Source organism: Embiotoca jacksoni, unplaced genomic scaffold (assembly GCF_022577435.1).
Source record: "Embiotoca jacksoni isolate LCO1_2020_lvr unplaced genomic scaffold, fEmbJac1.0.p SCAF_29, whole genome shotgun sequence".
Lineage (NCBI taxonomy): Eukaryota > Metazoa > Chordata > Actinopteri > Embiotocidae > Embiotoca > Embiotoca jacksoni.
This window is the reverse complement of record NW_027185380.1, coordinates 3,655,106-3,727,194: the sequence shown is the minus strand read 5'-3', so window position 1 is coordinate 3,727,194 and position 72,089 is coordinate 3,655,106. Positions and strand designations below refer to the sequence as shown.

Below are 72,089 nucleotides of genomic sequence, written 5' to 3'. Positions count from 1 at the left end.
TTCCGTTGCTCCTGTCAGCAGTGTTGAGCACGGTGTTTACACAGACGCATGCACCTTCCTGCACGTCCTCAGACCTCAGTCAACATGGTGACATTGGCAGACTGGTCTGGGATTTCTGCGGCTTTGCCGACCCTACAAACTGAATTCTTACCTCCTTCACCTGCTGGTGTGCATCCGGTTAGCACCACCTCACCCTCTGGATGCGGGTCCCCGCGGTGCGAAACATTGGTGGCCGCCACCGTACCATCAAAACAGAGTCAGCCAGCCCTTTCTGTCTCTTCCCCCCTGAGGGAGGTAGATGTTGGGCGAGCAGGTATCTCTGCCATCCCAGAAAAGAGATCTTTCTTCCTTTATTTTCTGGTTCACAAAAGATCAAAAGGCATTTGAGCAATTTTGGATCAGCAGTTATAATACGCAGCATCCCTTCCGCATGTTGACAGTCCAAGAGCTGTAGGAATGCATCCAGCCAGCCGATTGGATGGCTTCCTTGGATTTGACAGAGGCATATTTCGACATTCCAGTTCTGCCACAACACAGGAAATATGTCTTTTTGCAGTGAGAGACAAATGGTATCAGTACACTTGTCTGTTGTTCAGATATTCACTATTGATTCTTGCTTTGTCTCAGGCTGAATGCAGGGCCCACACAGGGCTGGTGATTCAGCAAATCACACAGCTGGGCTTCATGATCAATTTGAAAAAGAGTGCCCTGCAGTTGAGTCAGCAGATGCAGTATTTGGAGATGCCTCTGGACTGTCAGACGAACGCATGGCCAAGCTGCGCCTCAGCGTGTGCAGGCAGCTGTCGCCATGACAGCTGGAAGAATGATGTCGCTGCTGTGGAGGATGTCAGCAGCGGTGATGCACTTGCGGCCGCTTGCACATGCGAAAACTGCAGCGCTGTTTCACGAGGCTTAGCTGGTTCCATGTTGAGACAAATCCCACAGGCTCCGCTTTTTGGCACCCAGTCTTCTCCGTGATGGGGTAAGGCTCGGCTGCATCCCAAATTACGCACAGGAGGTCACGGAGGCGTCCCTGACAGGCTCGGCTGTCACATCAACTTCCTGCAACTGTTTCAATAATTTTGCACTGCAGCTGCACCACAATCACGTTATGGTGAGATCAGACAACACCACGGCTGTTGCTTATCTCAACAAAGGGAGGTGTGAGGTCCCTGTAACAAAGTGAACTGAGGACAGGGCTTAATCCGGATGTGGGTGGGAAGTAACCGGACATTGTTCATTGAAGTCTGAGATTGATAAGGGTTGATCACAAATGTATTATCTATTAGAAAATTATTGACAGAAAAGCCCCAGAACTGAGCTTCAGAGCAATGTTTATGATCACAAGAGTAAGGGTTTTATTTACAGATTTGAATTTACTATTTGCAGAAGGGTTTTTTTCCTTTATAAAAGTTGCTATATTTATTGTTGAGCTTTAGTGAGAAAAATGCCAAGTTTATCATACGGAAAATAAAATATAAATAATAATATAGTTGGTATTTTGTTCAGTTCAGCAAATAATCTGTGTGTGTGTGTGAGGGGGGGGGGTACATCGTTAGCCTGGCTTTAACATGTTATTAATGGATTTTGGGAAGCTGGGTGATTTATGCAGATTTATGGTCTTCAACCATTTATCCACATCGAAATATGCATTCAGCCTGACACTATATTCTCGGCTGAAGATCATCTGTCATCGAGAATCTCATGGGAAAAGACTCAATGTGTAAACTGGCAATAAACTAAATTTCAACAGTCTAATGAAATGATCAAGTCTGCTTCACAGTGTGGGAAATATGAATCTGGCATTCCTTTACATGTGTATGAGTGGACACTGCTTGAACCAATGATGATGTCAGTCATTGTGTTCAGGGTCTCACAACGAGATATGGGTCAAAGCATTTGTGTCGGTAAGATTGTCAGTGTAGCATTAAATGACTCAGCTAACATCCCCTTGCCAGAGTGTGTGTATTCAGTGTGTGGGAATGCAGCTTACAGATGCGTAACCCCCCCCCCCCCCCTCCTCCGATGGTATGTTCACAGTGTTGTGAATATACCATCACAGTCTCAGTAGAAATGGAGACTTATGGGACCTGGTTGCATGTATTTCGTCTTCAACTGTCAGGTTCTGTGAGCCGATGCCCACTGCAGCCACAGATTTCTGTTTTTGGCTGACAGGAATGGAACCTGACGTGGTCTTCTGCTTGAAGCCTTTCTGTCATCTTCAACCAGTCTGGCCAATTAACGTTGACCTATCCCGTCAACAATTCGCTTCTATCCGCAGAACAGCTGGCCACTGTTTGATGTTTTTCGCTATTCAGTTTAAACTCGAGAGACTGTTGTGGAGAAAATCCCAGGATACCAGCAGTTCCAGACATACTCAAACCAGCCTGTCTGCTTCCAACAATGATGCCACAGTCAAGTCACCATTATCAGTTCATGGATTGCATTTATGCCAAGAAGGAAAAGCACTTTTTAAAGCAAATGTGTTATGATGTCATCAGAAAACTGACCCAAAAACACAACACAGAATGGAGTTTAACCAGATGTATTGTAGATGGAGGAGATGTACTGCTGAGGTGATTGGTGGGATGAGGATCGGCTGTGTCGGGAGCCAGAGTTGATTGACAGCAGGTGGAGCCTAACGAGCTGCAGACAAACACCAGACACGCCCACCAACACAGAAAACACGAGGAAGGACGGGGATCCTGACAGAATGAGTAGCATCCCGGATGGCTCTTTTGCAGAGACCTTATGTGGGGATGACGGATGACCACATTCTCCAACTGCAAAAATCCATGCAGCCTTGTGCCTCTACACAGAAAAAATAGAAGCTTCCTGAAATTTGACAGTTAATAATGCTGTAATTGATAAAATAAGTATTTGTTTGTTTTTACAATTCTTCAGATAAAAGAGAGAATCAGAAACATCTGTGACTGTTCCTGTTGCACATTAATGAAGCGCAGCACGGTTATTCACAAGGAGGAGGGGGAAGCAGTGACCAAAAATGTGTGCAACACAGATGCGACTATCCAAACACCTGCAGGCAATAATGGATATCTTCTGGGTCCAGGCTTAAAGGCTAATGACACCAATGATTCTCTCCAGGAAAAGCCAGGTCCCCGTATGCAGCTAGCCTTCTCAATTATAGCTTATAGCTTCAATTCTAAAGTAAAACATGTTATTGATGCTATTGCACCCACTAAAGTGAAGGTTGTCTCTGGTAAGCAAAGATCTCGTTGGAGAAATGCCACGCTGGTCAGAATAGAGAAAAGAGAGTTGAAAAGCTGAACGCAGGCGAAAAACAAATCTCCAGGTTCACTGTGACATCTATAAAGAAAGACTTCGCAATTATAATTTGGAACTGAGAAATGCAAGGCAGTCCTTCTTCTCTGACATCATAACCAAAAACAATAACAATACATGCACCTTATTTGCTCCCGTCGACCGGCTAACAAACCTCCAGTCAGCAGCTGCTGAGCTCCAATCCACCTGGGCATGCAATCAATTTGCCACCTTTTTTACTGACAAAATACAGAAAATTAGACAAGCAGGAAGTGCCTCCACACCAACCACAGGATATGTGTTGTTCTCATCTCTAAATATTATCCATTCAAATATCATGACACAATTTCATTCAATCAACCATGGAAGTCTGGAAGACATTATACAACATCTGAAGTCCTCCTCCTGCAGTTTGGATATTATACCAACACCCTTTTTCAAAAATATTTCAAACTGCATGACCACTGATCTTTTACGAATTGTAAACTCATCCCTTCTCTCAGGTGTCTTTCCTCAGGCCCTAAAAACTGCAGTAATCAAACCATTCCTAAAAAAGGCTAATTTAGACTCCGCAACAATGAAAAATTATGGGTCAATATCAAACCTCCCATTTTTAAGTAAAATAATTGAAAAGGCGGTTTTTCAACAGCTGAACAACTTCTTGGTCATAAATAAGTGTTTTGATGTCTTCCAGTCAGGCTTTCGACAGCACCACAGTTCTGAAACTGCTCTTGTTAAGGTTTTCAACGACATCCACTTAAACACAGACAGTGGCAGAATTTCAGTCTTACTATTACTGGATCACAGTGCTGCATTCGACACGGTCGACCACGACATACTACCAGACAGACTAAAAATCTGGGTGGGACTCTCTGGCACTAAACTGGTTTGAATCCTACTTGAAGGACCGAGAATACTTTGTGTCTGTAGCTAATTACACATCAGAGCGGACTAAAATGACATGTGGTGTTCCCCAAGGTTCAATTCTGGGGTCTCTTCTGTTCAACATCTACATGCTTCCACTGGCTCAGATTATGGAAAGAAACAAAGTGTGTTATCATAATGATGCAGATGACACACAAATCTACATAACTATATCGCCAGGGGACTATAATCCCATACAAGGGTTGTAAATGCATTGAGCAAATCAACAACTGGATGTGCCAAAATGTTCTTCAATTAAACAAAGATAAAACAGAAGTAATTGTTTTTGGGGCCAAGGAAGAACGATTGAAAGTCAGCGCTCAGCTTCAATCACTGATGTTAAAAACCACAATCCAAGCCAGAAATCTAGGTGTAGTTATGGATTCAGACCTCAATCTGAACAGCCATATCAAGACAATTACTAAATCAGTCTACTATCACCTGAAGACTATATCAAGGATTAGAGAACTTATTTCTCAACAGGATTTGGAAAAACATGTCCATGCATTCATCTTCAGTAAACTACTATTGTAACGGTGTGTTTAAGGGTCTCTGTAAAAAGTCAATCAGACAGCTGCAGCTGATTCAGAACGCTGCAGCTCGAGTCCTCACTAAGACCAGGAAAGTGGATCACATCACTCCAGTTCTGAGGTCTTTACACCGGCTTCCTGTCCAACAAAGAATTGACTTTAAAATCCTGCTGTTTGTTTACAAAGCACTGAATGGTTTAGGGCCAAAATACATTTGTGATCTGCTGCAACCTTATGAACCATCCCGACCCCTCAGGTCGTCTGCTGGTCTCCTTTCTGCCCCCAGAGTCAGAACTAAACATGGAGAAGCAGCGTTCAGTTTCTATGGTCCACATATCTGGAACAAACTCCCAGAAAGCTGCAGGTCTGCTGAGACTCTCAGCTGCTTCAAATCAAGATTGAAGACTTTTCTGTTCAAGAATGTTGATCAATTTCCTGCATTTCTGCATTTTATGACTGTATTTTATTTATTAAACTGCACTGCAACTTTTATTCTATTTTTAGCTTGTTTAATGTTTTAATGATTGTTTTTAATGTTTCAATCAATGTTCTTAATTGTTTTTTAAATTTGCTTTTCCTTTGCCTGATGTTTTGATGCTTTTAATGGTTTTATGTGAAGCACTTTGAATTGCCTTGTTGAAATGTGCTATGCAAATAAACTTGCCTTGCCTTGTCTTGCCTTGCAGGGTGGATTCACTAGAAAACTGTCTGTAGGTGTGAATGTGAACATGAAGGGTTGTATGTCTCCACCTGTCTCTATGGTTACCACAATGTAAACACATTGTAATCAACAGTGAAGTCACACAATCAGTTGTTATTGAAGTATTGAAGAAACTCTGAAACTCTAAAAAGCATCTGAAGCATTCTGTAGTAGAATGTTGATTGAGATTAAAGGAATATAATCTGATGATGTCATAAAAGAGAATCTGATAATGTCATAGAAGAGAATCTGATGATGTCACAGAAGAGAATCTGATGATGTCACAGAAAATAATCTGATGATGTCACAACAGAATCTGATGATGTCACAGGAGAGAATCTGATGATGTCACAGCAGAACAGTAGAAGTTGGGCTTCAGAAGCGTCAGGAAACATTTCCAACTGGTCTGAACAACATCTCCCAACAGCAGGTTCATGGTGAAGACAGCATGAAGAGCAACGCAACCAAACACGCAGCAGAAAGCTGCATCTAAGAAAAGAGAGCTGCAGTTTGTGGACACTGAACAAACTGCAGGTACGACATGCTGCCTTCTACCGCAGGATCTCCAGTTCAATGCTGCTGAAGATGATGGAGCCACAGCACAAGACAACAGTGGGACGTCTCAACATACTGGAGCAGCTGGAATAAATGCAACGGGTCCAGGTGAAACAAAATGTCCTCTGATTAACAGTAACAGTGATGACTCAGCAGATGGACACCTTCTAGGTCTGTTATTAGTGATCCAGATGCAGTCCGGTGTTTTTTATCCATCAGTTCTTTGTGACTTTCAGATCTTTTTACAAGTGAGTCTTACAATGAATATGAGGCTGAACAAGAGATTGTACCAAATTGCACATTGAAAGATGAGGGAACAGTAGTTGAAATAACTCCTGCTGACCTCACTGTGCAGCATCCCAACCATACAGGTCAGCAGACTGTGGTGGTGAGCTGCAGCACAGAAAACCGTTTACTGTCAAACTTCAGCTTCCTTTTATTCTCACTGGATTTACTTCACGTGGGAGTTTGGAAAGTTGCATTCAAATGAAATCCATTTGTTTCGTCCTTCACGTGCCAACATTCTGACATAGAACCATCAAAGTCTATTGTTTTATTTTTAAGTTAGATAGACATAAAAACTTCTCAGCATTGGTAAAATGTCCCACTTTGTCCCACACAAACATACTCTGCCCCACATTTGGTTTGCTGAGATCATGGATGGCTACTGGAAAAGCTAATGTTAACCATTTTTATAGTGCTGAATAGGTTATTCTACCATATAACCAATGCATCATACTTTATAAGCCTATATTTTGTCTTTAAAGTCATAATCTGAGAAGAAAACTCATGCTGTCCAAAAATGTAATACCATTACATTCCTTCTGTAGGTAAGTATGAATTGTTTCGGTGGTAAAGAAGGTTTCTGTGATGCCAGGTAAAACAGGCCATGAACTGAACTTTTAATAGTTAAGTGGTGAAGAAATCAATTTTACTATTACTAATAAGCAGTAGTTTTGTATGACTAAAGATATCAATTGCATTACATTGGCTTTGATGTCAGAGGTAAGCTTTTCATGTATATGTTATTTTGATCAGCTTGCATTGTTTTGTCTCTTTTTTTATTCTTCTAAATTAGGTTTGACCTTCTTCTGGGGGTCTAATCAGATATTACAGGATATACGTGATAAAAGGATTGATGTTGCAGCTTTCTTGGCATCAACACAGATATTGACAGACGTCCATATAGTGTGAATATGTATGCATAGTGATTCACAGTTTCCTGTTTTCAATTTGCATTTACAATGCAGCTGTCACATAGATGGTCACCGAGGAAAGTGAAATATCTGTGCCTCATTCACACATTTGACATTGCAAGCACTGAGCCAAGGCAAGTGGAAACAAACACTGCAAATGAGTCTGTCACATAGTAAGAATGACCTTGCTTTATGACTTAAGTGCTTCCTGCCTTCGCCTGTCTGATTTGCCACTTCCATCTGTCAATCTAATGATGTGGCTAAGGGCCAGGTTGATCAAGCTCAATTACTTTTGCTCTCATTTAAGAATGACTGATAAATCACTGTCCCAGCTGAAGCAGGTTTAACAGCAGACAGGCTTTAGTTTCAGGATGTTGGTAAATCATAAATAATGTATACTTCTATAACCACAGACAACTTTTGTTCTGCCCAAAAAAACAAAACAAATGGGAGAGGATTAGAATTCGGGAAAGATCATAGTTTGTGTTAAATTAGAGGACCTTCATCGTCCTGGTCACAATAACTGGCACACAGTATGGAACGATTATGGTTGAAAGAAACACAGAATTTTGTTTGGGAACTAGAATTGAACCGCGGCTCTCCTCTTAAAAGTCCAATGTTTTGTGAATCCACTCATTCACCTTGACCTCATATATACATGGACTGTATCTATGAAATTAATAGCTCACTTGGTCTGGCTACAATGTTCCATTAAGAAACGTGATAACTCCAGTAAATATTAAGCACCTTTTCTAAATTTTGTTTCTTTTTATATTTTACAGTGCGTCCCAACTCTTTTGGACATGGGGTTGTATAACATGGTAATTTATTGAGCTTTAGCACCAGTTAGTTTAGTCGGACTTTGGACAGACCAAGGCTAGTTTCCTTGTGTCCAGTGTCTCTAACAGATCAACTGGTTACATATTTTCCACAAAGACATGTAAGTCGCATTCACCGTCTTACTGAACCCTCAAACACGAAAGCGTAGCCAAAAAAGGTTAGACAACTGTTGTTTCCAAAGAAGCCATTATAGTCATCAGATGGCATTCAAAAGACTAAAGTGTGGCTACAGAGACACACACACACACACACACACACACACACACACACACACACACACACACACACACACACACACACACACACACACCTGTTCTCTACCCAGCATACAGCTGGATAATGTCTTCATTACCGTGTTGTTTCCCCTCTATGCCTCATTTCTGGATGGGGTCAGACATGTTTTCAGTCTTCCTCTGGGTAAGCCTCTATTCCATCAATTATTTGAAATACATCAAGTTAAGCCTCTTTCAATAGAAAACAAAAAAGGCCCTATTGAAAGGCTTAAATGGTTGTAACAAAAATAAATGAAGTTCATTAAAAATGGAAATCTCTCAGCTTAGTGAGGGTGAGCTGCTTGGCGCTGCTGTGACTTCTCTCTGAAAACCCTGCTGCTCAGGATCAACACACAAAATGGTGTCTATCCTGTTAATTGCTCCTAAGTCCCCGTCCCACAGTTTGGCTCTCAGCTGCCTCTCAACTCTGTCGGACTAATCTGCACATAATGTTAATCAATGCTGCTGCCATTTTCATAACAAGGCAAACTACTCTGGAACTATCTTTACAAAGAGGATTTCACATTCCCTCCATTCCTTCATTCACTGTGCTGTTTTGGGAGAACAGTTTTTTTTTTAAATTTAAATGAGAAACCAGCCTGTAATCTACATGCTGATTAATCTGGTTTAAAAAAGCAACTCCATATTTTGTACATTGCATTGAACACAGGGATCGATTTGGCATGTTTAGCTTTGTTTGACACAGAAACTGCTTTGTGAAGTGAAAAATTAGTCTTACAGCAACTCTAAAACTAAATATTGTTGCCAATCCTGTTAAGCACATTTCCAAATTAATGTAAAGCTCAACATTGTCCAATTTATTATTAACTATAAGCCAGCCTTAGCCAATGTATGGACTGTTCAGTTGTTAGCTGTAGCTATCTAGCTATGTATGCAGTTTAAAATAACATTAAAGTTTATTGAGCTATCAAATTATTCAATGGATACTATTTAAATTCTACTTATCTCTGCACTGGACACAAAGGGATGAAATGAATATTCATCTTAGTGGGTGACAAAATTCCCCCAAAATTCTGCAAATAAACAATTCATGTTGTTTTTTTCATGGAACCAGGAAACATCCAAAGAGCTCACTGTAGTACTATTCCAGGTCATTATGTCGGTCGGTTTGCTCATCATTTGTTCCAAATACATTCTCTGGGCCAAAGGAGACCAGATGTTTTTTCAAGCATTAGAAAAGACATGGCGAGGTCACTTGTGTGAAAAGAAGCCACTGAAATATTCCGAAAGTCAAATGATTCATCTGGCCGGAGACATTTGTCTGGGTCAGAGTTTATGCGATGCTCCTAACCACTTCCCCGAGACCCCAACTTCCCTGTCTCCCATCCTTTCAAAGTATATCAATCAAGCTTCCCCATGCAAGAATGTGCCAAAATAAAGAGATCAGGAAATGGAGTGAGCAAAAGCAGGATTGATAGCATTAAGAGGATTTGGGGAAGTTTGTAGGAGTAGTTGCATTCAGAGAAGCACACTCCAGTCCACACTGCTGAATAGGAAGTATGTAGATAAATGGAGTCAAAGCAATTTACAGTCAAGACCTGGAAACAGTCCCTGGCGTAGGTAGAGCGACCGCAAGGGCCGAGGTTGTGGCCCCATCGGGGGCCCCTGTGGAGCTATCCAAAGTTTAGGCAGAACCAAAACAGTTTTTGACTGACACTGTTTGAGGTATTTTCATTATTTCAAAACTAATTTGATGTCCATTGCTGCATGCACAATGTTAATCTCATGGATGCTGCTTGTTCTTTGTGTAGCACTAATATTGTTTTGGTACAATTGAAAGCTTGTACTGTTTTTTTTTATTTTGAGTCTTTCAAAATACTAGAGGAACAGCTTAACGTGCAACTTGAGCGACCCGTTCTAACGCTGAAGAGGCTGTCAGACACAAGGTGGCCATCCAGAAAACAGGTGATATTGCCTGCAATAATCAAAGCCCTGCAGCATATCAAGCATAACAACAGCACACCCAAGGCGGCCTCTCGAGCAGATGGCCTGCTGTTAAAACTCAACACCTTTGAGTTTATTTTCATTTTGGAACGATTTCCTCAAGAGAACATACATTCTGTCTGATTATCTGCAAAAAGAATCACTAGGTGTCAACACTGCTGTGGATCGTATTGACAACACTATAACTTGCATCGAAGAATTATGCGCAGATGCAGCCTTTGACACAATGGCCAGAAAAATCAACGCAATCACAGAGTATGCAAAAAGGGAGGCCGCAAGAGGAAGAGGGAGTTTGATGAGGACGACCAGCAGGATTGGCTTTAAAAGTGACGTCTATTTTTACATCCTTCGATATTCGGGAAATTTGAGAATCGATTTTCCACAAATCCACAAAGAAATGGCCAAATTGTTCACAGTACTGAACCCAAAGCACTTTGAGTGCCCTGATGCTGAGGAGAAAAAGCTGGAACTTGCACGTTTTTACTCAGAAGACATCTCCAAGCCAGAAGAAGCTGTGGGTGAGTTTCCACATCTGACTGTTCTAATATAATTGTACAGAATTTGGCACGCCTCTCTCTGGCAGTACAGCTGGGCGGCATTCCAGTGATCACCTCCGGCTGCTACTAATACCCCGGTCTCCTCCCTACCCGTTGTCAGTTCGTCCGTTGCCTATCCGTCAACCTGTCCCGTAAGTCTGTCTGTCTCCCTGTTCTGAGATTCCGGTTCTGACCCCACCTGTTTCCTGTTTCCTGCCTCCTGCTGTTCAGCGTCGAGCCACGGGCATTCACCTGAACGAAGAAGATACCAGATCGTTCCACGGAGATCATCTGCTGCAATCTTGGCAATCCTGTGTCGAGCTACAAGTGTCACACAGTCGACCCTGCCTATTCCGTCCAGTGTCCAGCCACGGGCATCACCTGCACGAAGAGACCTTCCAGTGTGTTCCTCGGAGATCAACTGTTGAGGGTTTGGCTATCCTGTGTCGAGTCACGGATGTCACATAGTCGATCCGGCCAATCAGCTGCGCTGGTGGAGGACCACGGGATTCCCACCAAGTCACGTCAGCTTGCTGCTCGCTGTGGAGAAGACTCGGGATTCCCCAGCGCAGCGCCGCCGTCCGACTATGTCACCCGGTCACGTGCCGAGGAGAACCCCGGGATTCCCTCGGTTAGCAACGCCCCACGCCTGCTGCCTGCCTGTTCGTCAGCCTGCCAGTTGCATCGCGGACCCGCGCAAACGAACTCGGACTGTTTCTGTGCGTCCTGTTTGTTACCCAGACCAAAGAGAAATAAAGAGCTTGGTTCACCAGAGGTTCTGCTGTTGTCTGCGTTTGGGTTCGTTGGACATACACCTCACAACACTGAGATTCTGTTTGGAAATCATGGACGCTGCATTCTCCAGGTTAAAGAGGAGAGGGACCATCCAGCTTGTTATCAGCTCAGTTCTAAAGCCAGCATCTGTGATGGTACAGGGATGCATTAGTGCACATGGCATGGGTAGCTTGAACATCTGGAAGGAAACATTTAATGCTGAATGTTATATTCAGGTTTTGGAGCAACATATGCTGCCATCCAGACAACGTCTCTTTCAGGGAAGGTCTTGTTTATTTCAGCAGAACAACGTCCCAACCACATTCTGCAAGTATTCCAACAGCATGGCTCCGTAGTAGAAGAGTCCGCTGATAAACTGGCCTCCTGCAGTCCAGACCTGTCAATCATTGAAAACATCTGGAGCATCAGGACATGAACAATACAACAAAGGAGACCCTGAACTGCTGAGCAGCTGAAATCCTCTATCAGGCAAGAAAGGGACTACGTTTCACTTTGTGTGTGTGTGTGTGTGTGTGTGTGTGTGTGTGTGTGTGTGTGTGTGTGTGTGTGTGTGTGTGTGACACAAAAGGGGGAGTTACATACAAGTTAAAAGGGTAAACTCTTTATTCAAAGTCACATAGACCTGGGCAGATTAGAAAATTCAAGTGCTTTCTTGGCCAGCTTTGCCAATGGTCACCGCAGTCCTTGAACACCATTTAATAGACTTGGACATGTGGACCAATGTCAGAGTACTTGGCAAAGCAGATAATTATCCAAAGGTGAAAAGGGACATTTCTGGCTGTTGTTCAGGCATTTAATTTGTTGGAGAAACACAAGCATCTTTTGTCAAGTTCATTTTTCAAATTGGTAGAGGCTCATTAGTGCTTTATAGAGAGAAAGTGCAGTCAACGCTTCGCATGCAGGCAAAGATGCTCTGTCAGGCTTTGAGATCTAGGCCAAGTTGGAGTCAGTAATGTTAATGATTTCTTTGATGTGCACAAAGAAGAAAAAAAGAACCACACTTTGACATTCAATTCAACTTTATTTATATAGTGCCAAATCACAACACAGGTTATTTCATGGCACTTAACACATTAAAGTCTTTACAGCAAGACTTTACAATATTATACAGAGAAACACAACAACTCAACAATTCCCACGTAAGCTAGGAGGGAAAAAACTCCTCTTTAAGGGAGAAAAACCTCCAACAGAGGGAAGAAAAACTCCCTTTAACAGGAAGAAACCGCTGACAGAACCAGGCTCAGAGGTGGGCGGAGCATCTGTTAACAGAACCAGGCTCAGAGGTGGGCGGAGCATCTGTTAACAGAACCAGACTCAGAGGTGGGCGGAGCCATCTGCCTCGACCGGTTGGGGTGAGAGGAGAGCAGAGAGAGAAAAGGACAGCATAGAGATACAAGACATGAACTGTTGGTGGAGACGACAAGCTCAGAGCAGAGACATGCAGCTCCATGACGGGACATCTGGAAAAGAAAGAACAGAAACTACGCGAGCAAAGGAACTGAATGGAGACAACAGACAATAATAAGAAATTATGGGAGAGAAAAAGATGGTGAGGTATGAGTCAGTTAAAGAGTAGGAGGAAAGAAAAGAAGCTCAGCATGTAACGAGGTCCCCCAGCAGCCTCGGCCTATAACAGCATAACTAAGGTTTGGTTCAGGTCTACCGTTTTGAGTCTAATCTTAAAGCTAGAGAGGGTTTCTGCCCCTCGAACACAAACTGGGAGCTGGTTCCACAGGGGAGGAGCCTGAAAACTGAAGCTCCGCCTCCCATTCTACTTCTATAAACTCTAGGAACCACAAGTAGACCAGCGTTCTGAGAGCGAAGTGCTCTGCTAGGATTATATGGTTCTATAAGATCTCTAAGATATGATGGAGCTTGGTCATGTAGAGCTTTGTAAGTCATCAAGAGAATTTTAAATTATATTCTTGATTTAACAGGAAGCCAGTGAAGAGAAGCTAAAACTGGAGAAATATGATCTCTCTTGCTGAATCCCGTCAGTACTCTTGCTGCAGCATTTTGGATCAGCTGCAGGGTTTTTAATGAGTAATTTGGACGTCCTAACAACAAGGAAGGTAGATAACGAATACAACCATCTCACAGTTTCCTTCACTTTGACGCACAATCTGGGCTTCTGACAAAACAAAGCTCAGCCAGTATCAGTCTCTCTTTTTTGCACTAATTGAATGTTATCTGTGGGACTTTTGCCTTTGATCCCACACAGTTATCAGCAGACTGCTCCGCAATGTGAGCCTCTTTAAAAAAGGGTGAAGCATATGGTCACATAGGGGGGTTCTGGCTAATTTAGCCCCCTTCACAACGATTGCTCCGCATGTGAATGAAGTCTTGACAGAAGAGGTGAAGCAACTGGGCTGAACTCCAACTTGTGTTATGCTAACATGGCCGTCACTGATGAACACTTCGGCCTCTACGACAGTGTGGACATCTGTAAACACCCCAAGCATGCCCCTCACTACCCGGTGCCTTTTAGATTTGAATGATGGGAGTTGTTGTTGTTTTTTTTAGATTAATTAATTAAAACATTTCATAATTTTGTCTCTTTGTCAACTTTTCTTTTTATTAAAGAGGAGCAATAGAGACAAAGGAAATGTGGGGAAATAGTCATCTTAAAATCAAACTAGATACTCGTTGATGACAGCACTGGTGCCCATGTGGTATTCACCCTCAACACTGGACTATCAGGTCCCTCCAATGGAAGAGTATTTATAACGTTAACATGACATAACTTTCATTTTAGCTCTCATTTCTCACGAGTTGAAGTAAAAAAAAAAAAATCAAACTTCTGTGTCCACAAAGGGTTTAAGTCTATCGAATTTTGTAGATAAATTTGGTCAAATCCGTGTTAGTGAACACTCAAACAGTATGATTATTGTGCAGATGTGCTTTGGACTGATCACAATGAAAGGACAAAATGTTCAGTTCTATCTTGAAATTTAGTGTATTGCAACAGATGTGCATTTTATTGGGGATGGCGTGAGAGGAAGGGGCAGAAAACCATTTAGGATCTGGTTTGACCACCATTTGATAAGACTGTTGATTGTGGCCTGAAGGATGCCGGTCAATGTGAGAACTGGAATGTTTTCAGCTTCTGGGAAATATTTACCGATCTTTCAAACATGGCACAGTGCTTTATCCTTTTGCCTCAACGTGAGGCGATGGCAGGGGAAACCTACCGTGTTAGTTACCGTCACAATATCTCTGTAAATTTAAATTGCCATTCATAAAATGCACCGGTGTTCATTGCCCATGGATTATGTACCGTAACCCCACCGCCACCACGGGCTACTAAATGTTCACATCAGCAAACCACTTCCCCACACAACGCCAGCGCTGCGGTCAACCCGGTGAAGTCTAACCTGGGATTCAATCATGAAGAGAACACTTCTTTAAAGAGCGGGTTGCTATTAGAGGTGGACCAATGAAGACCCTCGTGTTGGACATGGAGCACTCAGAGAAGACGGTTTCTCACAGCTTGTGAAGAAATTCTTTGTTTGTGCAACTCAACTGTTTCATCAAAACAGTCCCCCCCCCACCCCCGACTGTTCTCAGACAATCTTGCCGGTGAAGCTGCCGGATGTGATGCTGGCACGGTTGCATATGGTGTGCATTTGTGAGGCTGGTTTGATGTACCACCAAATTCCCAGAAACAACGTTGGAGACGGAAGTAAAATTAACATTCAAATTCACGGGCAACAGCTCTGGTGGACATTTGTGCAGTCAGCATGCAGCTGTAGCATTGTGTTACTTGATAAAACTGCACATTTTATAATTGAATTTATTCCAGCACCCTCCCTTCCCCCACCCCTCCAAAAAAGGGAGAGAGCAGAGAGAACAGACCAGCATTGAGACCCAAGACAATACTGACGGTTGCAGGAGGAGTACACCGTTTCTTCCCACAGGCCATCAGGCTTGTGAATGACACTTACCCACTGCCCCCCCCCCCTCCCCTCTCACCCCTCCCCCCAACACTGCAGCCCATCCTCTGATCCTGAACCACTTTATACACGGACGCATCTGTGCACTGTTTCACACTTTCTCTTCAGTTTTCTCACATTGTCTATCTTGTCATTTATGTCTTGTTTTTTTTAAATTTAATTTTTTTTTTTTTTACTTATGGTGTGTTTATGTGTGTTGGTTCTGGAAGGACTCACGAAATAAGAATGTCATTGTGATGTGTGGCAGCTTGTTTCCTGTACATATGACGGTAAAGATTGAATTGAATTGAATTGAATTGAATTGAATTGAATTGAATTGAATTGAATTGAATTGACAATGATCTGTTGGTGGTCCAGGTCATGTCTCTGTTTTACGGCTTTGCAGCGCTCTGCAGTGCAAACTGAGACATCAGCTCTGTTCAAAAGGCAAACAGTAACAAGCATATTGATAACCCCCCCCCAAAAAAAAAAAAAAAAAAAAACATGAAAGAGAATCTTAACTTTGCACAGTTTTATTATCACTCGCCTTTCGTGATATGCAGGCCTCATAATGCAGAATAAAAAATGACACATTTTGAATCAGACTATGCTCCAAACATGCTCTTCATTCTCCAAATATAATGGGATCGTGTCACCGTCCAGCATACGCCGATGCCTGCACACATAAGGAGGAAGAGTTGTACATATCTGAAGTCTTAACATGTCCCTCTAAATAACATAATTAAGTCTGTGCTCATAAATGTGCTCTGCTCATCTTTTCAAACCCCCCTATTTTATGCAAACAAGAGTCATTTATTTGAATAATTCTCCCTAAACCTGTCTCATCCATTTGTTTTCCCCGTTGAGGGGCAATCACCCCTTGTCTGCTTGTAATTTATACTCAGAGCAAATCTGCTGTGGTTTTACAGGGTTGCATAAGTAAACACTTGCCCTAGTGAAGTAATATGGTAGAAAGGAAAAAATACATTTTAGTGGAAAAAGACAGGTGGCTCTTCAGCCTTGTGGGTTTCTGAGACACTAAAAGGGAGATAGATTGTTTTGCACTGCCACTTATTCATTATCCAAATTATGCAAAAAGTGTATAACTGTCGAATGTTTTTAAAATGCTTGGAGATATTGTGATGCAGCTTCTCTGTTGAATTAACATGCAATCAGATGTTTGTTGTACTTCGGATATTTGAAAAACTTTATGAAGGTGGTATTCTGAGAGTTCTGCAAGTGGTTAGCGTTGGAACATAATGAGGCTGATAGCAACACACATCTGTGCATAGCCACCCTATAGCAGTATTGAATGCTTCCCTGCCATCACAACCAGTGGTGATAAAAATGTTTGGAGAGGAGGGGGGGGTTAGTAACATACATGGCTACTACTACACCTCAATGTGTCAGGTGTTTAATTCATTTCATTAATTGTGATGCATTTTGTGCTATTACAAAAATGACAGTACCTCACTTAGGACCCATTTAATGACCCCATGACAGTCAGGACAGATAAAACGTTTAGCCTGACTACCGACCCTGAGTTAATTGTTTGTATTGACCGACACTAAGTGGAGTGTAATGCTCCTGACTTTCACACTAGATGAGGTGAACTGAAAGACAATAATACGGAAATAACATGAAACTCTCCCATTAAACAACAATATAACATCTTTTTTTTTTTAATGTTTTATTAATACCAGTACAGTGATTTGGTGTTGTCAGTGCGTGTGCTCTGAGTGGTCCGCTGACAGGCCTCTTAAACACCAGTACAAGTAGACAAGTGGGGCAATTGCAAATAGTGTGGTGATATCAGCTCCTACTTATAATTATTTAGCATTTAGAAAGCACCAACAGGAATGTTTGGTCTCAGTCGCTATGTTCAGGCCCTCTGAAGCTGTACTCATTAGGACATTTGGTATCAGGTATCTGTTTTGCCTGGTTCCTGAGCTCGCCCCGTCTGACACCTTCAGCTCCAATAAATCTTCTTTTGTTGTCATTCGGAAGGTATGCTAACAGACCTACAGGATCCGACACTTCTCTAAGTTTCATTTTTGTACTTGATTGCAAATCTTTCCCTGTTAGCACAATGTGGCTAAAATAGCCGATGTGGACTGGTTGGTGTTTCCAGTCATGTCATGTCGTTAAATGACTGGCTGGGTTTGACCTAAATAATCAGCGGTACTCACAGATGTTCAGTTGAAAGTTATGAACTAACTTTCATATCCATAAGAAATATTCCTGAGGTGAACTCTAACCTCACTCTGCTTGCAAGACAAATCATTTCAGAGGTTGAAGGGGAGCCAGGTTTTAGATGGCTGCTGTTAGTTAGGGAACTGGGGGATTTTTTTTTTTTTTTGTACTCACCACTTAAGTTGTTGATTGAATCTTAAATTTGAATACTTGATAAAAAGTCATTTTGATTTATGTAATGCTAGAGTACGAAGTGTGTAAAGTGAGAATAGTTGGACTATGTATCAATCGTGAGTCAGCGTTGGATAGTAGAAAAGCTAATTAGAGTGTAGTCCAATGTACATCGTGCCATCAAACAGCGGCTAATGAGGAAGCCAGCTTTGTCAGTTGTTTCAGAACACATGACAGCAGATGGATAGAATAAGGTCCAGACCTTCACCAGTTTAAAAGGAACTTCTTGGCACTTCAGCCTCAGTTCCTCTCGTGAGAACACTCGGTCTATTGAACCCTTTGATTTTCAATAAACCTACATTGCATCAGACTCCAAAGACTCTGCATATGATTGTGACGACTAGAAGTGGTGTGAAGGGACCGGGGCCTCCAGGCCGGCTAAGAATTTCCACCACAGAACACAACCCTGTAGGCCACAGTAAGATATGATAAGCTCATGAGGCAGGAGTATAAGTAGGAGTGTCAGCACCACGGTGTGGCCACATGTGGAATTACACCAAGTTGATTAAACAGTCTTGTGATGTCAGGCACCAGTCGCCTGGTTTATTTTCATTAAAACTAAAGGTGGATAAAATGTTGTTACATTGCAAAAACATCCACTAAGCTACTGATTTTATGTTGTTTGCTAAACTAAACAGTTATACAAAAAAAGTTCCCAAACAATTTAACTTTTATAACAATTTGAAAACAGCATAAAATGCAGCGTTTTGAAAATATTTGTGAAAACTGTTCTGTGGAAATCAGGAAAACTGTTCATGAATTTTATTTACTTAATTTTTCAGGTTTGGACTTTGTTTTGGATTTTTCTTAATCTGTGCAATAAACAAAACAAAAAACATCAACAACACCCGCCAAGAAATACAGATGTGAAATTTGTTGTTTTCCAACACCAAGTTCCAAATTAATGCAAAATAACACTGCAAGAGTCAACTGACTCAATATCTGCCAAACATATATGCTCATACACTAACTATATATATATATATATATATATATATATATATATATACATACATACACACACACACAGGTACCAGACGCACCTGAGTGACCATCTGACCACCTTGTTGAAAGCAAAGGTAAAGGATATGTTTTAACCACATGGTCTGAGTATTTTTATTAAATTTCTGAGGAATATTAAAACAATCAAATGATTGTTTTCACATCAGAGTACTTAATTCAAACAGCGACAGATTAGCCTAAAACAAAAAATAATCATACTAAACAGATTTTTTTTTTTTTTTTTATTGTCAGGCATGAAGGACAGTTAAGTTAAAATAAAATACAATTATATAAACACTATCATGGTTATAAAATGCAATTAACAACAATTTGTTCATGACACAAACAACATATAAAATCATCAGAACATTAGATTAACCAGCAGTTTCTAGCGCTTAAATCAACATGTCAGGCGTCTGATTGGTTGTTCTGTCTCTTCGAGGTTGCAGTTACAGATGGTTCAAAAGAACTGAGTCAGTCTTAACAGAATCAACAAAAAAAAAGTCCATCGTCAGGAAGCCATTCTACTGTAAGAAGATGAACAAGAAAGACTAAACTTGGTGTGGGAGGGCTGACGATAGGGACCCCACAAATCATTCTACCGTACACCACCTCAGTGAAAACCATTCAGGGGCCTGGGGCGGCCAAAACTCTGACATATGCAAGAGCAGTTGTCAAAGGGAAAATATGTGCACCCAAATTAATAAAATCATTTTTTTGCTCACAAATAGACAATTTGTTGAAGGGATGTCATTAAGGCTGGTCACTGGTTGAAAGTATATTTAGCTTAAATAAAGAAAAACTTACATTGAAGTGACGCATTTTTTTTTAATTTTGCATTAACATTTTGCATTTATAAAAACTAACTATGACATGAAACTATGGAACTTTTACAGAACAGCCACATATAACACTTACCAGATAATGGTAAAACATAGGGAAGAGTCAAAGCCGTTGAATTATAACATCTATCTGAAATCTGCTAACATTAGCCTCCATGGCAAGATGCATCAAAAGTGTGTGACTCGAGACTACTGTATTTTCTAAAATTACAAAAAGTGAAATAGTCCCTTTAACTGCATTAATTAAGATGGAACTAACCTTTTAATTCCTGCAAATAATGTGTAAAAAAAATGAGCACGATTAGCAACTTTCTCATGAATTATTATAGTACAAAATATATACATTTTTGTGCACAGGTCCTTTTTTTTGTTATTCCGTAGCTCTCTATGGTTTTCCTGAAGATAAAAGATTGAAGTGACATAACTCGGTTATGGAACCATTTTATTTTGCTTTCCTCTACTGTTTGGCCCCAACTGCAACGGCTGAATTTAAATAAAACTAGGACCAACTTCTGGGTGGCTACATATGCAATGAGGAAATACCTGAGATGGCAGCACCTGCTACTCACTCTGACGCACAAAGACTCTGAGCAGAACAGTTCCAGCTTGTAAACTCGTAATCCTTCAGATGCTGTCTGGTAGCAGCTCAACAGGTCGCCGGTGGAAAGAATGCATTATGCTTGGAGCCGGCAGAACTGGTTGGACGAGTTGACGGACAGCAGCTTTCTGCTTCCAGTCAAGTGTGCTTTAGAAGATATCCACGTATACTGTCTGTCTGGAAATGCAATCAGTTCTCAAACAAAGTAAGACCAAGTGCAGTTGTACAAGCTCCCCCTGTGTCTGGTTAGGTTTAACAGTCAACAGTTAAAATCCTTCATTGAACAAGAAGTGGAAATTTAAATTACGTTTGAATTTGTTATTTACAGGAATGTCTATGCATGTTCATGTTTGGATTTAGATTTTGTTGACAAAGCTTTTTTTTTTTATCCCACGTTTCCTCCTTTCACGGCTCGGTCGTCGAGCTAATAACGGCCGGTGTCGTCGTATGAAGTCACATCCATGTCGAAGAAATCCTCCAGCTTCCACTGGAGGGTCTCGAACGTCGGCCGCTCCAGTTCATTTCCCTTCCAGCAGTCTGCCATCATGTCATGCAAGACTTTGGGGCAGTTGAGAGGGCATGGCATCCTGTAGCCCTGCGGGATCTTCTGGACCACCTGTAAGTTCGTCATGTCTGCAAGAATTACAGACATAATGAGAACTGATCTAATAGGAGAGAATTCTTAAACAATCGCCTGCAGGGTTCAGAGACCTCAAGATAGTTTCACTCACTTGGGTAAGGCATGTGGCCAAATGTCACGATCTCATACAGCAAAATTCCAAAAGACCAAACGTCTGATTTAATAGTGAACTTGTTGTCGTGGATTGCCTCGGGAGCGGTCCACTTCACAGGAAATTTTGTTCCTTCTTTGGCTTCATACACATTTTCATTATCTTTCTAGAAATAAAACAAGCACACAATACGGAATTTTACTTTCAGTCAGTCAACGATAGTATAAAATTCCACACTTTGCGACACAGGAGAAACAAATCTGGACTTTACAGGGATAATTTACATAACAGGGGCATATCGTAGTGGACATTTATCCAAAGAGATAAACAAAAACAAACACAAAACTGTGGCATTGGCTGTGGAGTATTTATGAGGCTCTATAATGCATACCTCTATGTGAAGGTAGGATGTGCAACCGAGTTTAAAAAGAAGTCAGGACGCTTTGTAAAATGTAAATAAAAACAGATTGAAATAATTTTTTTCAAATTATATCAACACTTGAAATTAAAAATAGAACAAAGACAACATATCAAATGTAGAAAATGAACAGTATTATTTTGTTTGAACATTATATGCTCATTTTGAATTTAATGTCGGCAACAATTTTAACAACACATCGGGACTCTTCTGGTTTATTTCTGGCATCGGCTCGTTTCAATTTGGTTTATATAAAATATCTCGATATCTTGGAGAACTTTGCTCCCACTGGACGAGAGGGAAGGTACAGCTCAGCTCGTGACACTACCGGGTATTTTCCTCCATCGGCTCACTCGTACTTCGTTAAGATATCTTCACTCAGCAAGAATATAGTGTAAGGCTGAATGCATATTTCGATGTGGACTGTCTGCATAACTCACCCAGCTTCCCACCGTCAGTTTATTTAATAACATTAAAAGCAGGCTAATGATGTCTTTGGGCATTTTTGGATCATGTTTATAAACGGTTACTTTTTTGCATGCTTGTCTAAACCTGCATTTGAAGATGCAACGATGAACTGTGTTCGTAGAAAATAGTGTTCCTGAGCCCATGCAGTGATTTCCTCTACAGTTTCATGTCTGTTTTTTAATGCAGTGCCGCCTTAAGGCCCGAAGATCACCACCACCCAATATTGGTTTTCATCCTTATCCCCTGTTTACAGAGATTTCCTCGTGTTCTCTGAATCTTTTAATGATATTTTGTACCGTAGATGATGGAATCCGCAAATTCTTTGAAATTTTACAGAGGAACATGGTTTTTAAATTGTTGCACTATTTTCCCCCACTCAGTCTTTCACGGAGTAGTGAACCCCTCCCCATTTTCACTGCTGAGAGAATCTCCGAAATTATGTTTTTAAACTGAAATCACGTTACTGATCTGTTGCCAGGTAACCTAATTAGTTGCGACATGTTCCATTTGGTGGATTTTTTTGGCATTACACTTTTTTTTTTTTTTTTTTTTTACTTTTCCAGTCTTTTGTTAGCCTTGTCCCAACTTTTTTCCAAAAAAACAATAAAATTTCTCTGTTTAAAAATGCATTAAGTCTTTATTCTATTATCAATTAAATATGGATTTTAATGATCATCGTATTCTGTTTTTATTTGCATTTTACATAGCCCCCCAACCCCCAACCTTTTTGGAAACTAGGTTGCATAACTACAGAGAGAATATGGGCTTGCTTGAGCTTCATTTTAAGGGAGCACTTCAAGGTTTAAAATACTCTTCAAGTACAGGATTAATGATAAGTGAGAGTAACTCCAACACTTTTTACATACAGTATACAATACCACTTAAAATTTCAAACCCACCATGAAGACCCTGGCAAGGCCAAAGTCAGCCACCTTACAGATGTTGTTCTCGCCCACCAGGACGTTCCTGGCTGCCAGGTCTCTGTGGATGTAGTTCTGTAACTCCAGGAAAGCCATGCCTGCTGCCACCTGGGCTGCCATCTCAATTTGGTGCGAGATGCCCACTGTGACGCCTTTATCCTCTGTAATGCAGGCAGAAAGGCAAATATTCAGTTGCAGTCCAAGCATGTTTTAAGCATCATAGGGGGCAGAGTAAGAAAATATTAAGCCTATTTAGTTCGACTTGGAGCGGGGACGTTACAGACTGCTTATTAATTGCCATCGATATGTTTTCATTTAAAAATATGCAACAAATGCAACAGGGCCTCTCTCAATGCAGAGTTTAGTTTTTCCATTTTGAGCTATGGTAGAAACACAGTGGTGCAACACGGCACACTGTGGAAGAGTACATATGAAGGGCTCAGTCTAAGGCAACCAAAACACAAGGATTCTTAGTGTCAGGTGATTATACCCGAACAATCAGGTGATTAGAGGTGAAAAGAGAATAATGAATAGCACTTCTTTTTATTACTGCCAACAGATGACACTAAATCCTACACACTGAACCCTTAACCTCTTATTAATGTTTAAAAAAGTCCAATTAGTTGTTTCTCAAATTGTCCAGCCTAAAACTAAATCAATGTTTTTTTTAGACAATGTTTGTGCAAGTTTCAATTTCAAGAATTTATGTATCGACTGCACCTCTGACTCATTTTTTTTCAGTAACAGTTTTAATGTTGACCATCTTGGTCAATATTACACTTCATGACTGTATAATTTTGAACAGCCACGAGCTGTTGCAGACGTGTGTGGTAAATTATAGTAGATCTGGGTCACAGATGGACTCGAGGCTGTACACATCTACACGTGACCACCACTCAGTCTGAAAGTGACACATCTGTCACAATGCAGCACAGCATGTGTCTATGAGGCAAACGCAACACATTGCAGCGATTACTTATGAGGCAAATAAAAGCTCTTTTATCAAAAATACTTATCAGGGTCACGAGATTTCTACTATAGAAATGTCTGCACATTGTGAGGTAAGACTCAGATAAATGAGATGTTGAGAACTTCAGTTTACGGTTTCAGTCTGGCAGAACGACTGTGACATTGACACTGGGATCAGGCTCGTCTGGAGGGTTACGTTTCCAAAATAACTATGATTTCATAAAACACTTCTAACTGGGAACAACGTCCGACCCCCCCTGGAGGAGCTGGCGGGGGGGCTGGGGATGAGGGACCTGCAACAGCTGTCTCCGTGACCCGATAACTGGAGGCGGATAATAACAATTGCAATGGACAATGAAGATAATGACATCCTAAGAAAAGGAGAGTCACCTTAAATCTACAAATATGTTTATCACACTTAAAATTATGAAACTAAGAAGGATTGTGTTTTTGAAATATATCGTAGCACTCCGCCCCGAAGGCTTTTAAAGTACCTTATCGGCCTTCATGAGCTTTGCATCACAGCTCCATCTGTTAAAATTTTCTTTTCAGAACAGAACCAAGCGCATGTTCTTTTCACTTCATGCAGTATCTTGATGCCAATAGATAAAACTGGGTTAGTTTGAGTGCTTGTCTATTTACAGGAGAGCAGAATGAGTCACTCTTCATTCATCAGTAAGATCTCAGTCAGGCTTTGATCTGCATTATTATTTCTTGTACAGTTTTTAAGCATAATTATGAAACTAGAAGTCTGAAAAATAAGACGGTAGAGTCTCACATTTTAAAGCTCAATCATAATTGTACTTTTCCCACATTTCATCCAAACTCTCCTTAATAAAATGTATGATGTAAAATGTGTTGGTGGGGACGTTTACATGTTGTTCTGCTCCAGTAGAAGTCTCTTTAGTAGAAGTCCCTGCCACAGGGAGTTGGACTGCTGGACTTTGACCCTGTCATCAAGTGGAGGCAGCAGTTAATCACATCTGTAAAATGAAAAATGTGGTTTCTTACTCTGGAGGTAGTCCAGCAGACTGCCGTTGCTCATCAGCTCTGTGATGATGTAAATGGGCTCCTCCATGGTGCAGACAGCGTACAGCTGAATGAGCTTCACGTGCCGCAACCTCTTCATGAGCTGAGCTTCTCTCAGGAAGTCCTCAGTGTCCATGGTACCTGGGGGGGTGCAGTGATTTTGAGATATGATTTGATTTCCAATAAATAGAATGCCATTATGTTTGTACCAGATCCTCGGATGTTGTCTTGATGAGCCACGGAGGCTGTAACTATCAAGGTGATTTTCTTAACAAGAATTTGTTCTGCGGATAAATGCAACTACTTGCATGCCAGATATACTCGACACAATATCATTTTTATTTTTAAATTCTGACAAACTATCCTATAAGGAACCAACTGGCCACCTGCAAGTGCTCAGTAAACTAAAGATTGGACGTTTCAATCCAAATGTAGTGCAAATTAGAATTTGTAGAAAATCACCAGGAATGTTTCCTCCGTATGACAACCTGTTGTCACATGAAACTTCACGTATGATGGCAGTTAAACTCCATGACAAATGAGCAAACTCTGTTTGCTGAAGAAGACTGAGATGTCGTGGAAAGATCTGGTAAAAGCTTGTAAAAAGTTCATCAGTAAATGTTTTTTTTTTTTTTTTTTTTAAGTTTAAGAGGAAACTTTCACGCTCATTTTCATAATGAGCATTTCTGATGGTTTCTTTTCAGCAGGTTTATGACTTCGGTACTTTGGCTTCTCACACTAAACATGAAGGAGTGATCTCTGTCAGCTTACATATAACTTTCAAATATTTCATATTTACTGGAGCAAAACTGAAGGCGAAGTGGAGGAAATATAAACCATCGGTACCGGCGATTTTAATGGGGAATGTGAGGTCCTTGGCCAATAAGCTCGATGAGCTCGGCGCGCTGGTAAAGACCCAGCGGGAATACCGGGAGTGCAGCATCATGTGTTTCACTGAGACATGGCTGCATTCACATTTCCCGGACCACAGCGCGGCCATACCCGGCTTCAGGACTGTTCGGGCGGACAGGGACGTTGTACAGAGCGGCAAGAAGAAAGGTGGAGGGATTGCAGTCTATGTGAACGAGAGGTGGTGCAATCCCGACCATGTGTGTGTGAAGGAGCGTTTCTGTAGCCCGGACATTAAACTTCTAGCCGTGGGGATGCGCCCGTATTATTTGCCGAGGGAGTTCTCGTCCGCCATTGTTGTTGCTGTGTACGTTCCTCCATCAGCTGACTTAGAGGCAGCAGTGGACACCATCCACTCCACTGTGTCCAAACTTCAGACACAGCATCCCGGTGCATTTTTGGCAGTTACTGGAGACTTTAACCAGTCTGGATAAAGCTCTGCCAACTTTGCACCAGTATGTTAACTGCCCCACCCGGAACACTAAAACCCTGGACTTATTGTATGCTAATGCCATGGATGCATACAGTACTACTGCCCTTCCCCCCCTTGGTAGGTCAGATCACAACCTGGTCCTGCTGACACCAAAGTATGTTCCTCTGGTACAGAGGCAGCCTGTAACCACTAGGACTGTGAGGAGGTGGACACAGGAGGCTAAAGAAGCCCTGCAGGACTGCTTTGAGTCCACGGACTGGGATGTGCTGTGTGGACCACATGGGGAGGACATCAACAGCATGACAGACTGTATCACAGAATACATCAAATTCTGTGAACACACCACCGTACCATCCCGGACTGTACACTGCTTCCCCAACAACAAGCCGTGGATCACCAGTGACCTAAAGGTTCTTCTTAATCAGAAGAAAGCAGCCTTCAGGTCTGGGGACAGGGAGGAGCTCAGGAGAGTTCAGCACGACCTGAAGGAGAAGCTGAGGGAGGGCAAGGACTCCTACAGGAGGAAGCTGGAGGCCAAACTCCAGCATAACAACGTGAGGGAGGTGTGGACCGGTATGAAGGAGATTACTGGGTTCAAGGGGAGAGAGAGAGACAACCAGGGGGCTCCCTGGAGAGAACAACCAGGGGGAACCTGGAGAGAAACAACCAGGTGGAACCTGGAGAGAAACAACCAGGTGGAACCTGGAGAGAAACAACCAGGGGGAACCTGGAGAGGAACAACCAGGGGGCTCCCTGGAGAGGAACAATGAGCTAAACTGTTTCTTCAACAGGTTTAGTTCACTGCCCTCATCTGTCTCCTTCACACCTCCACTGCCTTCCCCCCTCACCCGTCTTTCTCCCCTGGTGAGCTGCATGGACACAGAGCCCTCAACATCAAAGGGCTCTTCCACAATCAACGCCATGACCCCCCCTCCCCCCCTCTCCAGTCCCTCTCTGTGACAACTGGCCAGGTTAGGAGACAGCTGGAGAGACTCCACCAGCGCAGGGCTGCAGGACCTGATGGCATCAGTCCTGGGGTCCTGAAGACCTGACGGCATCGGCCTCGGGGTCCTGAAGACCTGACGGCATGGGCCCCGGGGTCCTGAAGACCTGCGCCGTCCAGCTGGCTGAGGTCCTGCAACACCTCTTCAACCTGAGCCTGAAGCAGGAGGAAGTCCCGGTGCTGTGAAAGACGTCCTCCCTGGTTCCAGTCCCCAAGAAGACGACTCCATCCGGCCTCAACAACTACCGACTGGTTGCCCTCACATCTCATGTGATGAAGGTGCTGGAGAGGCTGGTCTTGGGCCACCTCAGGCTGCTGGTGAAATCTTCACTGGACCCTCTGCAATTTGCGTACCAGCCTCATGTGGGAGTGGACGACGCCATCATCTACCTGCTGCAACGAGCTCAGTCTCACCTGGATGGAACCGGTGACTCTGTGAGAATCACTTTCTTTGATTTCACCAGTGCATTTAACACCACCCAACCACTGCTGCTGAGTGAGAAGCTGCGGGTGGTGGGGGGTGGACACGTCCACCGTCTCCTGGATCACCGACTACCTGACAGGCAGACCACAGTTTGTCTGTCTGGGCAGTGTGCCGTCTGATACGGTGGTCAGTGGTACTGGAGCTCCACAGGGAACTGTTCTGTCTCCCTTCCTGTTCACCTTATACACCACTGACTTCCAGTACAACTCAGAGTCCTGCCATCTGCAGAAGTTCTCTGATGACTCTGCAGTGGTCGGTCTATAAGGGATGGACGGGAGGAGGAGTCAGTGGTCGGTGTATAAGGGATGGACGGGAGGAGGAGTACAGGGCAGTAGTGGAGGACTTTGTGGAGTGGGCGGGGAGAAATCACCTGCTCCTGAACGTGGCCAAGACCAGAGAGATGGTGGTCGACTTCAGGAGGAAGACGATGGCTCCACAACTGCTGAGAGATCTGGGAGAGGAGGTGGACATGGTTGAGGAGTACAAGTACCTCAGTGTCTCCATGACAACAGACTGAACTGGAAGACCAACATCAACGTTGTCTACGAGAAGAGGATGAGTCGACTCTTTTTCTTGAGGAAACTTCGATCCTTCAATGTGTGCAGCAAGATGTTGGAGATGTTCTACCATCTATTGTGTCCAGTAACTGTACTTCGCTGTGGTCTGCTGGGGGGGGGGGGGGGGGGGGGGGGGGGCGCAGCAGCATTGGAGCCGGAGACACCAACAGATATTAACAAACTGGTTAAGAAGGCCGGCTCCATCATCGGCTACAAACTGGACAGTCTGGAAAAGGTGGTGGAGAGGAGGATGCTGAGGAAACTATTATCTATATTGGATAATCCTGACCACCCTCTCCACCACCTGCTGCAGGGACAGAGGAGGACGTTCTCCAAAAGACTCCTCCAGCTCCGCTGTCACAAGGACAGATACAGGAGATCATTCCAGATCCAGGAGATCATTCCTGCCCACTGCAATAAGACTGTACAATAACTCACCTCTGGCAAAATCCATCACACAACAATAACACCATTGTCTGTTCTCTGTTTTTCTTGGTTGTTTAAATATATAAAACAAAACAAAAAAACTTTGCACTATTGTTTAGTTAGTTTTAATTTAATGATTCTATTCTATTTTATTTTATTGTATATACTGTGCATTTTTATATTTAATATTTTTTACTGTTATTTTATTTCTTTCTTGTATCTATAAATGCTGCTGTAGTGAAAAAATGTCCCCTTGGGGATTAATAAAGTAACTATCTATCTATCTATCTATTTAAATAAGTGTGATTCGATTGGTCTCTTAAACAGTCGGATGAAAAAAAAATAATAATTACGATTTGATTTCGCCAAGTTTTTAGATTAGTGCTACACAAAGCTATTGTTTTAGCCTACCAGGTTTGAGGGTCTTCACCGCAACTGACGTGGTTTCATTCCACAGGCCCTCGAAGACTTCACCAAACTGTCCAGCTCCGAGCTTCCTCAGTAGTTTGATGGACTTGCGATCGATCTCCCATTGGTCGACTGTGTTGTAGGACAGACCGTGAGTCTGTGGAGCCTCCATCTGCGTGGGCAGGAAGAGTCACTCCCAAAATAAGAGGCAATAATTCAAATAAGAAAACAAACGGCACGTGTTCAGTTCACGTGGTGCTGCACAGTGTTTCTTTACCTTTTTACACGGCTCACCCAGACGTGTGCAGAGGCCATCAGCCTGTCCGGAGTAATGTTCCACCAACTCGTTCAGTGTTAGAAAAGATCTGTTCCTCGTCACAAAGTAGTGACCGTTCTCCAGTTTTTTCAGTTTGTAATGCTTCACCGCCCCACTGTCCAGCACTGAAAAACAACAAGTAGGATTTATCAAGGCGTACCTGAAGGTTATAAACAATACAGCCCAATGCAGGTTTGCCATGTTACAGCCCAGTAGGCTTCACGTGTGAATGTTTCCTCCTGCTATCCTGTTGCTTGCTAATGTCAGCATAGTATGTCTTCATTAGCTAAGTGAGCCTAACTGTGGTTTGAAGCTGCAGCAAATTATTTTTTTTAAACCACTTTGGGGCCCTGAAACATCCTTTAAACCAAACACTGATTGTTATTGCAAATGTATGAACAAACCGTTTCTGCATCCAGTGGACCCAGAGCACTCTCAGCACCCATCAGGAGCTGTGCTGTACTTTTGGTCTTGTTTTGGTGAGAAAAATACATTAAGTGATTAAATTCCCCCACTATATCTATGGGCTAATTGCGAGGTGTGTTTCAGTGGTTTCATGTTGCGCAGTTAAATTGCCTTTATCACTTTTCCACTGAAAAACACTGTCTTCTTTTACACTTCAAAATGAGGTTGTTAAAAGCTGCAGTGTGCAGCTTTTCAGGAAAAGAACATCATATAGACTGAAAGCTTGTTATTTTTAGGCCTGCTTTGCTGCGTCCGGCACATGGTGCCTTGAATCTGTACAGGGCTCAATGAAATCTGAGGACGACCGAGGCTGCCACAAAGATCTGTCTCAGTTGCAGGCCATGGAAGATAATGACCCAAAACGCAGCTGGAATCCCCGTGTAAATCCCCACCCCCGTGGAATGGCCAAGAACAAAACATTGGACTATTCTGAAGTGACCTTTCCAGGGGTCCTGATGTGAATCCTGTCAAGCATCTATGGAAAGAGCTGAAACGTGCAGTCTGGAGAAAGAACCCTTCAAATCTGAGACAGCTGGCTCAGTTTGTCTTGTAAGATCGGACCAATCTGCTGTTAACAGGGGCAGAAGTCTCACAGAGCAACAGAAGTTGTTTTACAACAAAATATTAGCTTAATTGTCCCATTAATTTGATCAGTGCCATTTTCATTTTTATTATTCAAAACATTTTGTTGAATCCAAAAATCAAAATCAAATTTTGATTTATATTAAATGGAAATAATAATGGAGGCAGATTACTTTTATCAGTTTCAAATGATTTTGGTGAACATTGTGTGTTTTTCTCTTTTCAATCGAAGAGTTCCAACAAACGGATCCACGACTGCATACTGTACGAAACTTCAGATTAGCACAATTTAGTTTAAGAATTAACTGTGAATGCTTATTGTGTTTTGCCATGTGTGGTTGCTATTGTTGTTGATGCTCTTTGTGCAAAGCAGGGGGGGGGAACGGAGAAAGCTACACAGACAGCAATCGATCTTCACTTTAATAAGGCGATATTAATGCATAAAATCTTAAGATTGAACTTTTAATATGCTCCTTTTACAGCCTTAAAGCATGGATGCATGTTAATCCGGTGTAACTCTGAAGACGGTAAAGATCTGAAGAAAAGCAAAGCCGTGTGTAAAATACGCAAAATGGAGGCGAGATACTTAACGGGCATCGTCGCAGATACGCAACCTGCAAATGCATTTGGGTCCAAGTTCACATCCAGTTCTTCACATCCCCCCAAAAAATAAAAGCCTGTCGCAAATTTATATGCAAAGATACGCACATGCACCATAACACAAGAGAAGCACATTAGGTTTTACCGACACGCAGACAACTCCGAGAACATAACTGACCAAAGTCGTACCTTCCTGCAAAGCAGCAGTAAAGAAGCACTTATTGTCATAAATATGAAAAATGGTCACGATCTCCCGTTCTGCCCCTCAGTGTCGAGTAATGGACAGAAAAGAAAAATAATTATTTTATCCTGTTGGACACTTGAATGATTAAATTAAGGCCACAAATTTGTTTTGGAGGTCACGGTTTCATCCTTGAGTCCAATAAATGTAAACGTCGGGGACAAATTTTAAAGAGGTTCCCGCAACGCGTTCCTGCGATAGCGGATTCACAACAATAAGACTGACGGACAGGACGGATTTGAGGTCATATTGACCTTGACCTCTGACCTTAAATTGCACATGAAATCATTTTTGTTGTTGTTGTTGTTTGAAAGAAGAGTGTATTTGGAGCTGTTGACAATATGCATTTTGCTTACCCGAGAGAGCGAGCTCTCCTCTCTGACTTTCAGAGTTTCTGACGAGGAAGGCACCGTGCTGGTTCCCTTCGGCCAGCAGCATCTTCTCTGCATCCAGCCTCTTGGTGTCGGGAAAATACCATCTGCAAATCAGATGTTCAGCCAAATTACAAATATTAAAAGCCATATAATGCTCTGAATGTACTCATATCACAATTTTTAATAGCCACATATAGTCAAACCATGCTGGTTTACTACCAGGCGAAAATAGGACCGCCGCTGCCGCAATTGTATTTGTTTTTTATGTTTTTGATGAGCCCGTTTGATTTCTGCAAAAACAAACGTTATATTATTACTGCGCTTTGGACTCTTCACGTCCAGATCGATTCAAAACACCCGAGTGAAGCTCATCCAGGCAACATCAAGCTTTGCGTCGGGCGGTTACCGAGAGCATAAACAAATGTAACAATCGCAGCCAAGGTGATTTTATTTCCGTGACTATTTATCCATCAAAGCGAAAACCTCGCAGCAGTTTCACGTGAGCACAGTTACAACGTGACCGCGAACACGCTCGTCTGACACGAAGTCAAGCAGACACAACTTCGGTGGAGTTGGAACATTTCAAACTTCTTTCATTCAAAACTCACGAACTAAACGTCCTGCAAAACACAAACAAGGTCTCGTTTCTACAGAGGGAAGAAGACGATGAGCTACACTCACGACGGATTTATCATCAAAACCAGCCGTCCTTGGAAACGAGCAGATTAAACTGCTCTGCATGTCCAGGGACCATCCACAAAGTGCAACACACACAAAAAAAAAAAAAAAAACATCAATAACTTCATCTTTATTCAGTGGTGTCAGCAAAACCACTTCACACATCAATGGCCTTCTCTTTGTTAAAATTACGCAAAAGCTCATTTTTCCAAACTCTAATATTTGCTTTCACAAGTATCCGTTATTTACTTAAAAAAAAAAATAATAATAAAAAAAATTCCTCAATATTATACAACAGCACATTCTTTCAAACTACGATTTTTTGTTTTTGTTTTTTTAGTCGAACCAACTGACGTGTGAAGGGATTTTTTTTATTTTATTTTATTTTATTTTTTTTTACACTAAACTTTGTAAGAAATGAAGTAATAGCAGATTCCCTCCAAAAATCCTCAAAATTAAGTAAAAGCAAATTACACCTGGAAAAAGGACGGTGGAGAATAAAGAAGTGGGAGAATGAATGGCAGCTGACGGGTGTAAATGGTCGTGCAGTGGGTAATATGGATCAAACAGAAAACTAATCGCTTGTTAGTTACATCATGTTTGAATTTTCTGATTTTACTGAACATAGGTGGTTGTTGAAACATATTTTTTGTTTAATAAACGTCAGTAGTTTTGCGTGCACAAAACTTCTTTTTTTTTTGCATCCTCCTGAATATGATTTTTTCCCCTGTGTGTTTTGAGAGACTTTAAAAAAAAAAAAAAAATGAAACTATAAACACGGCGCGTTATAAAGATTCACATCTCTCAGAATTGATGTGCTGGAAGCAGAGAGTCACTGACAACTTGGGAAAGTGTGTGACAACAAACAACAAACAACATGAGCCTCACTCGTGAATGAAATAATCGGAGGCTTGATCAAAGGAACAGAACCTGAACAGTATACAATTGGCTCAGCTGCTTTTTGCAGGTTAATCTATTTTAATAAACTGAGAATAGCAACAGATGCCAAATACGCCTAATCAGAAACTTCTCCATAAGCTTTAACTGGTAATAAATCAGGTCCAACTTATCAGAAGTTAGCCAGCAATAAAATGATGTATTCAGATATAGACAATAATACCGTTTTGGATGGAGGTAAAATGGAGTAAAGAGTAAAACCTGAACACTTATTAAACAGGTGGAAGGGTTAAAGGCCTGACCTTTAATATTCCATTTCACTGAGAGGACTTTGGCATTCGGTCATTCCAGAATCTGCTATCCTGTTTTTATAGTATTCTTATGAATAAAACAGAAAAAAAAAAAAAAAAAAAAAAAAAATACAGCCGAGAAGGAACATGTTTCAGCTGCCTGTCCAACAGAACAGATTACAAATTTGTGTTGGACTTTTTTTTTTTAGGATGCTACGTTTTCAAGGAATGAAGTTACATGCAGCAGGAGAGAAAAAGGATAAATGACCTCCCAATAACCTGCAGGTCTTTCACAGCATTGAATTAGTATACCTGCAGAGAAATAAAAGCTTGTTGCAAAACCAGTTTCTGGTTTTACTCACGAGGATGTGGTCAAACAGGACCCACAGGAATACAGGCAAAGTCCCTTTAATGCACCGTTGTTGTTGCTGTTGTGTCTTTGAACTGTACCTTCGTGGAAATGATTAATTTCAGACGAGGAAGTGGAGGATTCTTCCTGGTCTCAGGCAATGATTAACTTGGTTTGAGTCAAGACTTGGACTCAAAAGACACAAGACGGCAAAATACGGTCTGCTGTCACATGTTCCAGTGTTTGTAAACGTAAATCCAGTGTGGCGTGAAATGACAGAAACTTGTTTGCAGGTGTTTTAAAAGTCCGAAATCAGTAAATGCGCGCTACTGTGTCATACACGGGGCAGCAGCCTCCTCTGGTGGATGATCCGTTTCAGATCGCTGCCGATACTAACAGGTAACAGGCCTACTTACGGTTCCGCGTCAATGCTCTCCACAGGCGCCACATAATTGGCGGGGATGTATCCCTGTTTGGATGCCGACAGCCCGGTGAGGCCTTTCGCAAACCACCAGTCACCGGCACTTTTGTCCAGCGCCTCGAGAGTGTCTCCGGTGTTGAAGCTCAGGTCGTCCTCGGTACGCCCGGAGTAATCGTACAGGGCGACGTAATAGTCCCCGGTTAACCCCACCGGCAGCGGCGGCAAAGCTCTTCTCTTGTAGAGTTCTGACGCGTTTTCATTCGCCGCGGTCCGTTTCTCCTCACCCCGGATCTCATCCCGGGTCTCATCCCGGGTCTCACCCCGAGACGGGCGAGTGTCACCTTTTTTAAAACACGCCAAAAAACTCTGCCAACACGAAGAGAAGCTCACTTGGATCCCCATGATACGCGTTCGTCAATCACAGCCAGTCATAGTGCGCTGTCAGACGAACACAGATTGGGGAATTCCTTTTCCTGTCGGCATGGTCCAAAATGTAATAATCCAGCATCGGACAGCAGTGGTCTTTGACCTCAGCACAGTGTGAAGGGGAAGTAACTGCCACTTTCAAGTTTCCAGGTCGAATACGGAGTTCAATGTGCAACTTGCAGCAATCACCTGCACCTGTTGAGGAATGGGGAGTGGCGCGCAGCTGACTCCCAGCCGCGGAGTGACGTCATGTGCCTTGAGAGGCGTCACCGCGCCTGCTTGAAGATCTGTCATGATTACATTATGAGGAATGTGGTTTAAAAGACTGTGATTGCTATCAGAGGGTTTTTTTTTAGCGCTTTTTTTTCTAAAGCACTAATTTTCCTTCTACAAAAAAAAATCTGCAGTGTCCAGAAACATGTTCGGTTTAACAGCCAAGTGGAATTTTTTTTACAAATTTAGACAACTACAGTAAAGTAAAAAAAAAAAAAATTGGCTGATTCGAAATTCCTGAATTAATATGTTCAATTTAATAAATTTGTATTTATATAGCGCCAAATCACAACACAGGTTATTTCATGAATCGTAACACATTAAAGTCCTTTCAGCAGAACTTTATAATATTATAAAAAGAAACCCAAAAATTCAACAATTCAACAATTCAACAATTCCCACATAAGCTAGGAGGGAAAAACTCCTCTTTAAAGGAGAAAAACCTCCAACAGAGGGAAGAAAAACTCCCTTTAACAGGAAGAAACCTCCGACAGAACCAGACTCAGAGGTGGGCGGAGCATCTGTTAACAGAACCAGGATCAGAGGTGGGCGGAGCATCTGTTAACAGAACCAGGCTCAGAGGTGGGCGGAGCATCTGTTAACAGAACCAGGATCAGAGGTGGGCGGAGCATCTGTTAACAGAACCAGGCTCAGAGGTGGGCGGAGCATCTGTTAACACAGGCATGTCCAAAGTCCGGCCCGTCAGATTTCATACGGCCCGCAGCTTCGGTCTTATAATGTGTTAGTTATGGCTCGCTAGCTCTGTTAGAATAAATAAATCATACAAATGTAAAGATGTAATTCCTCCCTTCACCACACGGTGGCAGCACCGTTCTAATGCTATTTGGCTCTGCATCCGTGCTGCGAACCCTTCTCAAATCATTTCTGCCATGGCGACCGCAAAAAAAAAGAGAAAAGTTGACAGTGAGGGCCGCCGCTTTCAGGAGCGGTGGGAATTACAATACTTCTTCACTGAAAATCGAGGCAATTGTGTTTGTCTAATTTGTAAAGAGGCGGTTGCCTTGTTTAAGGATTTCAACGTAAAGAGACACTACGAGACTAAACATGCTACAACGTACGACAAGCTAACAGGGAGAGGCCGCGCTGAAAAAGTGAAGCAACTCCAAGCTGCTCTGGCATCACAACAGAGATTCTTCACGCGGGCCTCTGAGTCAAAGGAAAACAGAACAAAAGCCAGCTACAAAGTGGCCATGTTAATAGCTAAACATGGCAAACCTTTTACTGAAGGTGCGTTCATCAAAGACTGTGTCATAAAAATGGTGGAGAACATTTGCCCCGAGAAGAAGCAATAATTTATGAATGTGTGACATTAGTGTCAGCAAGTTATCTGTTCCTTGATCAATCTGAAATTGAGTGCTTTGAACGGTAACATCTGTCACTATTAACAGTGAAAAGCCTAAAGCACACTAATGCACTTGGACTTATGGCACTTATGTTATTAAACTCTTGAATAAGATATGTGTTATAACTGTTGATGTTATGTACCTGTAGATGTGACACAAACTATTGCTTTCTGAAAGATCTTGTAAAAGACAAAGGCAAAATTCACTTGTTTTAAAGTTTAATGGTAACAGACCACTTTGCATTACTTATAACTCCTGTTTAAAATGTTCATGAGGCAAAGATATTTAACTCATGGAAATTGAAGGTATTCTATACAGTTTGTTCAATGTTATCTGACTGAATGAAAGGCAGAATTGTGTTTATAGAGTTGTTCACGTCTGCCTGAGTGACTTATATTTGGTTACATTGTCATTTGAAAAATAAAGGTAATTGTGACAATGAAAATTGTTTTATAACAGTGTGTATTTTCATGTAACTTTTGTGGTTAAAAAAATGTCAGAAGGAACTATTGGCCCCCGGGCATCTTCACTTTATGAAATTTGACCCTCTTTGCAAAAAGTTTGGACACCCCTGTGTTAACAGAACCAGACTCAGAGGTGGGCGGCCATCTTCCTCCACCGGTTGGGGTGAGAGGAGAGCAGAGAGAGAAAAGGACAGCATAGATATAGAAGAGAAGAACTGTTGGTGGAGACGACAAGCACAGAGCAGAGACATGCAGCTCCATGACGGGACATCTGGAAAAGAAAGAACAGAACTACGTGAGCAAAAGAACTAAATGGAGACAACAGATAATAAGAAGAAACTATGGGAGGGAAAAAGATGGTGAGGTATGAGTCAGTTAAAGAGTAGGAGGAAAGAAAAGAAGCTCAGCATGTAATGACGTCCCCCAGCAGTCTCGGCCTATAACAGCATAACTAAGGGTTGGTTCAGGTCTACCTGAGCCAGCCCTAACTATAGATTTTATCAAAAAGGAACGTTTTGAGTCTAATCTTAAAGCTAGAGAGGGTTTCTGCCCCTTGAACACAAACTGGGAGCTGGTTCCACAGGGGAGGAGCCTGAAAACTGAAGCTCCGCCTCCCATTCTACTTCTGGAAACTCTAGGAACCACAAGTAGACCAGCATACTGAGAGAGAAGTGCTCTGCTAGGATTATATGGTTCTATAAGATCTCTAAGATATGATGGAGCCTGGTCATGTAGAGCTTTGTAAGTCATCAAGAGAATTTTAAATTATATTCTTGATTTAACAGGAACCCAGTGAAGAGAAGCTAAAACTGGAGAAATATGATCTCTCTTGCTAAATCCCATCAGTACTCTTGCTGCAGCATTTTGGATCAGCTGCAGGGTTTTTAATGAGTAATTTGGACGTCCTAACAACAAGGAATTACAATAATCTAGTCTAGAAGTAACAAACGCATGAATGAGTTTTTCTGCGTCACCCTGAGGAAGGATTTTCCTGATTTTATTAATATTACGTAGATGAAAGAAGGCAGTTCTGGTGATTTGCTTTATATGGTGTCTAAAGGACAAATCCTCATCAAAGATGACTCCAAGGTTCCTCACAGTTTTTCTGGAAGCCAAGACAACGTCATCTAGAGTAACTAAGTGATTACAGAAAGAGTTTATCAGGTGTTTGGGACCGAGTACAATAACTTCCGTTTTGTCTGAATTTAGAAGCAGGAAGTTTTTGGTCATCCAGGCCTTTATGTCTTTTAGACAGGCTTCAAGTTTTACTAACTGATTAGTTTCATCTGGTTTTATAGAAAGATATAGCTGCGTGTCATCTGCATAACAATAGAAGTTGATGCAGTGCTTCCTGATGACATCTCCTAATGGAAGCATGTACAAAGTAAAAAGTATCGGGCCTAACACTGAGCCTTGTGGAACTCCATAACTAACTCTTGTTTGTCTGGAAGACTCATTGTTGACATGGACAAACTGGAATCTATCTGATAAGTAGGATTTGAACCAGTCTAATGCAGTTCCTTTGATCCTCGTAACGTCTTCTAATCTCTGTAAGATGATCGTATGATCAATCGTATCAAAAGCAGCACTGAGGTCCAGAAGAACAAGTACAGAGACGAGTCCATTATCTGAGGCTAATAAAAGGTTGTTAGTAACTTTCACCAGCGCTGTTTCTGTGCTATGATGACCTCTAAAGCCTGACTGAAAATCTTCAAACAGATCATTGCTTTGTAAATGATCACAAAGTTGACTTGCAACAACTTTTTCAAGGATTTTAGAAATAAATGTCAGGTTGGAAATTGGTCTGTAGCTTCCTAAAACAGCTGATCAAGAGTCGGATTTTTAAGTAAAGGTTTAATTACAGCCACTTTAAAAGTTTGCGGTACATAGCCGCTTACAATAGATAGGTTGATCTGATCTGGTATGGAAGTATTAATTAAAGGAAAGACTTCCTTAAAAAGTTTAGTTGGGATGGGATCTAACAGACAGCTAGAGTATCCAGATAAAGACATAATTCTAGTTAACTCAGAGAGCTCAACAGAAGAGAAATGTTCCAAGTTTACATCTGGTCCTACAGTTGCTTTCAGGGCTGCTGTGCTTAACATCACATCAGTGACGGTGGCAGGAAGGGTCGGCCCAATTCTCTCCCTAATAGTAAGAATTTTATTAGTAAAGAAGTTGATGAAGTCATTACTGCTGAGAGCTGAAGGAATAGAGGGCTCAACAGAGCTGTGACTCTTTGTCAGCCTGCTACAGTGCTAAAAAGAAACCTGGGGTTGTTCTTGTTGTCCTCTATTAATGATGAATAATATAAAGTCCTGGCCTTACGAAGAGCTTTCTTATATAATATTAGACCAGGCCAGGTGAAATTCTTCTAAATTAGTGGAACTCCATTTCCTTTCCAGCTTTCTAGTCCCCTGCCTAGCAGAGCGTAGTTCTGAGTTGTACCATGGAGACAACTTCCTCTGATTCATTACTCTCTTCTTCAGAGGGGCGACATCATCTAGAGTTGTAGCAGAGATACTGCAGTGTTTTCTACCAGATGATCCACTTGTGTGGGACTAAGATCAACGTAGATGCCTTCCACTGCTTTAACACACGGCATCGAAGAGGATAAGCATGTAACTGCTTCCTTAAACTTGGACACTGCATCATATATTGGTCAGGGTGAGTCTGACACAAATCAAAGTCTGAGCAGTTTGGAGTCCAAAAAGACCCTAATTTTAAATGATCCTCCAGAAGATATTCAAAAGAAAACCGACATGTGCAACTGACATGTGCATGTTTATGAGTTGTAAAGTTTGGTGATGTTTCCTCATTTTCATGTGGAATTCAGGATTCTTTGATCCATCAATGACGGTGAGCTGTCCTGGTCCAGATGCAACAAACCAAGTACAAACCATGATACTCCCACCGCCGTGCCTCACAGAGGGGATCCGGGTCGACTGCTGGGCTGCAGTGTTTTCCGTGGCGTTGAATGCTTCTCGTTGAAGTGACTCTGAATGCAGCCTGAGGCCTGATTCTTCCCTCAGCTTATTAATCAGAGCCTCAGGGTATAAAAAGCACCTGCTGTCAGCTGCTCTCTCTCTCCCTCGCCTCCTGTGGTTGGTTAGTGTTGCAGATAAGTAATGAATTCACTCTTCTTGCCAAAATACCAGTCGAACACACTTGCGTGTCCCTCTGTGTGACAGTTCTACCTCTCTAGTGTTGATGTGGCCATCTTGATTCCCCTGTTTAGTCAGCTCCATACCAGAGGTGGTGAGTCAGGACATATTATGTGTTTGAGTTGGCAGAAGGGTGGGTCAATGAAACTGAACTTGTCCTGCTGCTGTCTTGCTTTTAATGTAGTTTTGCATTTTGCTTTTTTGTTTTATTTTTATTTTTTTCTCTTTAGGTTTGGTTTTGCTTTGTTTTGTTTTGTGAGAATTGTTTTAGTTTAGTTTTATTTTGTTTCCCTGTTTTTGGTTCTGGTGGTTCTTTCGGTTTCCTTATTTTTTTGATTGGTTAAACCAACCTGGTTGTGTATTTGTTTAATTTTAAATGATTTGTATTTAGTTCTTTTCTTGCAGTGAAAATGTGTGCTATATTGTTGGACTGTTGGTTTTAGGAATTTTAAAATTCACTTAGATTTTATTTTTATGTTAAGGCCTTATTTTAGGAACTAAAATGTAATAAAGATACTTTTAATTCTCATTGGTTTTGTGATTTCCCCTTTTAACTTTCTTCCCTCAGCTGCAGTCCCTGCCAACTTGATTATTTGTTGTGTGGATGATGTGGAAAACAAACCCCACGGCACAACACAGAATGGAGGTGAACCAGATTTACTGTAAAAACAAGTTGTGATGTGGTAATTGTCCAAGAGGTGAGGGGAACACATCGTCCAGTCGGTCCTGGGCTTCGCCCGAGCTACGCGGCAACGTTGGAGTGGTTGAGGACTGCTGGGCAGCAGAGAGTCAAAGGCTGGCTTCACAGGTGGAGATCCAGCAGGGGGCGGAGACCTCGAGTGACTGCTGGGCAGCAACGGACCAGGCAGACAGGTGCATACAGAGGCCAGAGGTCTGCAGGTGAGGAGTTGGAGGTGTAATTCCAATAAAATATTTGGTTTAATACCAACCATAATTAAGACTGTGTGAACAGTATTCCCCAGGTGGTGTTGTTGGTCCTCTATTCTCTCGGCTGTGCTGTCGCCACACAAACGTAACACTTCCCTTATTCACATGAACATCAGCCAATATGAGAAAGGCCTTTAGCTGCTTAGAAATGTCCCGACAGACTATACGGCTTACTCTTTGTGGGTTGACGACACCTGGGGAGGTTGATTATGGTCTTCTTCTTCCTCCATTTGTAGCCTGTCTGTGTGACTGTTGGTTGGTGGAGTCCAAACTCTTTGTAAATGGTTTTGTAACCTTTTCCATCCTGATGAGCATCAACAACTCTTTTTTCTGAGCTTCTCAACAATCTCCTCTGTTCGTGAATGATATATTTCCACAAACTTATTGTGAAGCTCAGATTTAGATAGATCCCGGTTCTTTAAATAAAACTAGCCACTAGATTGGCTAATAGTCCTGGAGAGTCACATACTTTTACCAATCACAGATATGTAATATTGATAATTTTACTTAATAATTAAACAACTAGGTGTAATATTTTATTTAATTGTATGATTGTCTGACAATCTGATGTTTTGCATCATATTTTTGCAGAAATATAGACAATTCTAAAGGGTTCATAAACTTTAAAGGTCCAGTGTTAGTGACAGAAGACTGACGTGATGTTAGAAGAATTAAACCCTAACCATCATCATCATCATCATCATCATCATCATCATCATCATCATCATCATCATCATCACCATGGCCCAGTCAGAGGCTTTCTATACCCGCTGCTGCTGCTGCTTCAATCCCTCTGGATCATCAGGACACAGCTCATCCTCTCACACACACACACACACCATCCTGTCTAGGAAACAAACCTCCATCTGGAGAGAGAAAATGCTGAGTCATGATTACTACACAAACACTTGCACTGATTCACTGCTGCTGCTCTATTTAAAGAAAAGTGGGTGTTAATTAACATCTTGTGTTTGTGAACCATCAGCTGACAGATAAACATGGAGGCTGTCACCAAACATATGTGGATGAAACACATGACAGAAGGACAGATACGCACATGGGATTATTGGACTTCAGCAGAGCTTCCAGTCTGTTTAAAGACCTCATGTTTACCAAACGTAAGGATGCTTCTGAGATCCGCAGACTGATCTCAGAGCTGTAACACAAATGGAACTGATCAGCTGTTCAGTGTTGCAGTGAGAGAACAACAACAGTCGTCTTCACAGCAACGTTGGTTACGTACTGTAACCCCGGTTCTGTGAGTATGGGCGTAGCCCTCGAAGAGCTGTTGCTGTTGGGTTTATCCCTCGCGCATGCGCAGTCTGAAGTTTCTGTCACGCTCTGTGACCCACGAGACTTCACCCTCTCAGGTCAACATCTTAACTATATTACACCGGAGTTCTGCTTCCAACCGGACAGCTTTTTCTTCAGCTGATGTAAATAGAGCTAGCAAGGCCCCATTCTTCGAGGGCAATGCCTATACTCAAAGAAACTAGGGTTACAGTATGTAACCAATGCTTTATTTGTAAAGGCTTCATCCTCTAAGAGCTGTCACTATTGGGATAGCGGCGAACCTGAACCATGTAGTCAATGCCTCACTGGCCCATTAGAGTCCGAAAGCACTAACACACACCAGCTCACCAACATGAATCCACGCAACAGGGAGAGAGCTTTGCAAGGAGGCCGACGCCAGAATCACTTTGGAAACAAACATCCCGACTGAGGGTCGAACGTGCATTTACAGTTGGTACAACGGAGAAACAACGGCTGAGCATGAAACAGGGCAAGTGTTTTTCCGGCCGTGTCCTCTCACGGCCGGAAAAACACTCACCCTGCGAGTGAGGGAGTTGCGGGGTGAAATTCACTGAAGGTTTGTGTGTAAAATCAGGTTCAAACTCAACACCACCCGCAAAACAATGTCCATCAGATCTACTGATGACGTGCAGCGAGGATTTCATCTTTCTAATGTTCAGTTTAACACTCGTTGTCCATTCTGTGTGTTTTCCTGCATCATATGTAATATTGGACGTTTCTGCTTGAAGGTGTAAAATACTGAGAGGAAACATGCAAATAGAACAATTTATCACCCACAATGATATTTACTGAACCAGGAAGTAGAAACAGGAGAAGTGATTGTTGTGTATTTTAGTACGACTGAAGGTTTTAATCAGATGAACATCAGGAGACACGGCTGCTCTTATTGTGAAGGAGACACAGGAAACCACAGAATACGTAGAGAACGTTCAAAAAGGAATATCTGAACTCGCTCAGCAGCATTAAACAACTCACATTTAAATGAAAATCTATGAGATGATTACTTTGAAATATGTTTAACAGGACTGTAGAAATGAAAATCAACCATTTTTTGTAATTATTAAATAATAAATCAGACACGCGTCCAGTTAGTTAAAGAGTCATATGTCCTGCATCTGTATCTGTTAAACCAACTAAATGGTCTGTATCCGTACCCGTACTAAGGGCCGGTGCTTCTTTTGCGTTTCATAAAAGTTGCTATAGTTATTGTTATTGTTTAGCTATAGTGAGAAAACATGTCAGGCTCGTCACATCAAAATCAAATCTAAATAGGAATAGACACCCAGTGATGTGGGTCTTTGGTTCAGACCGTGTGCTGTTACTATCATGGTGGACTTGTGGTTTGTTGCTCACTACGTTGCTGCTGGAAATCAAACTGTAAAAAGTGTTGATGTTGTTGAAACTGTGTTTTCCTCAGCAGTGTGAAGACTGAGCAGACCAGCAGTGCCTGAAGTGTTCTTCTTCTCTCCACTCACCACCCAACCGGTGCTGTCCACCCCTCGACCATCCAACGCCTCAAAACCTCCTCAGAGTCATGATATTTATTTTCTAGGTGTAAACCTGGAGTGAATCGTCTCTTTGTGTTGCGTGTCGGTGGCCAGCTTGAATCCTCTACTTGAATTTTCCAGGCTTCGTCCTTTGATTCTCTTTGAACCCCGTGATTCCAATGTGCTCGATCTTCTGAAGGAAACACCAGTTTGTTGTTGGTGAACTGAGGCTCCATGAACCTGCAATCATTGGTTACCTTTTGATATTTTGTATTTGTCAATAAAAGTTTTGATACTGCTTTCTTGGGATGTAAACTGCAGCTCCGTGAGCATTGTGTAATCCAAAGGTTCAGACACAAGGGAGCGCTGTAACCCAACACATAGCATTCTCAGGCAAAGTACCAACACTGGTGGAAGGACGTGTTGTAAACGTGCAGGCACTCAATGTTTCTACCAGCATAATAATATCAAATACTTCAAACACAAATATATGATTGTGGTTAATGAAGCATACCAAAGTTTATCGGTTCCAATGTTGCTCTGCTGCCGTCCATCGCTGGTTTGGTGGAAGCAGAACTCAAAGAAGAACAAACGTCCCGATGACGGCTTCCTTATGTGTTTAGGATATGCTGGATGGAAAGTAAATCCTAATTATATGCAAATATCTGTTTGTTTTGCAGTATGTGGAATTTTTTCCTCATGACCAAGAAACAAACTTTAACCTGGAGGAGCTTCAAGCGGAGCACGGTGTAGACAGCTTCAGGAAAGAGTTCAGAAGAAATGCTGCCGGCTGCAGTAACGATTATAAACACAAGACTCTTCCACCATGAATGATTTCAACTGAACTCCACATCCAGATGACCCAATGACATAAAGGTGAAATTGGCCTCAAGTTTAAGGCCTGTTGATGATTTGAATGAACACGTATCTCTAGTTACAGATGTCCATAAATGAAGAAGAGAAATGTTTTTCTGGTAGCTAACAACGTTTTTAATTACCGGAGTTTTGAATGGAGTTTGCTCGATGTCTCAGACGGCCTCACGACCGGATCACCGGATGACCGAGAGGTAAGATGACTCCTGACAGGATAACGACCTGTCGATAGCGTAGCCGTTCGCTTAATGTTTGCTGTTTGTTTTGAGCAGCAGCTTCAGCTCAGGTCGGATGATGTTTAGAAATGTGACGTGACTGACATCCGGGATTTTTTTTTTGCCCGAACTTGTGGCTTCACTCGGCTTCAGATGGGACAGATTTGAACCCTTCAGAGCAGCTTACTTTGACTACTTTCTGTCCGTCCCATGAATCATTCTTCACATGTCACGTTCGGGTTCTGTCTGCTGTGTGTTGTAGCCATGAAGCACATTTAGGCCCATCAGTTGTTACTCATCGCTCAGCGTGAAGTGCAGGTCTGTTTTTGTTTCATCCGGCAGTCAGGTTGAAGGAAAACGAATCGTCTTCAAACAGGTTGGTGAACTTCCAGCTGCTTTGGAACCTGCTATTGCTAAAGATGAGTCAGACTTAGGACCAGAATATGTATAATGAGAGGAGGAAGGTAGATGGGAATGCATATCGCTTTGCACCTGCAAATATAACATGTACACAAATATAGCACAGTCAGTATGCAGACACTTTGTCCCCTATACTAATCCCTGTGTCATCAGTGGTATTTCAGACAGCACGGTTCTTCCAGATTTGTTTTCCTGTTTGCATTTGAGCCTTTCCTGTCTGAACATGGCAGAACTCCAGTGCTCAGAGGCAGCTTCATAAAGAGTCAACCATCACATATAGATGTTATCACATTAGTGCGTTATCATAACGTAGATCAAAGTTCAGCTTTTACACAACCTCTATCTATTTTTGATTTTTCATATTTCCACGTTTAATCCTGTGGGCAAATAAAATAATAATAATAATAATAATAACAATAATAATAATAATATAATAATAAAATGTATTTGTATAGCACCTTTCATACAAGAAATGCAGCTCAAAGTGCTTCACAGCAAAATAATTACACACAGTGTTTCACATAAAAACAGATATAAAGGAACAATTAAACGTTAAATATAAACATTTGCTCCCCAGAAAGAACAAAAACATTACTTTGGATGTCATTAATCCATTTGAATCCTGGCTCGTCAAACACTATCAAATACACCAATAACACCACCTTGTCCTCATACGTCCTCATTCTGCTTCTGCTTTGGGGCTTGTAGTCTCACCATTGTATTGCAAATATTTCAGGATATGTTAGACACCAGTGTTCTTCCAGCTTTGTGTCGGTGGTTTGTATTTTTCCCTCCATTGTGCGTGCCAGCACCAGTTGACTCCCACCTCGAGTACATCGGACACCTTAAAGAGGAATTGAAATTAAGTCCCTACAGCCATGTTCTGGTGGAGAGCTCCAGCAGCACATTAATGTGACATGGTCAGCTATCACATAGAAAGCTTTTATCCATCTCCATCCTTAATTGTTCAAATTACTATATTTGTTTGTGTCAGTTCAAATCAATGCAGTCAATGAAAACACAAAACTTTTGTTTCATCACTTCCATTCATTATTTAATGAGTTGAAGTAAAAGATGTAAGACTTCTTTCGTGCACGCAAAAAGGTTTCTTTCTTTTGTTTACTAATTCGTTAAAATGCCTGTCGAGAGCACTTCACCTTTATCAGGATAATCCATCCACCTGACCGATGTGGCACATCAGGATGCTCATTAAACAGCAGTATTGCACAGGTGCGCCTTGGAGTGGTCACAACAAAGGCTGCTCTAAGATGTGCAGTTTTATCACACAACACAGCTCACCTGGATGCTCGGCCTCCTCACCGAGGTCGTCACCTGCATTTTACTGATGGTAATTTGAATGCATAGATATATTGTGACCAGATCCCGAGGCCCATTTCCTGCCATCGCCTCGTGTGGCAGCCTGATAATTCACTGTTGCAGGGATCTGTACAGAATTGCTGGGAGCTGAAAAACACCCCAGTTCTTGTGCAGCCTGCATATCCAGTGGACATTTCACCCATTGATCACGTTACGGATGCTCTGGTTCAGCGTGTCGGACAGATTCTTTCAATTCCGGCCAATATCCAGTACTCTGCACATAAAACTGCACATTTCCGAGTGGCCATTTACCGTTCAATCTAACTGCAAGACACAGTTTGACAAATATTTGAACAAACTTTGAGGGAAATATAAAGTTTTTATCTGCATAAATAACATCTTAGATGTTTTACTTACACTGTTTTTGTCAACTGTAATTGTACCCAAAGTTTTGCCTTAGAGGCACAGAACAAGTAAAGTGCATGCAGTCCATCATTTACTGCCCAGATAATCAAATTGTACGAAATACAAATAATGACAGATGCAGCTCAAATTTTATTCACATTTATTTTTGCTTTTAGTGTGCTCACAAAAAATTAGAACACCTTAAGCAGAGGAGTTTAATAGCAATTGTTTTGTAAGCAAAGTTACATTCCATCTCTAAGTCAAATTGGTCAAAGCTTCTCCTGTATTTACAAAAGAATGAAGAGAGAGAGAGAGAGAGAGAGAGAGAGAGAGAGAGAGAGAGAGAGAGAGAGAGAGACAAGATGCTACACAATAATTTGCATCTGATAGATTCCTTAGATTTAGTAAAAGACCACTGGAAAAAGAACTGCCTGCTGGAATAATAAAAAAAAAAAAAAAACATACCACAGTATATAAACAGTTAACCATTCCACTTATCACAGCTTGGTTTTTTGAGTTCAACATTGCTGAAGAAAGTCTTCTGGGATGACTTGTTTTTGTGTTTGTTTGCATTGGTATCTTACAAAAATGAGCGGGTGGAAAAAAAGAGCTGCAAACTTGATGTGCTTCTTGAGATCAAGATTTCATTTTGTACAATAATCACAGTTAAAAACACCCCGCCTATACATACTTACATTTTTATTAAGGTCATAAAACCAACAATAAACGATAAAGCCTATACAACTTGTATTTCTACGGAATCACTGACTGGTACAGCTAATGAGAAGTGAAAAAGCTCCTATGAGTTTACATGACTTCCTAAAAATCTAACTCTGGGACTTGTTGTAAAAAATGACTTAGTGTTGTAAACTGTATGGTGTAAATAGATGTTGGTCTCATAGTTTTTTTTTTTTTTTTAAGACTACTCTTTCAATAATAGTCTGTGGCACATTTCCCAGCCCTCCCTCGCCCCCTAATTTACAGCTCAAACCCCATCTCCTTCATACCACGGGCATGTCCATACTATTTTGTTTACATTTTGTATAAAAATTAAAAAAAAAAAATAATAATAATACTGCTGTAAAAATATATGGCAGAGTGTGGATGCATTTATTCAGTTGTACATATTGAAGCCACCCACCTCCCTAGCCCGCTGGAATGCTAGTAACAATGGACCGAGATAGGTTTTGTGTGATGGGGAAATGGAAACCAAACTTAAAAAATAAAGAAAAGCTTTAAAATATCCCTGGTTGTAGATAAGTTCTTCAAAGCCAAGACGTGGCGTCACTCCAAAATACAAACAGGGAAATGTTCTTTGATTATCTTTTTTTCTCCCCCTTTTTTATCAGGTTTCTTCCTCTTTCAGATCTTATTCAGCAGCCTCAGTGGGAGCAGCTGGAGCCTCCGCTGACGCTGCTTCCTGTGAGGCCGGGGCCGCCTCCTCCGTTTTGGGCGCCTCCTCGGCCACAGGCTCGGCTGCCTTCTCCTCTGCGGCCACCTTGGCCTCCTCGGCGGGTTTTTCTACTTCTGGTGCTGCCGCAGCCTCCTCTGGCTTGGCCTCTACCTCCTGCTCTGCAGCGGGCTTGGCCTCCTCCTCGGCGGGCTTGGCCTCCTCGCCAGCAGCCGTTGTTTCCTCTGCACCCTCAGCAGCGGCCTCCTCCTTGGGCGCCTCTGCAGCAGCAGAAGCCGCCTCCTCATTCTCTGCCCCATCACCTGTCTCCTTTTTGGTCTTCTTGAAAGAAAAGCCGCTGAGCTTGAACGACTTCTTGAAGGAGAACCTCTTCTTCTTCTTCTTGGGGGTCTCGTTACTGGTGGAAGGAGTTGTGCCATCCTCGGCCTTGGCTGCGGCCTCTCCCTCGGCAGGAGCCGGAGAGGCCTCTACGTTCTCCCCCTCTGCAGCCTCCGCCTTCTCAGCGGGGGCAGCCTCGGCCTTCTCCGCCTCCTCCTTGGGGCTCTCCTCGGCTGTGGCGCTGCCGTTGGCCTGCACCTCCTCTTTGCTGTTCTCAGCTGCTGCAGGAGAGGCGTCTCCATTGGCTTTAACGTGACCGTTTTCCTAAACAGAGAAACAGTGGCTGTTAATGCCATGCACAGAGCTGGCATGGTTTCAACACTACCATTGCCGCTGGTGGACACCAGGGGCAGCAGACACCACCAGAGACAGAAGCTGACTGACCTCCGAAAGGGTTCAGTTTCTACTTTTCAGAGTAAATAGAGACATTACTTGGCAGTGAAACACACAATATAACATGCATTAGACTAAAAAAAAAAAAAAAAAAAAAAAAAAAAAAGCAACATGTTCCCTCTTCTTTTGTGCCAGGATGAGCGCAGTGCCTCAACTGGATCGCAAGGGGTCGGTGCTCGGCCGCTCCAGAGCAAAGCAGCTGCTCATTAAAACAGCAGATGCTCATTAGTCCCGCAGATCACCGAGTTCATATGCATCTCCTAAATATATATAAAACCTTAACAAGTTTCTCAGCCAGCCTGCTATCTTTTTTTCCCCTCAATTCAAACGCAAAAGGAGCGACGAAGAACAGCTCAAGCTCCTCTCTCTCTCTCTCTCTGCGCGTCGCACCGCTGACTCCCAACCTCTGTCACCCCTCCTGTGTGATAACAGGCTGCCATCTCCACTTTCTCGTCGAGCATCTGTAACAAAAGGCGTGGTGCTCTCAGCGCACACGGCCTTTGTTGGCCGTCGTGCATCTTGTTTTATTTAGCAACTTCCAAATTCTCCTCGAGAGGCGACTTAATTCAAAGCAAAAAGCAGCTCATTAGCATCCCACAATTATTTCACGTAAAATCACTTCAATCACCAATTAAAAACACGACTTCATTCATATGTTTTAATTCATTTGATCAACACAAGCTCAATCCAAACCGTTTTCCTCCTTAAGAAACACAGGCTTGTGTTGTCAGATTATCTTCCAAAATCCGCTTTCTATTGCGCCCAGTTTTCTGTGACAAATTGAAATATCAAATAATCATCTGTTGCTGATGAAGTGTAATCTCGTTCAAATTAAAAATGAAAAGTCTTCCCATTCAGTTTCTAGTCTCCCACCGTGGAGCTCCATTCAATCAGTCCACAATTACGCACAGATAGCGCCCTCAGAGCGCAGCCGCCTTCACAACGACGAGCTCTCCCCTGATGGATGTAAAGAGCTGGGTGTTAAAATATTATTTACCTGTCCGTTGCTCTTGGTGGGTGAAGCAGCAGCCTCTCCGGGCTTCTCGGCCACCGTTTCAGCCTTCCCAGCTGTCTTGGACAATTGCGCTCCCATGCTTTTCGCTCCAACAAAGAAACTCAACCGATCCAAAAAACGAACAAAGACTCACAAGCCTCTTTGTTGAAACGTAAAGCTCTTCGCTGCTGTCCACTCTCCCTCTCTGCTCAAAGAAAAAGTTTAGAGGGAAAAACGTGAAGCAAAGTCCAGTTCAAGTGAGGAGGATTTTTCAGAAACGCAGGAAAAGGCTGGCAAGTGAAGAGAAGTAATAAAATCCCAGATTGGTGGCCGTGTCGCTGTAGACAAGCTGCAAAATGGAGAAATTTCCCTTGTTGCTAATAAGATGCGGAGTCCAACGCCCAAGTACAGAGATGAATGGGCGCTCCGAGCGATGACGGCACCGCACGAAGATTCAGCCAATCACAGCTTCCACTTATAACGTGGGCGGAGTTTAGGAAAAGGAGTGAACAATAGATTGTAGTGCTGCTTTCAAGGTACGTAGAAATAGTTGAAATTGGTAAGATTCACCAGTGGAATGAAATCTCACCAAACCTAAAAAAAAATGTTTGCATTAAAGTGTAAACTGCTCAATGAACAAATACAGTATTGACGTGTGTTTTGGCACTCGGGATCTAGATAATGTGTAGGATTAAAAAAAAAAAAAAAACGTTTCAAAACTTTAGAGCATCCAAATTTCGAATGTAAAAACTTTTTTTTTTTTAACATATTATTTCACAATGGGTATGGCATATTTAAGTCTTTTACAAAAATAAGAAACAGTCTTTTTGCTATTTTGTTACATCAACCCATTTTTCTACACGAGAGCTCCAACAAAAACCTGCACACATTTTAAAATGTTTTAAGTTTCTTTGTAAAAAAAAAAAAAAAAAAAGCCCAAATTAATTAACACTTAATGAAAAAAGAAATACATTTGTGGATCGAGCATCGGGAATCCCAATGTGGACCCAAAGACTGTCAGCCTGGATTCCTTCGGACCTGAAGATAATTAGACCATATCTACAATGCAGTGAACCACCCAGAACCCTCAACATGATGAGACCAGATACCAAGTCCAGAACCAGGGCAGTAGATCAGGACCAATTCCAGTTACACTGCATGTACAGTCATTTGGACCTGGTCCAACTTAGGTTGGAATGTAGTGATTAAAAACCCACCAAGATTTATATACTTCATAATAGTTTATACAGATATTCAACCTGTACACTGTGGAACCACAAATATCCAAATACAGCAAAATGTTAGTTCACAATGTTTCAAGGCACAAAACAAGTGGTCTCTGCACTGAGATCATTAATTTTGTCCCTTGAAGTATTAAATTAGCAACACTGAGCAACAATGAAGTCATTTGCCATCTGCAAATTGTTCTCAGATACTTGGATATAACTTTTTTTTAGTGATCCTTGAATGCAGCACTGAAGATGTCAGGTAGTTTTGTTGTAACCACAACTGTTCTTTTTATTTAATTAATTAATTCATCAGAATTTGTATGTATTTTCATGAAGATGAATGTAATAAATATTATATTGGTCCAATTACATGGAGTTCATAATTCACAATTATCTATTCTAACTTTTTACCTGGACATGTTGTCCATAAAGAACATTCACTGTAATATGTTTTAGTAGCCACAGCACAAGTCACACAGACACAAAGTGAGAGGACACATATTACCAGAACAAAGTGTCAGCTGATCAGGTTTGGGTGGTTCAAGAACTTTCTCAAAGGACAGTGTGTGTGTGTGTGTGTGTGTGTGTGTGTGTGTGTGTGTGTGTGTGTGTGTGTGAGAAGTAAAGGAGGGGTGGGGGCATACCGGGTGCAGCCTTGTCGGCTACCATGTGATGTGCCCCATGGGGAAGTTTGTGAGTGTTCAAACGGGTCCCTCGGCCCACATTTGCAATGCAAATCCATCAGAGAGGCAGAATCAACTGTCCTCTGCTGCACGGAGACAGAAGCAGAGCACACAGCGCTTCGTATGTACCGGCGCAGCACAGGTGGGCTGCCTGGAGTGATTTCAGTCTGCTGCTTTTAAATGTTATCAAGTACAATGCAAAGCGGCACGGCTGGGCCCCTCACACTGGGGAAGGAAACTACAGCATCAGTTGGTATTCAGAGAGTCCATGAGCGCATAGAGGTCAAACCAGCTGCTTTTAAATGGGATTTAAAGCATCTGATGCAATATACGGCTTCAACTAATGATAATCTTCATCATTCTTATGCATTTGCTTTAATGGATCGCAGTGATTAATCAACATTAGTGTAACACATTACAACAACATTAGAAACTTCAAAACTTCACATGAAAGTTTGACCAAAAGAACAAATATCAACTTGTTATCTTTTTGGGGTTCTTTCAGTCACATCCGTCATTCCTCCTCAGACGAACACTCCATCCATCTACACTCAGACATTCAGACTCCGTAATATCCACTCCTCGATGAAGACCATGGGATGTAGTAGAGATCTCTAAAAAGTCAAACGTGTTTCTCTTTATAAAGGTGATCCCGAAGGAGTTTGAAAACATGTGAGGAACATTTACAGACTTTCTGGGAAAAGTTTTTATGTCAGGATACTCTCAACTCAATGGCCACTTACTATTACCTGAGCTTTTGATGCCATCACTGAGCAACTGGGCCTACAGTAACCAACTTGTGTTTAGTTTAGAAAATGTTAGAAAAAAACTGTCCATTATAGTTTCATAGAGTTCAACGTTATATTTCCAAACTGCACTTCTGTTATTGTCTCCAGTTATCATAAAAGAAAAAAGCTAAAATGCAAAACATCCTAACCTTTCATAATAACATGATATGGCTACTTAGCTGGCTAATTACCTTAATGTGGCTAATAATCTGCCCAGTGACCTTAACATTGCAAGTAATCTGGTTAGAGACATTATCATGACTAGTAACTTGGTTAGAAACATTAACATGACTAGTAACTTGGTTAGAGGCCTTAACATGGCTAGTAACCTGGTTAGGAAACTTAACATGACTAGTAACCTGGTTAGAAACCTTAACATGGCTAGTAACCGTAATGTGGATAATAATCTAGTAAGCCTTATTTAAGATAATTTTCTCACTTCTGTTATTAAAGTCAAGAATTAACTTTTACAAATGAGGACCCTATCAAACCGGTCACAGCTGCCTATCTTCATTCACATCTCTCTAGTCATATACGAGTCAGCAAAGACAAATCCTGACTCTGGTCAAAGTAAAGGACATGTTAAATGTTTCTTGTTGCTGTTGTTTACCAATTACTGCCAATAAGGTAAAGAAGCCAAATCTGCATCGCATTGTTGCCATGAAATAGTGTTACTGTAAATAAGTCAGAGCGGGTTAAATTTCCATATCCACAGTCAATCTAAGGGCAACACTTATAGGCAGACAAACAATCTCACTGGAGGTCCGTAATCAATGTTTTTAACATAACACAAAACATCTCGACCCATCAACTGTAATATATTATTTTCTTAACTGAAGGTTAGGACAGAGCGTCAGAAACACAGATTAACCCCAGTAACATCGTTAGCCTGTCCCAGGCCACGAGAACTGCCTCCAGCAGGGTTCAGCTGATTCATGTTTGCTGTACTCACTTCCTCTTTTATTGACTGCAACATATTGTTTGAAGTGTGTGTTCAGTGGCTTTCTCCAGGGCAGTTTCGCTCTCATTGATCCTCATGTGAAAGGACCGGTGAGATTCAGTTTCGGAACAATTAGAATTTTCTCAGAAGCAGAACTTGTGATGCAACAAAGGTGAAGCAGTTTTCAAAGGGAACGTGAGGATAATGATTTATTGTTGTGCTAATTAAAGGATATTCAATTTCAGATATAAAGGTGAGGTGCTCCTCAGCTGCTCAACAACCTCTGTGATGCTGGGACACGTTGTCATTGTAGGTAGACTAAACTGCATTTTCAATTGTGTCTATTTTGGCTGTCGGTCATGCTAAATGCAGTAATGGAATATCCCTCCTTCACCTGCTGTAGGAGTCAACACACCTTTGCACCTCTTACTTCCTGTTTTTTTTTTTTTTAATTTGGTTGGCTGAGTATTAAAAGCGTACCAGTGGCCTCTTGAGAGGCCCTCTGGTTGCGACAGGTGGTGATACTGTGGTAGGTGGGGTTTTTTTAGCTCTTGAATTGAGTCATAGATGCTGTGTTTTTTGTTCTTTCAGGTCCAGCTCCACAGTGAGGCCTTCTTCCATTCCCTTCCTTCATGGGTTTTGCAGGAGAGACATCGAACACCACTGTTTTTTTTTTTCGTTTTGTTGGTTTGTGCTCCCTTCATTGGTTGGTCTTCATTTGTATTGTCTAGATTTAGCTGGTTTCTGTTCTTGTTTCCTGCTTCCTTTTTTTATGCTAGCCCTTGGTGGCACTTGTTGCTTTTCCCTTCAAGAAGTACATTTTCATATTATTGTCGCTGACTTTGTGAGTTTGACTCAGCCGGTGGAGGTCTCACCTGTGCTTCACACTCCTATAATTGGGTGGTTGGTGATGACTTTTATTTTGTTTTCTTTCTTTGCACTTTAACAAAATTTGCACACTGTTCCTTCTTTTTTTTCTTTTTTTTCTTTTGTGAGTGTGTAGGGGGCTACCTTGTCCCAAAACACATGCTCTCCTCACACTGCTCCACTTTTAGTATTATCTGACCAAATTTATTCCATGACTCAAGACAAACACACTTTTTCCATAGACACACAGACTAAAGGATTTACTGAGAGCAGTTTTCTATTTCATTAGGACTTGTTGATACACTCATCTTCCAGCTATTGTATAGGAAAACAAACAAAAGTGAACATTCCAGCGATTCCACTGGCCAATGGATTTTGTCTGGAAAGGGGTTGAATCCTGGTTTTGAATGGGATCTTGGAGAATTTCAGTTTGCAATACTGATAGCAGTGTTGAATACAATTCGGGAAAGTAAAGATGAGGTAGAGTAGTCCCTCATAAAACACCCCACTGTTAAAGAAAATGGTCACTGGTCACTGCTTCACTCTGAAAACATCTGCAAACATGCGGATGTTCACACAATTGTTATTTTGTAAGATTCCCAGATCGGTAAGTTGTGCACATGGTTCCTCTGGGATATTGTGCAAACCCTTGTGGTTGTACTAGTTAAATCTAGCTCAATATTATCTGGAATATCTTATTAAGACAACGTTAGATACATTTTCTTAAAATGAGAATAGTTTTCTAATACAAAACATTCTTGAAACATTTATTTTTAGACAAAAAATAAGACGAATGTTCCACTTTCAACCAGCAAATGTATTTACACTGACATTGCTGAACCTTTCAGTGAAAGAGAAACAGTGATTGATTATGCTGACAACTTTCTACATAAATGCAGTGAATGTATCATGAAACACAATTGAGTTCTTCTACCTTTACTAACCGACTGTGTATTTTGAAAGCTGACAATTAACTTTATAAATCATGTATAAATAACAAATCAAAACATAACCTTGGTCAAACTATAGTTTCGCTGGAGTCAAATATAGTTTATAATAAAACTGTAATAACAGTGTAACTTTAGTTATCTCATCTTTGAAGATGATAGCAGTCACTTACATTGTCACTGTTTTGAACGATATGATGCTAGCTGGCTGCATTGCACTTAACTGCCACCAGTGTCACTGTTGATAAGGGTTTTCTGAATATTGCTTACAGAACCTTTAAGATGAAGTACCAATACAGCATTAGAGAAGTCCTGCATTAGAAAAAAAAAAATCACATTTAAGTAAATGTATATAAATATTTACAAGAAAATGTAGTTCAGAGTTTGAATGTAAAATGACTGGTTTGGCTCCTCTAACTGATTCATTATAATCTGTGACATTGTTAGATTAAAAATAGTGAAGCATCAGTGTGTTATTGTAGCACGTGAGTTTGAACTACTTTTGTCCAGCTTTATGTAAAGGAACAACGAATACATCTGAAGGGTTGTGAGATGATGACTGGGAGAGGAAAGAAGAAAACACAAAGTTCTGATTGAAAAATCGGTTTTCAGTTTTTGGACTTTTTCCAAATTTAGGAGTTTGCAATAAAAATACATGTACTGATGTGTTTCCATGTTGTGACAGGTTTGAACCGTTGCACAGTAACCACAACTGCTGCTGTCGGTCATTATCGGCTCCAGTGGTCACTGGGCAATAGGAGCATTGTAGTCTTCCGGCCACCCTGAATTAAAAGCAGTTAGGTGGACATGCCTGCTTTGGTTCAATTAAAAGTCTCTCTAGGAACCAGTAGCAGTCGCAGGGAAGTACGAACACAAAAATAACTTATTTTAAGAAGAAAGGTCCCAACACCACACTGGTGCTGAACCGTGATCATTGTTCACTCTTCTGTTTTAATCCAAACAAACCATCCAGTTTCAACATTTTCCCTCAGGCGAAACCACCCAACTGTTTTTACTGCACTTTCTGTCTCATGTTACAATTTATCTGTTCCACCTGCCATTTCAGTTCTATATGTTGAACGCGATAAGAGAATAGAACAAGCAAGCAGCTTTAAGATTATTTGCTCATCCAAATACACCTGCTCTGTCATTCTTACACTGTTCTCAGGGTCTCGGGAGGAAGTGGATTCAACTGCTCCTTCAACTAACTTTGTCAGGTCATTATTCAAAAGTGATTTGAATTGATTTTGGGAGGTTCAAACGAATGATGTCGTCCTGTCATCAGAAAACACCTGTGTGGTCTTTAAGAGAGAAATAAAGACTTATTTTGTGGTTTTATTTCACAAGGCTTTAGCCACATCCACCATCTTTTGAGTATTTGAACTAGGTGCTTTGAGATGTTTATATCATATCGATAAAAACATGAATCATGCTGTTGTTACTGTAAGCAGATATTGTAGATAAACAAAAGAAAATATACATTTAAATACGTCGACGGTGATCATTTTGTTAATACAATTTTCCAAACATGTTGCATAAACTGTGAACTGTTTTTAAATGGGTACTATTTTACCTTCTCATTCTAATAAAAGACATAATTTGAGAGACAAAACGTGTCCAACAAAACATATTTGCTGATGCAAATGATTTTTAAATTTGACATGATCTTTAGGCGACAGACAGCTGGAACTCAAATTAGTAACGGTTTGTGGCATTCATGGACAATGTTGACATACATCACTGCTTTCTGGACTAACTTTGTTCCTTTCCTTCTGCTGTTTTTCGCTTTAAGTCTACTGTTACACCCACGATGCCTTTCTCTAAACACATTTCCTTGCTGAGGAATGCCAGGGTCCATTTACAGTGTTCTCCTGGTAGTTGAGCGGAGAACAGGTGTGAGAGAGTTTGAGCTACAGAGTGATGGAGTGCTGTGAACTGCATCGCCCAAAACACCAGGCAGGAGCTCACTGACCCGTCTGAATGGGACCAGGACAGAGGGAGAAAAGAGGCTCAATCTGACCAAGTGTAAATGTCCGCATTTTTCTGCTGCCATTAGAGGAATGCTATTACCCAGGTCTACTATGCCATGTGGGACCAGTCCGACTCAACCTGGTTGCTAAGACTGGAGATTTGTCTACGTGCCTCCTACACAAAAGTTAAAGGAACCGAACACTCGGGCCAACACAAAGGCCGCGGAAATGTGATCTTCTTTTTCATGAGGTAGCTGTTTCTGCTGGCTCGTATAATTGCAGGTCTCCACTCCCCACAGTGGATCTGGCCCCAGTTCCTGCTCCCGCCGCTTTGTTTCTTCCTCGACTCAGGTCCCCCGCCCTGGCTGGGAGCGTTCAGGGAATATCTCCTTCTGTTTTGGGTGTGCCTCTGTGCCCGCACAGATGGCTACTCAGGCACCCTGCATGTCAAACAGCACACTGGGCTTATCGCTAGCGGTGACTTCACTGGCAGTGACTTCATGCTCCACACAGCAGGTTTTTTTTATTTGCACATACCACGTGTTTGAACAGAACAAGGGCTGTTTTTCCAAAGAGGGAGAATCTAATAAGAGACTGGGGGGGGGGGGGGGGGGGGGGGGGGGGGGGGGGCGTTGTCGTGCCGCTCTACCTCTCTGCTGTGGCTGTTCACTCGCCATTAACCAGTTAAGAAGCAGCTCAATGCTCACAGAGGCCTGGACCAAACCATGTCTGCTCCCAGTGCATCTGTCTGGGGGAAGAGACGAAGTATTTAAGTGTAATTTTGTGCAATGAAGAAATTTAAAGTCAACTTGAAAAAAACATAAAAATCTCAAATCCATTCTCAGAAGAAAGTAAGTGCTGGTAGTAATGCTATTTTAAACAAGAGTATAGTGACAACGAATCAAATCTGTTCACTCTTTTTCTTTGTTCTAACTGTAAAGGCTACCGGCTGACTTTACAACACGCTGAAGTCAGACGTCGGCCTGTTTACCAACCAAACAGTGTCAAACACACGGAGACGCAGGCTGCACGAAGGAAGACAGAATGGAGGCATGTCGAGCAAAGTTCTTTAGTGCGCTATCAATGTGAAACCAAACCTTAACAGATCAAATGTTTAATATGTAACATGAACCTGGGTTTGGACCTTGCTCGGGACATTGAGGTGTGTAAGATCAGATAAGAGATAAAATAAGACTTTATTAATCCCACATTTAGTCGTCACAGCAGCATAGAAACACAGTTAGGAAAAAAAGAAAAAAGGTGCTCACAACAAGAACAAATTTAAAATACGTATACAATAAAAATATGACAGAGAAAAATTACCATTTAGAAAAAGTAAGATCAATGAATAAATACACACACAAACTGTACACAAAAAAAATAAATAAATGCAAATAAATACAACTTGGGATGAAAAATAATGTCAGGTGCTGTACATACAGTGTTGAAACGCCCTCGGACTGTTTCTCAGCTGTAACCAGGATCTTCCTACAATCAATACCAAGAAGTAGTTGGGCATAAAACCCAATCAATACCAAGAAGTAGTTGGGCATAAAACCCTCACAAACGAGCCAGTTGTTGAACATAAGCTCACATGTTACTTGCAGTGGCTTTATTTTATCACACTGAGAGTTAGCGTGTTGTCAATCTTTTCATCGAACTGTCAGCTGGAGAACGATTCAGAATATTAACCTGAAATGTCACAACTATTCCCTACAGCTGCCAACTCAGAGTCGAAAGAAGGAAGAACTGTGACCTCATGTCGTTCTGCCGATTACAGTTTCATTGTAATTACAAAACTAATTTCTGAGATCCCAGAACAGGACAATATCAGTATAATTAGGCCTGAAAAGGGACGTTTTGGGTTTATTCTCCAAATAAATAACTCCGATCTTGTGTTAAAACCCTTCTTAACACAGCACATTACCTTGGTAAATACGTATTAATAGGAATTACAGCCCAAACAAGAAAACTACAACCCAAGACTTCTAAATCTGGAACTCTCCCTAAAACACACCTACAGATCATTTAATCTCATTGGTAGAGAAAACAAAGGCTAAAATTGCTGGAACGATAAATAAGATGTAATAAACCACAAATGTCCTTTAACCAACGTCTTTGAATATTAAAAAACAGAAAACTTTTCCTGCATCTGTGAGTGAAAGTGTGGGAGACCTACAGTTGTAGCTCCTCAATCCTTTCTGTCAATGTGTTTGTGAGCTGGTGTATCAGCTGGAAGTAATAGTAACTCTACATTCCCACCCTGCTGTTCAGTGTTTCTCATTAGCGAAGGGAAAAGGCCCTCACGCTTAGACTCCCTCAGAACATCCCGGGCTGAACACCGACTCCTTTTCTTGTCGCCCACGGTGCACAGACGCTTTTTGAAGGTTAATCTAACAGCACCAGAACAGCAGGTCACAGAGTTTTCTGTTCTCCTTCAGTGACTGATGTTGAGCAGATGGTAGAACAAGTTGCCCAACAATCAAAAGGTTGTTGGTTCAATCCCCAGGTCCTCCTGGCCACGAGCTGAAGTGTCCTCGGGCAACACACTGAGCCTTCAGTTGCTTCTAATGGCAGACAAGCACCTTAAATGGCAGCTCTACCGTCATCGCTGTGTGAATGTGTGAACGGGAGGCACACTGGACAGTGCTTCGAGACCACCAAGGAGACAAAGCGCTGTATAAGTGCAGTCCATTTACTGGTGCGAGGTCTTTGTAGAAGTAATTCAAAGCAAAGACGTGCAGCTGATGGATGCTGAAGTCATCAAGTGTCCTGATAAGTTACACGGTGAATCATCGTTCGGCTTTTTAGGGATTTGATTGAAAGCAGGTCTATAGACAGAGACAGACAGCGACCGGTGGCATGTGTCTGTTCTTTTCAGGGAGGGGGTGGGGGGGTCAGACTGTTGTTTGTGCGTGTTGATAAGACTTTTGTTCGAGCAGATTGCTGTCTCAGCACAGGCTGCAGCCCCGGTGATGCCACTGGCTGACAGATGCAGCAGCAGCATGTGTCTCGCAGAGTGGATCGTTGGTCGCACGTCGAGCACACAAACATAAATCATTCTCTCACGCCTTCGTTTCAACACCGTGTTGTTGCTGTTTTTAATTTGCTGAAAGCATATAGAGTTTTTCAGTTCTATTCATTTCACCTCTGATTATTTAATTCAAAAGACAAAACTCTCACATTGACCTGACGTAGAGCAGGAATATCACATCCTTCACAGACTGATGGTCTTTAACATGAGCACCAGTTAACAGGACAGTTCGGTAAATGAACAGGTCATTTGGAAATGGGCCTCTTCTAAAATCATTTTAGGATGATGACAGTCAGCCATGTTTTTATTAATACAAACCCTTGATCATGATTTATCCAATGTCATCCAAACCAACATAGGTAACACTTTACAGTAAGGGTACATGAATTATCATGAATTAAGCATTACAAATGGCTTTCAAAGATTTAAACCAACGATCTTAGTCTCCCTGTAATCATGATGTGACTATGAGTGTCCTGCCCTGAAGAGGACTGCAATCAGATGTAGGCACCTGTTTGCCAACACACTGTCTCAAGATGGCACTAGATGGAAAATAGAGTCATTTAGAAGTGTATAAAATTCTCATCTAAAGTGCTTGATGCGATATAAGCTCCTTGAGTTCTCAGTGTGTGGTTCTAGCGCCACAGTTTCTGTCCTCCTCTGTGCTGCGTCAGATCAGCAGCGTTTAAAGCAGGAATTTAAGTGCTAACAGGAACTGGACCAACACCACCACTGTGGAAACCCCCCCACCCCTAGTTCATTTGAAGTACAAGGCATTCCTACAGCATCAGACCATCAGTTACAGCTGTTATGAGATGCCTCAAGGGCTTGTTCCCCTTTAATGGCTCATTTGATTGATTTCTAAATATGACTCAACCATCACCATTAAAGATCGCATCCATTTTGCTAATTTATTACAATTCTCCAAACATACTGAGGACCCCATTAGTTTGGGTTTTTGATATTCCAACTGGCTGCTCATATGTGGAGGATCATATATTGTGTCTTGTCTAAAGTATCTTGCCACTGACTCCCATGTTGAACCTCATACATCCATTCACATTTCCTCTGGGAATACTTGTGGTTGGGATTGTTGTGTCAAAGTAGCTCTGGCAATTTTCTTATTAGCAACTTTCTTCAGCTCCTTGTTGCGTATTCTCAACCCTCACCAGGCCGGATGGGTCTCACAATCCCTCCAGTGTGTTCAGCGTCTTCTCCCAGTAGGGCCTGCTGGAAGGAGATGTTCCAGGGACATCCTCATTAGATTAACGCACTTCCTCTGTTGGCTCCGTTCAATAGGAATCAACACTGGTTTTACACATGAAACAAGTCTTCAAGAGTTCTTATGATTCTCAGTATCTGAAACCTCCGTTGGGTCCTATCATTGGTGTGGGTACACATGGGTGAATGCAAGGCACATTTTACAGTTCTTTGAATAGAGTTGGTAGGCTCCTTCCATTGGTGTCGGGTCAGTCAACTCAATGGAAAAGAAACACGAGTTACCTGTATTTTCTTTTATTATTCTTAGTATTCGGTATACTTTAGTATTCGCATCGGGTCTGACTGTCACCGGGTCCGGTCACCTGTTTTTAAGAATTCATTTATGCACATTAAGTTCATGTAAGTTTCTAAAGGAACACTGGCGATAGCTCTAAAGACCTCTATACGCTGACCTGCTTGCACATGTCTGAACTCCCCACACTGTCCCTAAGCCCAGACACCATGTCAAGGAAAGTTCTTTACTTTGCTTGTAAATTGAGATAAAGTAAATTAGTGCACATATATGCATCAAATGCTGGAAAAGTCTTGACATTCGGGCTTCATTTAAGTAAAATGCGAAGATGTGCTGTTTAGACAGTATTTGTGTTTTGGTGCTTGAAGTCTTCCATTTGTATCAGTGCTGAGGTTTACACACAGCTCTGAGTAAATATGCAGCAGGTGAAGCTAATCAGTGCTTTTATGGTAAGAAAAAGTAACATTTGTTGTCTTGATTGGTTGAGAAAGTTCAAATATTCTCTAATTGTAAACATTACAGTTTGACTGTTACAGTGAAGATAACTGAAGTTAACTGTTTTACCACTAACCTCGGCCTGACTGTGCAGTATATCATCTCAGTGCCATTGTTTTGCACACTTTTTAAAGAGGGAGGCAACTTTAAAAAAAAAAAAAAAAAATTCAGTACCAAGAAAACAGCTTGTGAGAATATTCAGTTACCTGGTACAATATATTGGAATAATTGGCGTAGATAGTATATAGTGGCACACACCATATAGCACTCAGACAAAATGTAGCAGTGGCATTAAAATACACATTTGTCTTTTTGAAAGGATTTGGGGATTTTATACAGTTGGCCAGAACCGGCTCTTGCCAGCACCAATATACAGTAATTGATCCACCCACCCTGAAAGTGTGCCACCACTGCTGTCAGAAGAAAAGGAATGGATATTATAGTGCTTTGCATTTTCACCTTGATTGGATCAGGAAAAAGGACATACAGCAAAAAGAACTGGCGTCTTCCACAGTGGAAGATGGTATTCATCCAAACCACTGTCTCTTCAGGACACAAACATAATTCAGACTTTTAAATAAATATTCATTCCAAATCACCAAACTGATCCATAAGTAGCTTTGAGGTTGATTTATTCTCACATTTACAGCCTCAAAGTGTTGACACAAACCAAGCATTTATCTGAATTATTGTTAAAGCCTTCAGTTATTACACCTGCATTTGCAGTGAAAGCACAGCTGGAGTGAGCAAAGGTCCTCCTACAAGCTGCAAACACGGCCTGAATTATGCATGGAAACAGTTTAGGTCTTGTTTTTAAGTGCATCATTAGAACTGAAAAGTGATACAATACTTCCACGGCATAAAATGACAAATACTCAATGATATTGACATCAAATGAGTGTCTTGATCATGGTGAAGGGAGAGGGAACCAGTGGCTGTGTTGTTGTTGTCTTTGTGTGGTCACAGCCATAACAAGAAGAGAAAGTGGACCATCGTTTATCACATAAAAGGAAGTGGCCTTAGGTTTTCATTTCAACATCAACATAGTGTTTCATTTCCTCAAACACGGACAACTACACAAAGGACAAAAACAAATTAGGACATTTGGTTTTTTTCAATTGATATGGAAATTGTTCTTATCATAACTCTAAAGACATATGAGGGTTCATTTTATTCAATGAACACTGATATATTCCAATGTTCTAATTCAACGTGATACATATGAACAGAACCAGAAAACCTTGGTTTCTGAATGGTCAGCTCAATATTTGAAAAATGATAAAGTTGATTTGAATGGGTATTTAGGTATCGGACTGCCTGGATGCTGGTTGCAGCTTGTATTGGTACGAACCTTCATTTTATCTTCTGTGCTGGAGATGCTTTCTATTTATTTGCAAATGCTGTTTTTCTCATCTGGTAGAGACACGTCCAGTGAGGACACACTGAGATCAGATGTGTTCAGTCCAGGTATGGAGGCGATCTGAGCCGCATGCAGCCACCTTCTTTTATCTGTGTGTACGTCAGTGTGTCCTGGACTATACTGGAGGACAGCCTTTCCAACTGATGTGCTCTGCTCAGCTATAGAAATAAATAAATAAAAAATACCCTTCATAATTCTGCAGAGCGCAACTGAACATCTGACCCTCACCTGTGGAAGAGTCCCTTGCACAGTTCAGTTTATCCTCCTCAGTGCAGAGCTGGACCTTCTCAGACCTCCTGAACTGATTAAATCATCCGAGCCTGAACTGTGATCAGATCGAGTCTGATGGTTCAGGTTGTGAACTACAAACTGTAGTGTTCAGACATTTACAAATGTGAAATGCATTATACATTTTTAATTGACGGTGCATTGAAAATATCGCTCGAGTAAGCAAGATTATCTCATTTTATTCAATGCTATGTCAAGTGGGAAAGTGACATCCAATGTGTAAAGCACTTTTACTTTATTTGTGGTTTTCATACAAACAGACTGATTGATTGTCGTACAGTGAGCAGTGGTCGTGGCTCTCCTTCTCCCACTACAGCTGAGGCACTGAGGCGTCGGCAGGACGGATAATAGTTGTGTGGATTATGATTTTGAAGCCATTGTTATCCGTAATGCTGCAGAAGCCCAGGTCTTTTAAAAAGCTCATTGCAGTTGGCTGGAAACTTACACTGCTAACTAAGCCAAGTGACCCAAAGGCATAATCATGTGATCATGCCTTCCGTTCGGCCAGCCTGTGCTGGGGGAGGCTGAGAGGCAGCTGAGTGGGTTGATGTGGTCCAGGTAGGTCAGAGCGGTGGGCGTCGGAGCTCCTGAGCAGGTCCGTGTACTCGGTGTTTTTTAATCAGAGAGGCTGGCTGGCGGGATCTGAGAGGGAAGGGAAGACTCTGTGGCTGCAGGCCAGCTGGCAGCCTGCTAACCTTAGAGGGGTTGTTTCGGTTCCTGGATATCTGCTGCAGGCCAGAGCGCTGCCCTGCTGCACCTGGTATTTTTTACACTAACCGTGATTGGGGCAGTAACTCAGCTCAGCCCACATTCACAGCACACCATGTTTATAGGCCTCAGAGGCGGCGATAGCCGTATCCACGGGCATTACGTTTTTTGAGTTGTTCGTCCGTCCTGTTACTGCGAACGTAATATCTCAAGTACACCTTGAGGTGTGTTCTTCAAACCTGGTAAAAAAAAGAACGTGAGATTTCAGGAACGTCTGAAGGACTTTCTTCAAATTTGTCAGACATGTTTATTATGCCTCAGCAATGAACTGATTTAGTTTCAGTCGACAAAACTCAACATCACTGTGACATGGTTCCCATTCTGGTGAACGCAAAATCTCAGGATCGCCGTTGAGAGGCCTTCATGAAATTTAGCTGAAGATTTTGGTGGTCGAAAGTTGTGGTCACTGAGTTCACATCTGTTTCTCACCGTGGAAGCAGTATCTCCAGAGCACCTTCAGGGAATCTCTTCAAATACAGCTTTCGATATAATGACTGCGTAGCGTGTGCGTTACCTCTCACGCGCTGCTGTTGCTTGTTTGCGCGTGTCCACGCCAGCTGCGTGTCAGCTGCAGTATTTCCATTAAATCAATGAGCTTCTCTTTAATAACGGCCATTAGTAAAGTATTTTTGAGGTCCGACAAGTGATGAGTTGTAACCAAAAAGCAGCCATGTGGTTTTTGTTTACCCTCGTTCACAGACACAGGGGGAGGAGGGAGTGAGGTAAAGTATCACCATGATATAAATACAGCCTCCACTGGGTTTTTGCTACGATTAGAAAGTACAAATATGATCACAGATGGATTCCCTGTATATTTTCTCTGGGAACCACATGTGTCCACTTCATAAATGATGCACCGCAGACGGGAGGCAAGAGACGCTCGTTCCAGCAGCCAGTGTGTTCCAGGCCTTAGACACCAATATTCACTCAGACTCAAGAACAAACTGATTTAAATTTTGGAGGTCAAAGGTCAAGTCACTGTCACCTCACATTGACCTATGCTGGTGAAGATGATATCAGGGGAACGCCAGGAGGGAATGTCTTCAAATTTGGCACAAATGTTTACAAGTCCTCCTCTGCAATCTTTTTCCTTTAACTTGCACATAAAGTAGGTCTCGAAGACTGCTTTCTTTCATCTACATGATATTATTAAAATCAGGAACATCTGTCCTCTGCACAAACCTAATCCATGAATTTCTGACTTTCAGGCATTATTACATCTCATTTACTTCATGCCTTCTCTTTCCTATAGTTGTGTTATGTGTTTGTTGTCTCTCTATTCAGTTCCGTTTGCTCATGTGGTTCTGTGCTTTTTTTTTTTTTTTTTTTCTGGCCCTGGCGCTGTGCTTCCTGCTCCCACCAACAGTTCATTGTTTTGGATCGCTATGCTGTTCTTTTCTCTCCTCCTCTCTCCTCACCCCGACCAGTTGAGGCAGATGGCCGCTCACTTCTGAGTCAGGCTCTGTGGGAGGTTTCTTCCTGTTAAAATTGAGATTTTCATTCTCACTGATGGACTTTTTTCTTCCTGTTGAAGTGTAAGTGCCCTGAAATAACTGAATTGTATTGAACTTCAACAACAATGAAGCGATTTGATTTTAGTGGTCGAAGGTCACGGTCACTGTGACCTCACATCTTTCTTATTAACTTTATATCTCAGGAACGCCTTGAGGGACCTTCTTCAAACATGAACGTGGATGCAGCGATAAGACGAGTATATTTAGGTAATCAAAGTTCTGAGGTCAAGAGGTCATGACCTCCCGTCTGTCCGATCCATCAGTCCATCAACTAATTATAATTTAGTGGTCAAATGAAACTGTGACCTCACAGAACACGTTTGTGGCCATAACTCAACAATTCTCAACATTTTACAAAATTATTCTTTTATGTCCAATTTTCAACACCATAACTGAGGAGGAGGAGGGTAGATTGTGATCATATTTCCCATTTATGACTATGATTTATGAATTGGTGACATTACCCCGGGTTGTCTATTCATAAAATGTGGTGATTACAAAGAGCTTTTTTGCTCTCACGATTTAAGTTGCGTGTGAATCATCCACATTTTTGAATTTATAGATTCTTTGCAGCAACATCTATCTGGACCGATATGCATGTAAACAAGAACCCGAATGGTTTGGAGAGGCATTCCACAGCTCGGCGGCTGATAATCATATTGATGAGAGGAAAATTATGTAATAAAGATTGGGTGGATCTTTTTGGAATGATGGTTTCTTCGGTTACACTTACACCTCTAGATTGTATTGATTTTCAAATATATTTGACAAAAATCTCAAAATGTTTGCCATCAAAAAGACAGCAAATTATGAGAGAAAATTGTTCTGATGAATGAAAAGTGAAAGCAGGGACATCATCTATCGACGGTGGGGAAAGGTCATGGCAAATCAGGCCAGCTTCTCTTTTTGTCTGACTCATCTGTTGTGTCACCATAGAAACTGAGAAGTGAAGTTCTTCACTCCAAATGGTCGTTTTCAAAGTACAAAGAGACACATTTTCTTATGTTCAGTCAGAGAATACCAAGCTAATGCAAATCTGGTGATCAAAGAAAAATGAACTGAGAACAATTTCTACGATTGCCCTTTACACCTGTCACAATGGTTGAAATGAAGATCCAGTCACCTCGTCCACATGCCAGCCTGTATTGGATTGTCTCAGTAAAAGTTTGCTGAACAACAAGTGAGATGACGGATCTATTGTCAGTTTCAAAGGAAAACCAGTAAGACAAAAATACATTTAGGGGAAGACATGAAACTTTAGTGTCCAAACCAGGTGCACACGTGTTCTAGCTAAATCATATCCAGACATACTGGAGGTGTGGGACAAATGTTTACTCCATATTATATGTGGGACTATAATCGTGGTTCTCAAATCCATCAGATCAGGTTCTGGTACACTTCACAGGCAGACTTGTCTACAAATCAGTTTATGAAGTCAGAATAAATGTGAAAAGGCCAAGAGTTTCCCCTGCACGGTGATTTATTTCAGGAAACATAAATAGGACTTACCTGGACATACTGTAAGTGTCTTTATTTGAACAAAGGGATTCCTGAATTATGTGAGATTTCTGTCTACCACTTCTTCTAGGACATGGTCGGCGTGTGCTCGGGATAGGTCAAGAAAGCTGACTACACAGACACAGTTATCCGATATTAAAGGTAAATTATCACATACAACATTTATGGTTACTTTATTAAACTGTTCCTATAACAGCACTTCATTAGGATTGTAGTAAAAATCAATGTTTATGCCATCAATAACATTTATTTCGTCACAGCAGACTGCTGACTCAGCGACTGAACTTCAATAGAAATGATTCTGCAGCATGCAACATGATTTTAAATTTGGGAAGAAAAATAGGCAGAGGGATATCAAAAAGATTGATGCATTGATCTTTTGTGTTGTGTGTATTTTTCGTATCCAGCTTTTTTTTTGGAGCTGCAGCCACCATCATTGGTTCATTCATCACCTCAAGAACCAGAAAAGAACCAGTTTCTGATCCGACTCTCCAATAGTTCAAACTCATCCATTGATCTCCACAATGTTCGTCGGAAATATGTTCAAGAATTGTTTTTAGACAAACGATTTGATTCTCCATTGACTTCTGGTTGAGTTGATGGCTTTGCTAACACACGCATAGCTGTAAAACTAAAGGAGCAGAGTAATAACAGCCTGAATGGCTGATTAGTGATTCACAGCGTGTTTCCCGATGAGTGTTTTTTAAGAATGAAATACAGACAGAGATCACAGAGATCCCAACATTACAGTACATTCATGCACTGTTCAACACATTTTAACAAGCCTGCACAGAGTATGAATGTACACAGCTCGCTCACACAGCCTGTCGATAACATAAATAATGAACACAAAACCAAGATTAAGTAGAATTTTAGATAACAGCAGGCACCAGAGGAAATTATTTTCTTCCAAAGACTGGAATCAATGTGCTCCTCTGCATCAGGCTCTGCCGAGAGTTTTTGTTTGGAGGTGAAGAAACAGGATAAAAGATCAAATTAATGAAAACTACACAAGATTGCTCTTGTTCCTTATGCAGGCTATGTTCCGGCATTCTGTTGAATATTGATAAAATAACTTTTTTGTTTGGGAAGACCTGAAGAAAAAGTCTTTAGGAAAAAAAACTTTAAATTGTTTATGAATGTGTCGTGGCAGCTTTTTGATAAAAAAGACTATAAATGAACCTTTAGTTGGTGTTAGGTTTGTGTTTTTGAGCTAATTTGGAGCTTCCATTGCTTTTCTGTTGAAACCTGCTCTTGATTTATTCAGGGATTTGATCAGATATCTGCATGGTGAGTATATTCAACACTGAGTTACCGTATGGTCACCCACCTGTAACTTTAAGCAGCACCATATTAATCTGGTGAGATAATTAAAATGAGCCATATTTCACATTTGGTCGAATACTGAACTGGTGACAATAATGTTGGGTGGCCACCTTGAAACTACACTGCTTATTTAGATATTCTGTGCTGTTGGGTTAATCATCTGTGTATTTTAGAACGTGTAGCTTCTTTAGAGCAACATCCATACATGAAGAACTGTTTACTGTGAATCCGTTTTATTGTCCAAGTTAAAAACATTTAAGAATTCATGCAAAGTCTCCACGACATACATAAAATGTGTCTGGACAGATATGGACACATTATATGTGCGTGGATACTGTTCGTCTCCCTGAACAATGATGACCAAGCCAGGAAATAACTGGTAAAAGCTCTGGGAGGAAAAGTATGTGCCTTCAAGGTTGATTGATGTGAGATATCATCAATCAACCTTCCAGAAAATAATTAATAAAAATGTAATAAAAGTGTCTCTGGTCACCAGCCTGTAAAATAGTACCTGTTTGGAGTCACTTCTCCTGTTTGTCTGGTTTTAGAAACATTATAGACGAATGATATGAACTGTAAACTAATTTATTCAATAACAAGCCTGTTATCACACAAAGACGCAGTCAGTCTGCACTGCTTACCCAACAAATATTTGTGGTCCTGCAGCTTTTTGATTGTAGATATTCACACAGCTTGAAATTGACATGATATTTAATTCAGCAGTCACAACTGTTTTGTGTACCTCTCACTGGATGTTCAGTAATCCTTCCAAGTTCAACACCCCAAAGCACCAAACATAGTACAAGTTTGGAGGCTAAATTTAAGTACAAATTTGGCATAAGAGTGATGTCACAAAATGAAATCATACTAAGATTTCGAACTGTATCATCTGTATTTTTTCCACATCTCTGATTTGATACATCCGTCTACATTCATGACATTAAAATTGCAGTGAATAATTGTGACTTCCTGAGTTATGACACTCATAATCAGACGAATAAAGAAGGTTTCATAACTTCTGTCGTGAATCGTACTGGATCGTATACTGTACAATGTGGCTTCCAGATGTAGCTGTGTGAGTTCCTGTTGTGGTAATAAAACAATATCAGTCAACTGTTTAGTTTATAATTGATGTCTTCAAATTGCTTATTTTGTTCAATCAACCTTAAATAAATATGAAGGTGTGAGCTTCAACATTTCTGTTTCATTGTGTGGGCTGCTTTAGGAAATGCAATATATTTTTTATGGATTAGGAATGAAAACATGAGTGTCAGTTCACCTCAACAGATGGTGGAAAGGTTTCATCTTCACGTTATTGTCCAAATCGGCAAAATAGTGTTTTCATTGTCTCTTGAGGAATCTATTAATATTTCTAGCTATCAAAAATGATAAATTATGTGGTGACACTGCACCATATTGTCCACAGATGTCTTCCCCCTGGGGAAAGTTTCCTTGGGTTTACTGTAAATGTTTATAAGTGCGTCTATTCACTGAACCGACGTCTGGCTCAAACAAATGCAAACCTGCATGTGATCGCTCCCTAAATATCTCCTTGGGATTCCTCTTGCTGAAGATAAGTCGTGATGCTGTCGAGCACATTGAGCCCATTATGTCCCGTCACGCTGGTAATTCCTTTCGTCGCATGGAAGGAAATTCCTGGTTATGTGACACACATGCACTGCTGCCCATGCCTGGATTTAATCCCTCGTCTGGAGCTCCTTATTCTACGTGGCGTTTATGGGAAACAGGCTCAACATGTGCCCCGTGCTCTACGTATCACTGGAAGTCGACTAGAATTAAATTGTTAATCTCAATTGGGCCTTTTCATGCTTGACGAGACCTCTTGGACCTCTGTTGTGGTCCATCAGTGGCTAATTGTGGGTCCTGTACGACTGGGAATGTGAGCTCTCCCCGTTCTTGCTGGAGGGCAAATGTACGTATTCTCTATAAAATGCCGAAAAGGCATTGTTGTGTTCTGTTGAAAGTTCCTCCGAGGTCTATGAATGTTATGTTCCCAAGCCCTCTACACACACCACTACACTAATTGCCATAGTTGGGAGTTTTCAGGGAAAGAATGGCAAGGATGTGGTCACAGTTGCTTGGGATTTGTCTGGAGGGATAAAGACATCAGTGTGCACGTGAACAATGTTGAAGAAGCACACAAAAGGAGCAGCTATGAATTAGGGACCATTACGACATACCACGGCTGCTGAGCGGTTCACAAAAGTCTTCAGTCAAGCACTCAGAGTTATAAATGCTCTTTACCTGATTGTTTTATTTTCTTATACTTCTTTGACGTAGCAGCATCATTACTGTGTAGTACGCGAATATCACAAAACTCATCTGTTTGATATATTTCACATATAGTTCAAAAAGTTATGATGACTTAGAACTGACATTTAGTTTGTTCAAACTAATTTGAACTCAGTCCATTTTGCATATTGCACCCACTCCCAAGTTCCCCGACTTTGCTCACTAGCACTCTCTTTCAGTTCTGATTTCTATTTATTGGCTGTGAATCATCTATTCACATGTTGAGTGGACAGGTTTCCTTTTAGCAGCAAGATGTTACAGTTAATCAA

The 72,089-nt window shown here is 41.6% G+C and overlaps 2 protein-coding genes across 2 annotated transcripts; both read right to left on the bottom strand.

Moving 5' to 3' along the window:
• Positions 1-19,761: 19,761 nt before the first annotated feature.
• Positions 19,762-34,931, bottom strand: frk (fyn-related Src family tyrosine kinase). Its single transcript, XM_069161794.1, has 8 exons — positions 34,357-34,931; positions 31,709-31,830; positions 29,426-29,589; positions 29,152-29,320; positions 24,911-25,069; positions 22,910-23,091; positions 21,125-21,290; positions 19,762-21,026 (listed from the first exon to the last, which is right to left on the bottom strand). The coding sequence occupies exons 1-8, from the start codon at positions 34,761-34,763 to the stop codon at positions 20,818-20,820; spliced, it is 1,578 nt and encodes a 525-aa protein (XP_069017895.1). The 5' UTR covers positions 34,764-34,931; the 3' UTR covers positions 19,762-20,817.
• A 12,243-nt stretch (positions 34,932-47,174) lies between these two features.
• On the bottom strand, positions 47,175-50,602 carry marcksa (myristoylated alanine-rich protein kinase C substrate a). The gene is made up of 2 exons (XM_069161710.1): positions 50,211-50,602; positions 47,175-49,084 (listed from the first exon to the last, which is right to left on the bottom strand). The coding sequence occupies exons 1-2, from the start codon at positions 50,304-50,306 to the stop codon at positions 48,401-48,403; spliced, it is 780 nt and encodes a 259-aa protein (XP_069017811.1). The 5' UTR covers positions 50,307-50,602; the 3' UTR covers positions 47,175-48,400.
• Between the last annotated feature and the right edge of the window lie 21,487 nt (positions 50,603-72,089).

What these genes read in the sequence shown, in the direction of transcription:
- frk (XM_069161794.1), bottom strand. Translation starts at nt 34,763, where the DNA reads ATGGGGATCCAAGTGAGCTTCTCTTCGTGTTGGCAGAGTTTTTTGGCG. An exon ending in TCTGCTGGACTACCTCCAGA is followed by an intron (nt 23,092 to 24,910) that starts GTAAGAAACCAC and finishes CCTGCATTACAG; the next exon opens with AGGATAAAGGCGTCACAGTG. An exon ending in TGGCCACATGCCTTACCCAA is followed by an intron (nt 21,027 to 21,124) that starts GTGAGTGAAACT and finishes TAATTCTTGCAG; the next exon opens with ACATGACGAACTTACAGGTG.
- marcksa (XM_069161710.1), bottom strand. Translation starts at nt 50,306, where the DNA reads ATGGGAGCGCAATTGTCCAAGACAGCTGGGAAGGCTGAAACGGTGGCC. An exon ending in CCACCAAGAGCAACGGACAG is followed by an intron (nt 49,085 to 50,210) that starts GTAAATAATATT and finishes TTCTCTGTTTAG; the next exon opens with GAAAACGGTCACGTTAAAGC.